Raw genomic sequence first — 72089 nt, 5'->3', positions numbered from 1 at the left:
TACTGAGTTTGAGAAGGGTGGGGGAAGAATATACATCAAGGACAAAATCAAGAGTTTGGCTTTGAACTTTTTTTTCTAGTTACAAAGGCCAACTCTCCCTAGGAACAAAAGCAGGGTAGATGTTTCATCTCAGGAATTTTCAATGCCATATGCCAATTTTTTGTGTACGTAAGTTTGTGGGAAGACTCTGAAACCAATTTTATTGGCTACAACAGTAAAACATTAACCAGTCATGTATACGAACGCTTGGTCATGTCTACGTCAGTGCGAAGTGTTCAAAGGTTCTGTCAGAAACAGATAATGAAGGGGAAAGATAATGAAGTCCAGGGGTCTTGTTTGAGGTGAATGTGTAACACAGGGCTATCTTGGACAAACCTAAAGAGGGACAGACACATTTCAAAGGTAAATAGTCAGGGTTATGGCCTAATTTATCTATTATGATTCCTCATCTCTGAAAATTATTGGAAAATTGAAATGAATAATTAAAATTGCTTCCTCTTTGTGTTAGGGTTCTGAATGTGGAGATCATGAGTTCCCAGGCCAAGCCAACTAATCAGGATCATTGAGATAGAAGATTTCTTTATTGACTGTCCATGGAATTTCTAGTGAGACATAGTAAAGTACATTGATGCCACATCCTGATAGATGATAATCATGGATTAGACAATTAAGGTCTTTCTCTAAGGCCTGCAGATCTATCATGTTCACAAACTCTGCAACAGAGTGGCTTCACAAGCCTGTAAAGTCTATTTTGCGAGAAATGCCAAGTGCCTAAAAATTAAAAATGGGATGAGAGACGTAACCTTCAACTAGATTATGCTACGTAGCTTATTCCTTGATGTGTCATTTATCTACTGCTACAATTCTGCTGTGTAACAAACCACCCCAAAAATAATAAACATTTTTTAGCTCACTGTGGGTTATCTATTTAGGCTGGGTTTGCTTAGAAGTTTCTTCTAGTCTCAACTGGATTTCCCGATATGGCCTGGAGTTGGCTAACTACTGGCTGATCTAGAATGGCCTTGGCTGGAATGCTGGGAAACCTTGGTTTCTCCCAAGTTTATCTCATTTAATTAGGTTGGCATGAACATATTCTAATAGCATGGCAGAAACACAAAAGAGAGTAACTCAATCATGCAAAGGATTAGCAGAAAATGTACATCTTCTTTCAAGCCACTTTTTGTGACACATTTGCTAATATCCCATTGGTCAAAGAGAGTAAACTGGCTGAGCCCTAAATCAGGGTGGGAGAAGAATATAAGTTTACAGAGCAGACTATGAATATGGAGTGGCTATTAATTAGAGCAATTAATGCAATCAATTTACCGTAGTCTGCACACTGGCCCTGATTATTTGTGTTCCTTCCACATGCAAAATACACTAAATCCCTTTCAAGACTCCAAATTCTCGTCCAAACATGGCAACGCACTTAAAGTACAGGATTTTATGTCTACATCAGGTTCAGATGCTTTTCCTTGGATATGGCTCCTCTCGATATGGAAACATATGCTGAAACTGTGAGGAATCTGCCCCACTCCCACAACTCCACATAGAATGGTGAGAGAGGGACTTAACAAATACTGTAGATACTTCTTTTTAAAGGGGGAAGCACTGGAGATGTATAGTAGTCATTGATTTGTTTTCAACTGCTGTATAGAAATGATCACAAACAGCTTAGAACAACACAAATGTATTGTCTCTCAGTTTCCAGGGGTTAGGACTCTGGGTATGGATGAGGTGAGTCCTCTGCTCGGGATCTCACCAGGCTAAAATCAAAGCGTTGGCCTGGGCTAAAATATCATGTGAGACTCAGGATGCTCTTCCAAGCTCACTGATTGTTAGGAGAATTCAGTTCCTTGTGGTTGTAGTACTGAAGTCCCTGCTCTCTTGATGGCTATAGGTTGGGGACCACTCTCAGCTTCCAGAGGTTGCTGTCACTTCCTTGCCATGTAGCCCCCTACATGGTTGTTCACAGCATGGTATTTCCTTCTTCAAGGCCGGCAGGGGAGTCTCTCTCCTTTTGACTCTCTCCCTTCAGGAAGGGCTCAGTCACTCTTTTAAGGACTCAGTTAGGTCAAGCTCATGCAGGATAACCTCATTTAAATTAACTTAGAGTTAACTGATTAGTAACCTAATTGCACCATATTTGTTAGTCCCTTCTACACTCAATGAGAGGGTATTTACAGGCTATCATTACAGGACAAGTGTGAATATTGGGAGCTATCTTAGAATTCTGTCTATCTCAGTCCTCCCTCTAGTCCCCAAAGATTCATCTCATTCCCAAACATTTGCCCCTTTCCCAATGTTCCAAAAGTCTCATCCTATTTTAGCATCTGTTCAAAGTAAACAAAAAAACTCCTCGTCTCATTAGCTCACAGTCCAAAATCTCACTATCAACATTATTTAAATCAGATGCAGATGAAGCTCCTGGATATAATCTATTAAGCGCAGTTCTATAAAAAATCAACTAAACAGTAAAGAAGGCAGTAACGGAGGAATGAGGGACAAAAACGCTATACGACATGCCTAAAACAGTGAACAAAATGGCAGAAATCAGTCCTTTCTTATCACTAACTACTTTAAAAGTAAATAGATTAAACTCTTCAATCAAAAGTCAGACATCGGCAGAGTGGATAAAAGTGATTCAACTATATACTGCTTACAAGAGACTCACTTCAGCTCTAAAGAGGCAAATATGTTGAAAGTGGTCAACTGATTTTCAAGAGGGGTGCCAACATCATTCAGTGGGGGAAAGGACAGTCCGTTCAACAAATGGTACTGGGAAAACTGGATGTCCACATGCAAAAGAATGAAGCTGAACTCTTACTTTCTACTATATACAAAAATTAATTCAAAATGGATCAAAGACCTGAACTGTAATCTAAAATTAGAAAACTTTTAGAAATATAGATAAATTGGACTTCATCAAATTAAAAACTTCTATGCATCCAAGGACACTATCTAGAGAACGAAAAGACAACCCACAGAATGGGGGGAATATATTTGCAAATTATATCTCATAAGGATTAACACCCAGAAATTGTAAAGAACTACAACTTAACAAGAAAAAATCAAACAAAAACAATTCAAAATGGGCGAAGGACTTGAATAGACGTTTCTCCAAGGAAGATATACAAATGGCCACAAAGTACACGAAAAGCTGCAAATGCATCTTTAATATTATAAAGTATTATAACAATATAAAATTTTAAAATAATATAAAATTATATTATTAAACATTATATACTTTATATAATATATTATAGCATAAAATTTTAATATTTAATATAAAATATTATAAAATCTTTTGTAATATGTCAGTATATTAATTGATCTAAGGAAAAAGATGAAATGATCATCTCCATAAAAGCTGAAAAGTCATTCCACAAAATTTTCGACTCCAATTTTGATTGAAAAAATACTCTAAAATAGGATGTTAGATGGTTACTTCCTTCATATGACATATCTAGTCAGCCATGTGGAACACCAGAAGTATTCTGACTCAGTCAGGAATATTTTACTTGAAGCCTCATAACAAGACAACAGGAAACAAACATCATGATAAGATAATATAAAGGCATTAGTGGCAGAAAATAATAAAGGAGGAGGTTAAACCATCAATATTTGAAGACGTTATGATTGTATATCTGAAGACCCAAGAGAATCAACTGAACAAACTATTACAAATGAGTAATAAGAAATTCCATAAGGTAGGAGGGGTGTAGATTTAATAGAGAGACATCTCTGTATACAATGACTAGTTAGAAGCTATAATGATAGAAAAGACCCCATTTAAAGCAGCATCCAAAAAGAGAGAACATCTAGGAATGAATTTACCTGGAAGAGTGCAAGTCTTACATGAACAGCAACTTTAACACACCCCTGAAGGACACCAGTTGCCTTATGCGAATAGAAAGACATATCATAGTTTTGGACTAAAACTCTAACCCAAGGATTTCCTTTATTCTAAATTAATGTGATTCCAATATAGAAATGAATAGGTTTTCTGGAAATAGACAAATTGATTCTGAGTTTCGTTTGGAAAAACAAGCAAACAAACAAGAATATCTAGAAAATCTCAAAAAAAAAAAAAAGCAACAGGGAGGGTACTTTCACTAGATAAAAAACTATATTATTTTATAACGTCATGACAAATATTGTAAAACATCTATAATTACAACTGTGTAGGGCTATTGCATGAATAACTAGTGATATAGAGTAAAAAGTACATAAATTGTCCCACCCACATGAATGAATTTAGTGTATGTTATAGGGAGCATCTAGAGTCAGTGATAGAAAAGATGGACTATTTAATAAATGTACTGGCAAGTAGGGAGGCGTCTGAAACAAAATTAAGTTGAATTCCTACCTCACATCATAAGGTATAGAAAAAAATACAGGCGATTTCCTTTATTACTTTGGTGTAGGGAAATCTTCTTTATTCAAAAACTATTCAAAATTCAGAAGTTATAGGAAGATTGACAAAATCTTATATATATAAAACTTCTACAAAGCAAAAACACCATAAGGAAAGTGAAAGACAGGTTGAGGACAAGTATTTGTATCTTACAGACAAAGGGCTAATCTCCCAGACATATAAAGAATTCCTCGAAGTTGATAAGAAAAGGACCAACAACAGATAAATGGGGAAACAGTGTAAGCATACTGTTCACAAAAATGGAAATATTAATTACTTTTAAACATGTGACAAGACGCAAGTTGATAACACACTGTGTTGCGAGTGTGGGGCTGTAGGAGACAAGCACTGACGGATGCATTGCTGGTTGGCAGTACAAAATGCTACGGTCCCTAAGGAGGGCAGTCTTGCTGTAAATATCAAAATTAAAAATGCATATACCCTGTGACCCAGTAATCCCACAGCTGGGAGATTTTCTATCACGTATACTCATATTGGTGGAAAATGACGTATAAATAAGGCTATTCACTGTGGTATTATTTGTAATAGTAATTGGTTGGAACTACTTAATAAGGGAATGGTGGATCTCCATATTATTAAGGGATTGGTGGATCAATACAGGAATCAATAAGGAAATGGTGGTTTGATGATGTGAAATGCATGCCACGTAGCACTCCGCAATGTAACAAAAAATAGGGAACCTATACATTGATAGGGAAAGATCGCCAAGGAATATTGCTAGATGAAAAAAAGGTACAAAAACCTGGATAGTGCGGAATATTTTATGTTAAAGAGAGGAGAAATAGGACTATGTAGTCCTATTTCCTTGTACTGGATAAAGGAACTTTCTACATAAAAGAAAGTAAAAGCGACTACATGTAGTGGGGGTGTAGTAGTCATGAGAATTAGGTACATGAGGGACTGCGGAGGAAAAATAAAAGTTTTCACTATCTGCCTTTAATATTTTCTGATTTTTGAAGCCATCTAAATATATTCCCTATTCAAAAATAAATACATGAAAAGAAATAATGAAGGATGTTGACCTTGAAAGTGAAGCTAGAGGACACAGGCCGGTGCCAGGATACATTCCTATTTCTGTTATCTCCCCACATATCTCCCCTGGCATTTTAAAGATGACCAGAATGCTGAGAGAGAGGCTTACCAACTCTCTGGTGTCTTCTTTCTGATCTCCCCTTACAACTCCATTGGTATTTTCGAGACTAGCACCTTGCCAAAAATGAAGTATACAAATGCTACATGTGGGAAGTGATGGGCAATTTTAATTTTTGTTCCAATAATATACCTGTTCCTCTTACATGTCCCCACTCAGATAATGTTAGAACTCTGAGGAAAGAATTAAAGATATCCACTGGTATGGTAGAAGCAGGATATAAAAGGTTTAAATCAGTAGGAAGGAAATAAAAACTGGACAATTGCAACATGTTAAAAAGAAAAAATAAATTACAATAAAGAGGAATAAACAAAACAATACAAAACAGGATGGAAGAGTTAGACTAAAAATTACAATTAGCAGAATAAACATGAAAGTGTAAACCCCTCTGGCGTTTGGCTGATTGAGAATGCAGATATAAACATTCAGTGGCAGGGCACCCAGGGTTGGGGGAACCGTCTCTGCTTATTGAAAACCAGAAGAACGGGCATACCGCCGCACCGTGGAGAGCTCAGGGTGCTAAAGACCTGGCCAAGATGCTCCTCAGGAAAAACTTGGAAATCGCTCTTAATCACAGAGAGATGGACCATTAAGGGCCAAAGTTTCTGCTCCATACGGCGCAGACTCAATAATTTTATTCCATAAAATGTTCAAGGAAGGTATAACCAAAAGCCCACTGTGGTGCATTAAAAAAAAGAAAAAGAAAAACTCAAAAGCTCCATTAGAAGGACCAGCTTTGAGAGTATTGCTTCCTCATGTACCCTCCAATTAAACTATTTATGTAATGTAGCCCAAAGTAATGGAATGAAATGACGTACCACATGGAATCATGAACTGTAAACCAGCCACAAGTTGGATAAAATCTTAAAAAAAAAAATTGTAGGAATTCTTTCTATAAAGATACTAAAAGTAGGTCTACTAGTTTTTTAAATATTTTTTCAATTTGCCTCCTAAATTATTTATGGCATTTCTTTTGACCAAGAGAAATACTTCTTTTTTATAAACAAGTATTACAATCATATGTATTTTGCTTTCTTCTTTTCTTTATGTGTTTAAGCTATTTTTTCTCCATCAGAGATTAGATAAAAATGAAAGAATTTTTCCCTCCTTTCCTTGCTTATTTAAAATTCTGTGTTCATTATATTATGAATTCTCTTATACAGTCATGTGTCACTTAATGACAAGGTTACATTCTGAGAAATGTGTCCTTAGGTGATTTCATCATTGTGCAACATCATAGAGTGCACCTACACAAGCTGAAATGGTCTAGCCTACTCTGCACACCTTGGCTAGATGGTATAGCCTATTGCTGCTAGGCTACAAACCTGCACAGCATGCTGCTGTACTGAGTACCATAGGCAATTGTAACACAGTGGTAAGTATTTGTGTATCTAAACATAGAAAATGTACAGTAAACATACTATAAAACATAAAAAGTGGTATATCTATATAGGGCATGTACCATGAATGGATCTTGGAAGTTGCTCTGAATGAGTGAGTGAGTGAATGTGAAGACCTAGGACATTACTGGACACCACTGTAAGCTTTATAAACACTGTACACTTAGGCCACACTAAATTTATTAAAAATATTTTTCTTTCTTCAATAATAAATTAAATTTATCTTACTGTAGCTTTTTATTGGTTTTTTTTTTTGTGGAGGAAGATTTGCCCTGAGCTAACATCTGTTGCCAATCTTCCTCTGTTTTGTATGTGAGCCGCCATCACAGCACGGCCACTGATAGGTGAGTGGTTCAGGCCTCCGCCCAGGAACCAAACCAGGGCTACTGAAGAGGAGCGCGCTGAACTGACTACTAGGCCACCATGGCGGGCCCTGTGGTTTTTTCACTTTATAAACTTTTTAATTTTTTAAAACTTTTTGACTCCTTTGTAATAACACTTAGCTTAAACATAAACCTTGTGCAGCTGTAGAAAAATATTTTCTTTCTTTGTATCCTTACTCTATATGCTTTTTTCTGTTTTTAAATTTTTTGTTTTTACTTTTTCAATTTTTTTTGTTAAAAACTAAGACTCAAACATACACATTAGCCTAGGACCTACACAGGGTCAGAATAGTCAATATCACTGTCTTCCACCTCCACATCTTGTCCCACAGAAGATCTTCAAGGGCAATAACACACATGAAGCTATCATCTCCTATGATAACAATGCCTTCTTCTGGAATACCTTCTGAAGGACCTGACTGAGGCTTTTCTTGAGGAGGTGTCACTCTTTTCAGAAATTTGTCCATGGTGGTCTGCTTGGTTTGTTTCTTTTTTTCATCATAGATTTGCTTATAAGCAGATAATACACCATGAACAGCCCTCTCCATTAATGGAAAACTTTCGGTGTTGGGGGTCCATGTTTTCACACTTAAAAATGAGCTTGTTGAAGTGTGCAAAAGCTTCTCCTAAACCCTTCTCTGTGAATTTCCTTGGGGGTTCTTCTTTTTCTTCTCCTGCAGTTTCCTTTTCTCTTGCCTCTCCTTCAGCTATGAGTTTCTGTTTCAGTTCCCACAGCTCCTCATTAGTCAATTCCTCAGGATCCACCTCTAGGAGCTCCTCAATGTCGTCCTCATCACACCCAGGTTCAAGTTGTTTGCCTTCTCAACCACAGCCTTGTTGAGTTTTGCAACCTCCTTATTCTTGGTAAATCCTTTGAAGTCATGGACAAATCTCTTGAGCGTCTTCTTCCAGATGCCATTTACGAACTTCTTAGTGAGATACCCCAAGCCCAAGCAAGGTTCCTGATGCAGTCATAGATGTTGTAATCCTTCCAGAATTGCATCAGTGTCTTCTCAGCGTCTTCCTCAGCTGCAGCAATAGCCTGGGCAAAGGTCCTGCTCAGGTAGTATCCCTTAAAAGCTGCCATAACTCCTTGATCCATTGGTTAGATCAAAGAGGTGGTGGTTGAAAGAAGAAATACAGCTTTGATATTGGGATGAAGATCACCAGTAAAAGGAGGATGTTTGGGAGCATTAACAACAATAAGCGAAATCTTGAAAGGTATGTTATTCTCCAAACAGTACTTCTCCATTTTGCTGGTATAGCAATTCAGGAGGGCATCGGACGAGGAGCTGGGTTTTCCATGTGTAAAAGCAGCTCTGTCTCCTATTCCTGATCAGGATCATTTGTTCCTTCCAAAATGTGACTCCTCTGCTTGCACGTTGGTCCTTCCAGTGGGTGTTTTGAAGGCAGATCTGAGCAGCACACCTCCATGGCCACCGCGAAGAACGAGGGGAGTACTTGTATTCAATAATAATACTAATTATTATTGCTCCTGTAATACGACACTGGCAGTGTGTGATTATTGATATGCCTGATGATCCTGAGGTTTTCAATGTGCCAGCTCACAAAGAGTTTCAATTCGTAGCCTGCAACATTGCCTCCAAGCAAGACTATCTTCTATCTCGTCCTTAAAAGCTTTGAAACCTAGCATTGACTCGGCCTCCTTATGAATGAAAATCCTTTCAGGCATCCATTTCCAGAATAGGGAGTTTTCATCCATATTGAATATTTGCTCTGGTAAGTAATTTTCTTTCATAATCAGCTTACCTAGACATTTCCAAAAGTTCCCTAACTGCCTTCACATCAGCACTCGCAGACTCACTCTCACTTTGACAATATGTAATGAAAAACGATTCCTGAATCATTTAAACCACTCAGAGCTAGCAGTACATTCAACATGGTAGTCGGGTCCCGCCTTTTCCTTCAACACTGCAGACAAACTTTGCTTTGGCTGTGATTATCATGGTCCTGAGAGGTCTATGCAATCCTGGTCTTCAATCCAGGTCATTAGAAGTTTCTCCATGTCTGAGATAGGCCCTTCTCGAATCTTTTCTTAGTCTCGTTGCCTTCAATGAAGCAGATCGTTTAACAGCTTCCATCTCTTTATCCTTGTTTTTCAAGATCGTAGCTATGGTGGGATGGGACATGCCTGACTGGCAAGCAATAACCATCACTGATTTTCCACCTTCATAGTCCTTAATCACTTTTAATTTTGTTTCCAGGTTAATGACTCTTATTGGCAACATTAGCAGTGGATTTTGTATGTTTGGGGGCCATGATGAACAAAATAACATGAGATTAAATCAAGCACAAGAGAAAGTGAAGCAATCAAGAGACGCAGTAAACACGAGATGTATGAGGCTGCTGCTAGCATATCACGGCATACTGTTTTACAGTAAACTTTTTCTTGTGAAAGAGTACACTCTAAAATAACGACAAAAAGTGTAGTATAGTAAATACATAAACAAGATACATAGTCATTTATTATCATTATCAAGTATTATGTACTGTGCATAATTGTATGTGTTATACTTTTATACAACTGGTAGCACAGTAGGTTTGTTTACACCAGCATCACCACAAAGATGTGAGTAACACATTATGCTATGATGTTAGGGTAGCTACCATGTCACTAGGCGATAGGAATTTTTTGGCTCCATTATAATCTAATGGGACCACCATTGTGTATGCAGTCTGTCATTGACTGAAACATTGTTATATAGTACATGACTGTATATAAAAATCTATTCCCAGTTTTGTCTTTGATCCTTTGTTCGTCCTTTGATGTAGCACCTGAATTTAATCATAAATTTCTGAGTTTCTTTATTATTATTATTGAGTACAAATACTTCCCTCATTGTTCTTGTGGCGGCTGTGGAGGTGTGCTGCTCTGATCTCCCTTCGAAAAACCCACTGGAAGGAGCAGTGTGCAAGAAGAGGAGTCACCATTTTGGAAGAGCAAATGATCGTGATCATCAGTAGGAGGTAGGGCTGGTTTTACACAATGGCAGACGGAAAGAATTTGTGTGGAATTGAGGTGATCCACTTGGGTTCTACTCTATACTCTCTTGCCCTGCTGTAACTGTGAATGAACAAGTACACCAACTCCAGCCTATTAAGAGTAGGATTACCAAGAGCTCAGACCCTTCCAGAAGGAGAGTTTGGATCACAGCTTCAGGTAAGCCACCAAGAGCTGCATAGCTAAGGGGAAAGAGAATTTAGAATTGGTAGTGGAGGAGGGAGATATGAGCTTCATTTGTGGCCCAAAGGCTAACTGCGGAGACAGAAAATGTAGTTTGTCCTATTTTAACCTCTTGTTTTAAAATTTATCTTCAGAAAAAGTGGCCCATGGAAACAATGTAGGACAAATTTCCTGAAATTGTGTGGATGTGGTTTTGTGTACTACACCAGGGGTGAAATGTGATGGCTGTGGAGGTGCCCTGTTCACATCTCCCTTTAAGAGAACTTGATGCGAAGAGGGTAACAGTGGACAGTCTCAGATACTGCATCTTTGCATCTACCTCACGTTCAGACTGAGGTCTCAATCTCTTTGGGTTGCTCCCCGTCCAGTGATGGTCATGGTGGGGGTCAGTTAATCAAGCTCTTCCTCTCGGATGCAGGACCCCTCTGCATGGGTGATCTTTGCCCTGGGGCTCCTCAACAGCCTGGCTGAGACTACCTCAGAGTTTCACGGGCTCTAAAGCTCCTCTTACCCAAATGCCCATCCTTTCCCCATCTCCTTGCAAGGTGTCACAAATGCATTTTGCTTTGAGGGAAAGAGAGTAATCAAAATGACTAATAAGTTTTCAGCTTGAACATTTTTATGTAGAAAATTACAATCAGCCAAAATAGAAGACCAGTGGCAACTGTGGAAAGTATTTGCAAAATTAGACAAAGGATTATCACCCTTATTATACAAAGAATTATACAGATTACCAAGAAAAAAGCAAGCCTTTAAGTTACACATGGATAAAGGGAATTAACAGGTATTTTATTGAGAAAAAAATTGAAAACAGAAAATAACTAATTATGCCTTAATTTTCCTATTGGGTCTAACCACCAAAAATTACCTTCCTCAAAGAATTCCTTAGCTATGTATGAGAGTTTCCCAGAGCTTAACTATTATGTCCTTAGAGAGGTCTTTTCTGACCTCTGCACAGAAGAGGCCTCTTTAACATTTCTTCCTTTTAGGATACGTGGAAAAGGGGTATGGAGGGTCCTATCGTGAGAGTCTACTCAACACCTCCTCCAAGTTCCGTGTTGCTTCTTGCCACTCTTTCTCCTCCCAGGGTCACTGCTCACTTTGCCATAGATCACAGTTCGGGAATTCATGGGCTAGAGCTGCCCTGGAGATAATCCTGCTGCTTCTCCGAAGGCTCCTGTGCGTAGGGGGAGGCTGAGCATGGAGCAGACCTTACTTTCCTTCCAAACACAATCACAGCAGCTTGTGAAGGTGTCTCAAATGTTTCTGAGGGGTCAGGAAAACTAAAGCCACAAAGAAACAGAGGAATTTTCCTCAATCCTCCAGCCTCCTCCAGGATACAGGAAAAAGGGGGCAGTTGAGACTACATTCTAGTGGGGAGAGAGAATCGGAGTCATGGTCTAAAATGAAGCCACTCGCTGGGACCAGATGCTCTCAGAGCAGTAGCATGATGATGTGGCAGTGAGAAGCAAGCATCCACAGAAGAGGTCACTGCCCTGTCGTGAGGACATATGGGTCCCAACATCTTGAGGCTGTTGCCTGGCATTTGGTCCTCAGAGCAGTAATCTCCAAAAGAGAACCAGAACTGGCAGTTAGAGAAGGAACCAGTACAGACACAACTGGAATTTTTGGTAATCTTAAAAAAAAAAAAAAGAAGAAGATACAGCATTGGTTACAAAGGAAGAAACAACGCAGAGGGAACAGGAAGACGAGAACTCAGCCTTGTTTTTATGAAGAGTGGTGGAGAACTGTGAACACTTGCTTTTGGGACGTTTTATCAGCCACTCTGGGTATGCCTCTATCGCTCATCCCGGCTGGTGTGGTCTGAAGAAACACTTATGACCACCATACTGCCTTCTTCCAAAAAGGAGGTAAGATGGCTGAGAGGGCCAGGCAAAACATAGCCAGATAACATCAGTCGAACTAGATGAGAAGGAAAAGGGGGCCAAGAATGAGGCTAACATAAACAGTGAAGGCCAAAGTGCCCTGTTCTCTGGGAGGGAGCACAAATTTAGCTTTAGCTTTTTACCAGCAAATGTGGAAAGCCAACTCACAGTGTCCATAAGATAGTAGCAAATGAACTATTCAGGAGAAGCACAAATATTCCACTGCTAAGCCCAGACTGAAATAACTCGAGAGTCTATATAAAGAAGCCATTGTATAATGTAATCAACAACATTCTTACAGTTGACACAAAGATGAATTTCATATAACTGTTTTGTAGAGTGTCCTGCAATGCTGTCCAATGGCTTCAAACCAAAGAGAAATTCTAGGGGTACACAAGGAAGATTTTGTACAGGTGGTCTTTGCTACGTGCTTGCCTGACTTAATTCTGGAGTACATTTTAAAGGATCTGAGGAATTGATAAAAAGCAAATCCCTAATGTTCCTTTATAAATACTCTTTGCCACAGCCAACCCCATAGCTGATAGACATTAGGTAGCTAGGAGTTCATACTGGATAGCCTACACCTGGAGTTGAGCTATTCCAGGCATCTAGGAAAAAAAGTGGTCTTAATAGGACATTGAGCTAGTGTAGGAGCGACATCTTTTGGGGGGAAATTTAAGAGTCTAATCATCAGTAGTTTCTGAGGGAATACTCTAGAGCTTGGCCAAGATTCTCTTTAGGAAAGGAAAAAATGGAATATGCACTCTCACACAGACAGATGGGCTATTTAGGTTCCAAATTTCTGCTCAATATAACCTAGTCTTAATTAATATTAGTCTGGACGTGTAAGGAAGACATAACTAAACATAGTGGCCATTAAGAAAATCCCCCCCAACTCCTGAAAAGCATCCTCAGAAAGGCTGGCTTTGAATACTGCGATTTCCTGATGCTCTTTCAAGTTAAATTATTTACGTAATGTACATCAAGGTGTCTGAATGAACTGAACTTCTATGTAGACTCAAACAGGAACCAACTGAAATTTGGAAAATACCTTGTTTTTTCTAAACTTTAAGAGCTCTAGATATACTCAGGATACATTTTTGTCAAATACTCACGTTTTCAAATTTTTGGGCTTGTGCTTTTGCTATTTATGTCTTTTGGTGTGTTGGTATTAAATTTTTATGTAATGGAATGTAGCAATTCTGGTTTTATCTTTGGCTTTATCCTTAACGGGTCTTTTCTCATCTTCAGATATTCACTTACATGTTCTACTTCTTATTTTATATGTTTTTAAACCCATTAATCATTTTAAATGTCTTTTGGTATATAGAGTAAGGATGGGAATTTACTGCCCCCACCGCCATAATTAAGCAATTGTCTCGGGACTATTTAAAGACTATTTCTACCTTTCCCTAGTAATATGAAATCAAATGATTACTTTATTCTAACATCTGCTGGATTGAAATCTGTTTCTATGCTTCCTGTTATATTAATCTATGTATTCTTGCATCTGTTACTCTACACTGATCGGACTGTAAGTTAATAATGTGTCTAAACACCCAATTGTGCACATCTTACGCCTTCCACGACTCTATTGAATTTTTTTCTTGGATATTCTTGCGTATGTATTGCTGCTTTACTTCCATGCTCAGTCTTGTAGTCTCTGAAGAAGTGCCCCAGCGCCACGTCCCTTGCATGTGTGTGTGTGTTGAAAGTGCTGGAGCCCTGAGACTTCAAAGAAACGTTTTTCCTTCACTTTTTCTCCTCCAGCGATTGTGTCCTGGGGTGGGGACAAGATGGAAGGAGGCAAGGAAAGGAAAAGGGGGGTTCTTAGTTCTAGTTTGCTCTTTATACCAGAGATGGTTGTCACTATTTTTCTCCTGAATTACATAGGAAAAACACATCTTGCCATTCCAAACATTATCTTCCAAAACCTATCTAGTCTAGATTCACAGAGGAGAGTCTATTTCTTTTATTAGCAGGATTTGGACCCTATGACTAGTCAAACAAAACAACACTAAACTAAAAAACATACGGGCCTAGTTATGAAAAAGCTATAGTCAAGAATCAAGTACTTACTGTGATTAGAAAGAAAGTCAAATGAAGAAGGCTAAGAATTAAAGAAAAAACCAAACTGCCAGACGTAGAATCAAACTTTATTTTTACTGTATAATGGCATAAGCTTTTAATATCACATAAACATTCATAATATTGGAGATATTTTAAAGTTGAAAATGAAAAAATAAAGGGAAAATAAATTTAATTACAACATTTTTCTTTCTTAACTTTAATTTGGAATAAGAATGTTGATATTGTGTTTTTACTAAGATATAAAACATCAGATGTTTCATTGTGCTATTCAGTACAATTTTACCTTTAAATCCTTTAAAGACGAGGGATACTTGATTTTATTGTTTCATAGTCCCCAAAATTCTTCATGGTTGTTACTTTCGAACAATGGTAAAATACCTGCGTAATAGTTTTTATGTTTTAAGGCAACTCTTCCTAAGGTATATGTAGAATTCAGGGATTTCAATTTTGTCATGTTTAGGTTCATTCATTCCATTGAATGGCAGTTATATAACTTCCACTTGTGTCCCTTCATTTTTACTATTATTATTAATATGAAAAGGTAAAAAAATAGTGTTATTAAATTTTCGTAAGATTTAAAACCAGAAAAACTTTTCCAGAAGTCAATCTTCAACCCCACAATTTTGGGAATGTAGTTGCCACCGCTACCTTCTCTAGAAACCATTTTTTGCATAATAAAATGAACCAGAATACACCTTACCAAATAAGTTTCCCCAAATCACAGTTATCCTAAGAAGGAACAAATTAAGTCATATATTTACATAATCACTTTTGAATGTCTTTGAAGAGAAACATTCAGAGTGGTGGGTTGAATTGCCAGTCAAAATCAGCCACCTTTATTTCAGACCTTGCAGATAAGCTAATAGTGTTATTTTCTCTTGAATGATGTGAAGAATTCAGTTTCTTTCAATAGTTCTGAAAATCTCTAGGTACAATGCCACCTAACCTCCCGTTATACAGCAGGCTCCCATGTGGTACATCCAATTTATTGAGCAAAACACTAAACTGTCTGTAATACAAGCCATGAAACACAACCAGTTTATGAAATCGATGACTATATCCACAATGCATTTTATTTTTAAGGTTTTATCATAAAATCATTCCCAGGGAATAAAATAATGAGTGGATTTAAGTTCCATGTCCTTGTGAAACATTACTAATTTTGTTTTCATTTTGTAAGTCCATGGATCATCACAATAGCACTTTCTGTTATCATACATACTAATTATTAATTTTAGTAATATTAATATTAGCCTATATCAAACTTTAAGATTTTTCCCAATCCAATCTATCAATAAATCATTCCCTTATAATGAATCTGACATAGGTATCTTTTGAGTTACTTGCTTACTTTAGAATTCTCACTGAAAGCACAAATAAATATAATTAGGTGGCATTGTTGATATCTGGGCTCTCAATGCAATATAAAATTTCACAAATTGCACTTTTCATGAACTTTTCCTGTAAGTTTTCAGCCAGATCTCAATATACTGAAGGAAATAACAGTTTTCTCAGTTAGCCTTCTATTTTCAAAAGCTTATTTCTTTTTGGCATGTAATTTCTGCTTATTTCTTTTTGGCTTGTAATTTCTGCTGCATTCAATGGATATGCTTTTAAAATTTACCACCTGTTAAATGTGTTGATGCAATTTTTTTCACTTACTCTATATCTGAATTTCATGGCATAATCATTTTTAAAATTTTCATGAAAATCAAGTCCTGTTGAAATTTCAGGTTTTCATTTAATTCATTAATCTGATTTTACTTACATGGGCACTCACATAGACATTTCCATGTACTGCCAATGGTTTTTAGTATAGTTTATTTCATAATGGTTTTTTAAGTAGTATTCTTTGACACAGTAACATTTTCCTGTCGAACACGATGGAGTATTTTTGACTTCCACAAAAAGCACAATCTCTCTTTCTTTAAAATGCATATCTTTCTTGGGTTATCTTTTCATTTTCCTACTTTTGAAAGACATGAGTTCCAAGAAATAATTCTCTACTATAAGAAAAATAATAGTATAAGTGCAATGACAAATGGCAGTTGACATTTGGTCTCAGCATAAAGCAAGAAAATAAGGAATGGCAGGACCCACAATCAGGAAAAGACTTGTGCTCTGTCTGGTACGGCAGGTGCTCAGCTCTGCAGGCCCTTGCCCTCAAGGACACCCTGCTGAAAAGTCACTATTTACCTGGCTGCACAAGTGGGTTAATTTTTTAAATAACATTATGCAAATCAACATTCTAAAACCCAAATAAGGTGTATCTTTAGCCTTTTGGCCAAATCGCTAAGGAAAAGTATTTTCCCAATTGCCTTATCATTTGCAGGGCTGCCCACCGGCCTCGAATGGAGTTAGTACTTGACCCCGTTTTTGCAGCATTAATCAAGTCATTCATTCAGCAAATAATTGAGAGAGGCATTGTTCTAGGAGCTGGGGATACCATAGCAAATAAAACAGAAAAATCCCTGTCCTCAAAATGATTATGTTCGAATGGGGGGAGATGGAAAAGAAGAAAAGAGCTAAGTAAAAATTATGTCAGAAGTATGGAGAAAAACGAAGCTATTACAATAATCCAGGAAAGAGCTGGTGGGGTTTGGGAACAGGGCGATCTCATTAGAGGGGATGAAAAGTGATTGAATTATTGAATTACAGATATATTTTGAAGATGAAGCTGACAAGATTTACTAAAACATAAGATGTAAGGTGTAAGGGAGAAGACTCAATTTTTTATCTGAGCAACTTGAAGGATGTAGTTGCCATTTACTGAGAAGAGAAAGACTGTTGGGTGTGTTTGTGGCAGGTACTGGGGAAGCTTAGTTTTGTTTTAGGCTTAAGTTTGAGATGTCGTTTAGATATTCAAATGGAGATGTTAAATAGGCAGGTGGATACCTGAGTCTGAATTTTAGGGAAGAGATTCGACTGAAGAGATAAATTTTGTAGTCATGAGAATATAGGTAACATTTAAAGTCATGTGACGAGGTGCTATCACTTAAGGAGTGAGTGTAGCTAAAGGTCTGAGGACTGAGCTTTGGGGAATTGCAGTGTAGAGGTTGAGAGCGCGAAGAGGATCCAGGAAACAAGACTGTGAAGGAATGGCTACTGAGGTAGAGAGAACACAGGAAATGGTGATGACCTGGAAGCACAGTGAAGGGGATGGTTGAAAAGGGAGCAGTAAATTTACTGTGTAAATCAAATACTGCTCCTAGGTCAAGTAGGGTAAAGGCTGAGAATTGATCACTAAATTTAGTAATATGGAGGTTCTTGATCTTGACAAGAGCAGTTCAGGTCTGTAGAAGACAAATGAGGTAGTAGCTTTTGGAATGAAAGAGATAAAGAGGAATTTTGTTTTTAAGATGGCAGAAATCAAGCCAGAATCCCTAAGCCGAGGGTCAAGCCTCTCTATACCTACTTACCATATCCATAAGAAATATCATCTTGACCCTGGCGTTGCAGTCTTACGGAAGGAATGGAAGAAATGACAAAACAATGAGACCAGGTAATTAATGCTAGAAGAGTTTAAAAGAAGAAGGTAATTAAAGTACTGGTTTCACTTTCAAGAATCCTACTTTCAAAAATAAGTTGGATTTAGAGAGATGAAAAGAGTGGGAATAAAGAAAAGGAATAGTATGCTATTTGGGGAACAGTAAGAATCGCCTGGCTGGAATTCATATCAAGAAGAGACGGGTGATAACCGTGGAGAGATTTTACCATTAGCTGAGTTCTGGCTTTATTATTTTGGCAATGGAGATTAAAAGAGTTAAACAATCCATCTGTGCTAACTCTAGAATTAAAAAATAAAATCTTAATAGTTTTGTAGTTCTTTTTAGCGATTTTCATTATTAGAAAATTCTCTCAAATGTCTTCGAAATAAGGACCACTAGATATTAGTGAAGTAAACGCTAATACAACTAATGCAGCTGAACTTTAAAATAGTATAATAATTACTTTTTAAGTGTGAAGATTTTTCCCTACACGTGATAGAAACACTTCCAGGTAACCACAAATTTCCCTTTAAAATGTTGATCTATCCCATGTTTATGCTCTGGAGTGGTACTTTAAAAAGTATTTTACTAATAAGAAATAAGATTTAAGTTCTTTATTTCTAACTAATCTATTAGGAATTTCATAGCTCACAATATCCTCAACTCTACTTTTGGAAAATAGCCTCTAGTTTAAACTACTTTATGGATCTAACTTTTAAGGAAGTTTTATAATATTCCTAATTCATATCATACAACACCCTAGAAGAGATTTCATTAAAAGAAAGACAAATAAGGGGCTGGCCCCGTGGCCGAGTGGTTAAGTTCGCGCGCTCCGCTGCAGGCGGCCCAGTGTTTCGACGGTTCGAATCCTGGGCGCGGACATGGCACTGCTCGTCAGACCACGCTGAGGCAGCGTCCCACATGCCACAACTAGAGGAACCCACAACGAAGAATACACAACTATGTACCGGGGGGCTTTGGGGAGAAAAAGGAAAAAAATAAAGTCTTAAAAAAAAAAAAAAAAAAAAAGAAAGACAAATATGACTCTTAGGTGCTTTTCAAATATGAGTATCTTACGAAGTTTTCACCAATCCTCAAAATCACCCTAAATATAACCAGACTTAATATTTAGAATTTTTAAAATAGTTGTGATCAATTCTAAAGGGAACTGCCCAAGTTACTTTTTTTTTTCAATAAGGAAAGCTGTTAAGTCCTATGAAATTGTCATTTTTGTAGGTCAAAAATGATAGCATATTAGCAATCTAATACTGTTCAACATAAAAATTCCACCTTGGCTCTCCTGAGGTCTGCTAGACTGGTCAAAGCACAAATCTAAAGGGAGAGGGATCTTCTAAGGGGAGAGAGGCATTCTTTTAGAAACTGCACATTCTTTGACAAACTGGCTTTTATTGAACGTCTATTATGTGAAGGTTCTGCCCTAGGTCCTACGGTTTATTTATTTATTTAGCCTTAATGATTTACTATCTAGTTAAAAAAATTAAATATAAACAAACACAGATATGATTATCATTAAAGTTAATTTTACCAAGCTTAAAAGCTTCCTATGCTGAGAATTGAAATAATAAAGCATTTGTGGAGGAAAAAAATTCACCCATCTTTAAATTTTAACTGGTCAACTTATCTTACAATGGAATGGTAGAGTGTAAATGTTATTTTATACCAGCACCTAAAGCAAATAATAGGATCTAGCTCATAGGCACAGGGAATGGTTTTAGGTGAAGGCTCTACCTTTTTAACGCTATGTTGGCTATCCATAAAAATGGAAAGGTTTGGCAAAGGAAACAGGAAAAGATTGGGGTCGATTTGAGTGAAGCAAGTACCTTTCGGGGCCAGATGGTAGATTTCTCAATGTGATTTATAATACAGAAAGCCTGAGTTTAGAGAACCTCTGTGATTTTATCTCAATTTTAACATATCTAAATATTCTATTAAACATCTTTTGCTGAAGAATGGTATAATCAAGTAATGCAACTAGTCAGTATCTGAGTCAATGCAGAAAAAAATATTAAAACATATACTATACACAGATGCTATCATTGTGGCAACTTCTACCACAATAACCTCTTATCCACAAAGATTCATTAAGAAAATCAAATATAAATAGAATGTATTTAATTATAAATGTATATTTTAATTATTACATATTACTATATAGAAAATACAACAGGGGGGCATATTAAGTAAGAGCAAGTTTTAGGCTTGAGTTCACAGAACAGAAAACTCATACTCACTTGGGTATTACTATTGGAACACATAAGTATTTCCAAAAAACAGAGAAATATTGGTTATCTTTCTTTTTCAACTGTTTCATTGGGAAGAATCTTTTTCAGGTGATAAAACTTACAAGCTAAATTAAAATGCACTCTACTCTTCATTGGCAAGCCACACCAGCAAGAATAATGTGACCAGAGAACTTGGAAGTTTTTGATTTATAACTATACCATTCTCTACTTATAAGGCTGCAGTCTAGGAGGCAGAGCAATGAATCATTACAATTGTCTCTCTGGGAAATGTCAAAAGATTAAGTAAGCGCAGAAGAAGAGAGAAAAAGAAAGAACACACATTTCTGTCCGAAAAATGCTCCTCAATTAATGGGAAGATATCACTAAAACATAAATGTAGTGCTAAAGAAATAATAATTAAATTTTTTAAATCTTCAAGTAAGACAAGTACTAAACCATAATGCTTAAACTTCCTAGGTGCAAAAGGCAGATCATCCTCCAGAGCTCTGACAACTAAATTATTCCTTATTCAAGTATCGCAGCGACCTAGCCCTAAATACTAAGAGTTTGAAAAAGCAAATTTAAGCTGAGGAAATGAATTAGAAATTTGAACCAATCATGAATGGATCCAGCTTTTTTAAAAAAGAACACATATAATTTAATTGATACTTTGCCAATACAAAAATAAGCATCCACAGAACGTTTATTTACTGTTTAAATTACTCCATATTTTCATATACCATGAACAGAAAATATATTTTACCCCACACATAATAAGAGCAAACAAGTGCAATCTTTCAAACATTAAAATTCATAATCAAATATGTACAACACATAAATAAACTTATACCTCTAACAGTTAGCTTGTAACAAAACAAAACAAAACCAAAAACATATATTGCCCAAAGTCACTGATTTACTTAAAATTCTACGTATGGTTACACAGCTCAATCATAACAACTTGAATCTTTACTATACTGCACAAATTTAGATTGGTAAATATTTTTTTAAAAATAGAAGGGAACAATAAGAAATACCAAAATGGTTATAAAGAGTTTTCCAAACATTGGAAATAATATACAAAAATTAATTAGTTGGGAGAAAACATATTAAATGGATCCACAGGGTAACTGGTATTACACTGGTATAGCTTAAGGAAAGGAAACTGGTGAATGTTTGGATTGGAAAGAAAATTTGGCCTTTTTATAAAAAGAAGCATTGACAATGACAAAACCCTATGATGGAGCCTACAACAACTCTGTGAGACAAAGTGTACAGAGATTTAGGCTGTAGACCTGAAAACCACAGTTAGGAAGAAGAATCATCTCAGGAAACAGACAACATCAGAACACGAACACACATAAATTAAGGGCATACTGTTTATCACTCCACATCATTGCACATATGATAAGAAAACAATACTGCAGTCCTTCTTGAATAAGAAAGTTTTCAATGAAGTAGGAAGTTCCATGAGGAATACAGGTGTAGACAATCTTATTACCACAAATTTAGTAAATATCAAAACACTCAGTGGTGTCATTAAGCTAATTAAATTACCTATATTTTTTACTGGAAGGGTAATTATTTTTCCCTGCCTTCATATGTTAACTTAAAATCATTTATAAATGGAAATATAGATTCAGTAGAAAAGACTTTTCACATGCAGTCCTATACAATGCACTCTGCTTCATCAACTTTTTTTCAGTATTTCACAGTGAATATGTACATTTCCAGTATATACAATCACATATGTTCAACAGATGTCAGTGAGCTGTCCTCTTGCCACACGTTTCTTAATTTGCATATACATTTATGTCTCCAGATAGATGCTTTTCTCCTCTAGGCAGACACACAGTTAGCCTGAAGAGTTTAAGTTTTTTAGGATTTTAGGAATCTAATGTCTTGATTTATCTTGAATGGATGATAAGATGAGGAGTCCACAAAAAAATGCAGCTATACATGCCAATCTTTTCAATAGAGATGAGTTATCTTTGGGAATAATAATCTGTGTAAGATCATTAGTGATCTGAGAAATTTCGTGTGCCACACAAACAAATATGAAAGTGCTGACAATGATGTTGAGCATAGGGTTTCCAGGTATGAGTACCAAGATACCCCTTGTATCCGCTGCCAGCCATATGTGATATTGGCAAATAAATAGCTGGAAAGAAAAATATTTGAAGTTAGATACGCAGAGAGGGTCCATGAATATATCACAGTTTTTCCTAATTTAAACATTTGATAGCATAATTATGTTAGAAAGCTTTTCCAAAACCATTTAATTCTGTTTCACTATTGGCCCTGAAAAGTCTACTTGCAGCCCACTCTCCAGAACTCCTACTTGCTGAAGCACTGCTTCAAAGGCCCCAAGAAATGAACCATACGAAACTTCTAACTTTAAAACATTTCTTTGCATGACATAGAAGATGGCTGACAATGATATCTGCACTCTGGTATTGAGATGCCAAATAAAGAATTACTCTGTGTGTCTCTCTATACATATATGTACTGTATATATTTGTGAATATATTTATGTATGTGTGTATATGAATGGGAAATGGCATAGTTTTTAAGATGTCCTCATGTTTGCTCTGCATGGCCAGACCAATGTCTTGAACTGTATTCACATATTTCTAAAGAAAGTGTATTTCAACTTCTAGTGGTATACACATTAGATGACACCATTACTACTTTTTTTTTTGGTGAGGAAGACTGTCCCTGAGCTAACATCTGTACCAATCTTCCTCTATTTTGTAGGCAGGATGCCGCCACAGCATGGCTTGATGAGTGGTATGTAGGTCTGCACCTGGGATCTGAACCCATGAACCCTGGGTGGCTGAAGCAGAGCATGTGAACTCAACCACCATGCCACTGGGCTGGCACCACACCACTACCACATTTGATTGTGACTACAAATGTGGTTCTTTTATCACATTAATTCAAAATATCAAAAAGTAGGATAATGCTTAAGCTACTTCAACAAATACGAGAACTATAAAATTTCCACATTTTTAATAAAAATACCAAATTGTAAATTCATTCAATTAAAGTTAATAAAACCTCTCATGCTCCAAAGATTAAGAGGCTGACGAAATAAACATACTTTTGTCTACTGAATGACTTGGTAAATCATTCATGATCAAGAACTGTAAATTCTATACAATTTCTCATAAATGAGACAAAAAATAATAGAACATTTATTTAACAATTCAAAGAGAAATTTATTTTCCCTATTTTAAAGACAACTTAATAAATCTTATACTCTAAAATGTATCTTTTATGATTACAATATGAATTCTACTGTTTTAAAATGTTCTGTTTCGAATAAAGTTCAGAATTCTCAGAATATATTTCAAAACCTACTTTTAAACTGATTTTGTAAATAATTTCATATTAGGTATTGCATGTAAAATGTAAAGAGTTTAAAAATTTTCTCCAAATTTCCAACCATGAGGGTGAATTTTATTATAAGCATAAATAAACTAAATTCCAGTAATGTAATATTTAATTTACAGATAAATAACAAATCAAAATCCCCTCAACTTGATTTCTCTCTCTTCATAAATTTCATTTATACCTGTTTACCTTTTTTCTCTCTTGACCTCAGCATCTAGGTTGTGCTTGAAAGCTTAAGATAATATAAAGAGTATTTGAAAGTCATCTGTGTCTAGTCATTTTAATAAGGCTTTTGAAAACATTCTATAGTACTTTACCGCTGTTGAAAGTTTTGAGTTTTTTTCCCTATAAGTCAATAAATAACATAGCTTTGGCTTAAAAAAAAGTATGTCCGATTTACACACCCGTACATATATACTTACACACATGCATATAACACTTGGCTGTGTAAGACAGAGCAAAATATTAAGGTACCAACCTCTAAGGAAATTTTTCCAAACCAAGCAAAAAATGTACTGTAAACTGAACGGGCACAACCAGGGATATTCCTTATTAGGATGAAGGCTAAAATCTAAAAAGAAAACCACAAAGACAAATATTAATAATCTGTTTATTAAAAACATTTTGCTTTCCTTCAAGTGATAACTTTCTTCTTTATGTTCTTGAACTTGATACATACACAATGGTTTTTCTCAATAGATAATGTATGAGCAAGTTATTTCTGTTCTTGAGTCTACCTAAAGTGGATCTCTCAACATAGGGTCTATATATTGCATCCTAGTGCAGATTTTATATTTTAGGTAGTACATGGCTGAACAGTTTTATTTTATGTATACTGGAAAAAATATAAACCCACCTTGAGGCCCTTTGTGTAGAAAAAAATGATACCACATTTATGTGGTAAAATTCATAAAATCCCACGATACAATTTTGCTTCTTTCATAAAGCATTTGCCTGGTTGGCAGCCACTCTCCCTCTTTTTGCTCTCTTCAAAAGCCTCCTTCCACTGACAGCCATGTAAACATAGGAAATGGCATGACATCTGTTGCCAATCTTCCTCTTTTTTTTTGCTTGAGGAAGACTGTCAATCTTCCTCAATTTTCTAAGTGGGATGCCACCACAGCACGGCTTGATAAGTGGTGTGTAAGTCTGCATCTGGGATCCGAACCTTTGAACTCTGGGCTGCCAAAGTGGAGTGTGCAAACTTAACCACTATGCCACTGGGCTGGCCCCTGGCATGACTTTTAAGATGTCCTCATATTTGCTCTGCATGGCCAGGCAAACAATGTCTTGAACTGTATTCACATGTAATATATTTTTCCCTCCGGATCTTTTCTCCCCCAGAAGAATCTTCAGCTTTTGGGCTCCTGGCCTCCACCTCTCTCCCCCATCCTTTTGTAACAGGTGCAACAATCTTGAATTTTCTAAACCTCCAATTCAGGGCTACATCCACTAACCAGTTTATGAAGCAAAGAACTCTCCTCAGAATCCACTCTCCGTATAAAGAACCAAGAAATTGTAAAGAAAAAAGTATTTCCACTTTTACAAATACCTTTCAAAAACTTTCTCTCATAAAAGGATTGAAAAATCTATTTATGCTTCACAGAAAAACCCCATATTCAGTGTTGATCGCACTGGGCATTTTGTCAAAGGCTCTAGGAAGAGGTCTCTGGGATGCATAAAAGATGAGGAAACAGGAGATAGGTGGATAACTCTATCATTGGGAAAAAGGAACCAAAGTGAATGACTCAGGTAAATTAAGTGGAGTGATCCTCATGGGCAATAGCATCAAAGAGACTCAAGTCTGAATCTGGCCTTTGCCTTGTATTAGTTCTGGGACTTTTGGCAGGGAACTTGACTCCTTTAGGTCTGTTTCCTCATCCACACAAATGGGGATAAGATTTACTTTGAAAGGTTGATGTGAACGTTAAATGAGACAACACATAGGTACATATAGACGCTGTGAGTCATTTAAAGAAACACATTAGGTAATTAATAGTACAGGAAGTATACATAAATGGTAAAAATCATTAAGGTGAGACCTAAATCAAGCCCTTAAACATAAAACTATTTAATGAGTTATTATAATTAAAGTATTGCATAAACTGTAAAATGCTAGAAAGAATGATACATACACGTACAAATCACTAGCCCGAGCATCAGAAAATCTAGGAATAGTCCTAAGCAAATCACTTTCCTTCTTTCTGCCTTTAATCTACCATTTCCCAGTGTGTATTTATTTCTTTAGCATATTCAAGTCTAGTGTTTGTAATACACTTAGTAAACAATGTGATTAGGGGAGTAGAAAATCAAAGAAATAACAACCATGGAGAAGACAACTGAGGTCTGGGGAGACATTCTTATTAGCTTGATAGAGAAATAATAATAATACTTAAAATTTGTTCAACATTTATAACTTGCTAGGTACTGTACTAAGCACTTAATATACATTATTTACGGTTAATCATTTGTATGCTGTTCTATAGCAAGCCCTTCTAGAAATTTCTATCCAGACTGATGGAGAAAACCAAAAGGTCAGGATTCAAGGATTGATGCATAAGCCTTTTTCTGGGTCAGGCTGAGAAAATACTTTCTAAAAGGACACTAGGAATCTTGTACATGTTTAAAATCTTAAAGAAGCCCCCTCAGATAAGTATTCTAAGGATATATAATCATATACAATACAATGATATATAAGTACATTTATATAAACACCCACCACCCACCTCCACCTCCACCCCCACATCATCTGTTGGCATCTGAGAGTAACAATGAAACGTGATAAGGATAAGGATGTAATCTGTAATATTTGGGGCTACCTGGAAGCTTTCTGATTTTTTAATGGGGGACAAGTGCCTTGAAACGAAGCAGAAGCCAAAAAAATTTGTACATACTTGCTTCAATTTCTGCTGTCAGTCCATTCTTTTACTCTGCAATGGAGAAGCTGAGGCCTTCACAAAAAGTAACTAAGGAAATATAAGTATGTGGAGGATAGTGCCTGGAAGGGAAGGTGATAAGGCTCAGGGGCACTCATGTTAGTGTTACTCTCTGTGCTGCCACTCTCTTCCTACGCTCCCCTTATATTGTTTGGTATTGGTGCACTGTGAGTGGGAACACCTCCCTTCCATCATATGCATTACAGAACTATATCAGATATGATATACAAAGAGTTACTGGTCAGCGCTACTGCTGTCTGTAGAAGTCATGAAAATGCTATCTGAATACAGTATAATGTTTAAAATTTCATCATCAATTGTGTCTGGAGAGTCTATCACACGCTTGGTTCTACTGACTATATAGAGGTTTAAGAGGAATAAAACAATTCCTGCAATGAAGAGAACTTAGGACCTAAGAGAAGATCCTCCAGGAATTCTTCCTGCTCCTCTTTTTGGATTACTCATTTTTTAGGCCTCCGCTTACACACTACTTCCTCCAGGATCTCTGCTCTGATAACAAGACGGGTTAGGAAGAAGTCCCATGTGCTTCCCAAGCGCCCTGTACTTAACCATCCCCACACCGATCACCATGTCCTATGATTACCTACAGCCAGAGGTATGTCCTGCAAAATGTAAATCTGATCTGAGATGCTCCTAGCCTCTGCCCACCTGCCAGTCACTACCACACACTTCTCCAGACCTGGCTCTCTGAGCTCCAGCCCCGGTGGCCTTCTTTAACTTCCCTGAATGTGAACAGGCTCCTTTCCACCACAGGGCCTAAGTTCTTGTTGCCTGCCTTCATCCCTCCATTCTCAGCTTAATTTTCTCAGGGAAATCATCTCTGATGCCTGACCACCCTCGCTCCAATTCCAACTAAATCACATCTTATTATAGTCTCTTGTAACATCACGTGCTTCTGTTTATTTTTACATGGTGCTTATATGATTACTATCTGTAATAGAAGAATGCAGGCTCTGAGGGTAGAAATTATGTCTGATTTAGTTACCACTGTATCCCCCAGAATAATGTCTAGCATGTAGTAGGTATCAAATATTTGTTAAATGAATAAACAAAATTGTTAAATGAATGAATGAATGTTTGTTGATATACATCTCTATTAGACTGTAAGTTCCGTGAGGACAGGAGCTGTATCTTGTTTAACATTGAACCTTTTACATGTAGCATGGTACTTAACACATAGTAAATCATTAATAACTACGATTAAGTAAATAAATAAATGAAGAAATTTGAATAAATAAATGAAGAAAAAGCAAATATGAGGAGAATTAACATTTTCTAAGTGCCCATTAAGTGACAAATACTGATCATTTCCATACATTTAATATAAGAACCTTTAAAAAGAGATTTTAATATCCTTGTTACAATAGAGGAAGGTAGGGCTTAGAAAGATTATGTAACATACCTACATTTTATAGAGTGTGATCTCAAATCTCTCTGCCTCTAAAGGCTGTGTTCTTATCAAGAAGTAAGAAGAAAAGATTTTTCTAAATCAAGATAATTACCTGTACCACAGAAACGGATGGGTGGAGTTCATTGCATTCTGCTTTGTTTTTACAACTGCTTGCCCAGATAGAATAGGTCTAAAACAAAAAATACATGGATTAGTGCACAAAAATAGTTATGCCTTAAAAATTCTCAGTATTTTTTAAAACAGTTTTCTTTATTTATAACATTATACTTCATTGTGTTATTTAAAAACCTTCAGTAAAAACTGCCCATAGGTTTGCTCATCACTTGTTTTGGTGTGCTCAACTACCCAAATATTGGAAAGCAGAGAGAGAGAGAGAGGAGCATAGGTCTGTGCTTTTCTGGAAATAGTGATCATAAGGTAGTGATGGCTCTTCCTGTCAAACAGGTTACATTATATTTTTCCCCAAATTTATGACAACTTTTAAAATTCCTATTTCACTGAGCTCTCAGTTATTCTTTATGTTTAATTTACATATATATTCTCTTTAGAATTTATGTTCAATTAAAAATTAAAGAGAAAAAGAATTTTAAAAGATTTTATTTATTAAAAATAATGGATTAAATTCCTATCTCTTAATTTTCTAGATAATTTAGGATTTTGGAGAGCTAGAAGATTACATTTTGAAACTTACCAAGAAAGAAACTACCGAAATAAACAATAGAAAATTTGAAATTTTGTTTGAAAAAAGAGGTTCACCCTTTCCTTCAGAAAGTACTTGACGCTTCTGTAAAGCCAGATAAATGAAAGCAAACAACATTCCATGAAAGACTATCTGGAAAATAAGGAGAGAAAATTTGTTTTAAACAGCTACTTTTCAATAAATAGTAAAAGTATTTGGTAAATAAGGACAACAGGTATAAAACTAAGTAGGTTAAAAGCTTAAAGGCTTGAAGTTTCTATAAAGGACAAACTTCAAGAAATGAAATAAAGTCAATGATTATTAGAAATTATCAGCAACAGACAAGCGAACATCTCTCTCAGCAATGTGAGACGAGCTGGTGCATTTTAGCAGTTTCAACAATAAGCATAGAAATAAAGACAATTTAAAAGGAATGCTAAAAACTATTGTGAAGACTCATGATAAAATTTAAATGTACTCAACCAAGGTAAAATATATTTTATATTGGTACTTTCAATCAAATAAAACAACAATAACACCACTAAGATCATACTATTAAAAAGGAGTATTTGTATATAAGAATGAAAAAAAAAATATGCTGGACCAGAAACCACACAAGCTTTCTTTTTTAAACCAAGACTTAATGTAAGCTATCATATCATAGCACACTGCTCTAATGAGAAAGTTAAGAATTTAAAATTATTTGATGTCAAGACTTTAGCAAAGCTTTTTATTCACATATGGTTGTAAATTTTATTATTTTTATTATTTTTTTATTGAGAGCACGTTGATTTATAACATTATATAAATTTCAGGTGTACATCCTTATATTTCAACATCTGTGTAGACTACATCGTGTTCACCACCAAAAGTCTAGTTGCCATCCATCACTGTACAAATGTGCCCCTTTACCCCTTTCACCCTCCCCCCCACTCCCCTTCCTGTCCGGTAACCACCAATCTGTTCTCTGTATCTATGTGTTTGTCTTCCACATATTCATATACGGTTTTGAAACGCAATGTAGTACACTGGACAATGCACAGGTATTGGAAATCCGGAATGGCACAGAATAGGCACCAAGAAAACATTTGTTGAATGAAAAAAGAGATGAACGAATGATACAAGGAAAAGGGGAAAGAATGAAAATGGGCAATTAATATTTATTCAGTGTCTATTATTTTCCAAATGCTGTGCTGGATGTTTTACATTTTCTCAGTCAATTGAATCTTAACCATCCTTCAAGATTAAATTCATGGAATCATCCATGACACTGCTCTCTCTTCTTTATACATGTCTACCACAAAATCCACACTGCATAGTTTAGCACTCAATTATAAGTAGTAATCTTGGGTTTTACACCAGATTGTAAGGCTCAGAAGCCTGGTGGTATGTCTTCTTTCTCTAATACATCCCTCATAATGCTAACATGTAGAGCACATACTGGTGCTTAATAAATATCGTCTTGACTGGCTGAAGCATATACATATGAGAGACCAGCTGTAAGTCAAAATTATGACTCAAACAAAGCCCACTTTACAGACAACATTTTTACAGCATTTTCCTGCTGATATACATATCCATGCATACCTTTTCTCTGCTATAAAAAGGGAGAGCAGGGCTGCTTTGATTTATCAAATCAACATGTTTCTTTATTCTAAAACTAAATAAAAATAGATAAAAATTTTCCAAATAATTTTTTTAAAGTATAATTTGAAATGGCAAAAGATCACAAGGTAAATACATACGTAACGGTCTAACCTCCATCTGAACCACCATTCATACACATTCCCTTTCAGTTCAAAACACTTGGACAATGGCCAAAGAGAAAAGATCTTCTCAAATGCACCCTGAGAAAAGGAATCCAGAAAATAAATTAAGACGGTACAAGTCAATACTTGCTTTGCAGTTCTGTTACAAAGTGTAGTTTTCTAAAGGGAAGAGTATATAAGGGTCATTCACAATTTTAAAATTCTATTTATTTCATTTGAAAATATCACTTCATTTGAAATTCATTTGAAAATAAATTAATTTTACTAATGGCTAATAAAGATGACTTAAAACTTTTTGTTAACTTACTTTCAATGCACATGAAGGGCTACTGAGACTGCAAAATCTTTTAAAAAGCTGGTAATTAGAAAAGTAGTCCATTTAAGTACACGAAAGATTGCATTAATCTAGTACACGAAACAGCTAATACTGATTGATTAAAAAACAAAAGTATAAAAGACTTCAGCCAATATGATATCAATACCCTAAAGAATTGTGGTTAAGGTTAAAATATAGTTTTTCTTTTCTAAATGTCCTTAATGATCTATAATTAAACATTTGAGTTAAAAGAATCCTCTGAATTAGCTCATCTTACTTAATCAACTATACCCAAATGCCATTTCCAGCCTTTGAAACGAAGTTTACAATTTTACTCTGGTCAAGTTAGTGAATGATACCCTCTTATTAACCTGACAGCCTGGAAAATCTGGGAATGAAGGGGCAGAAGTCTTGGGTACATTCCTGCACATTAATGAAGTCTTTCAAAGAAGAGAACAAAAACTTCAATTTCCAGACTAAAGAATGACGACAAGCTCTATTAAGGGACGTTCCATTATTAAACCTAATGCCACAGCATAAAAAATGTAATGTTACAATTTTTAAAAAGGTTATTAAACACCAAAGAAAAATATGAAAATAGTATTATATTTCAGGTAATGCTGAATCCTTAGGTCAGACGAACTTTCTTTTGATAAAATGTAATATTTTCCATTTAACCACAGAACTTAAAATGCTTATGGTTTATTAAAAATAGATCCTATCAAAATCTATGCCTCAGAAAATTAAGGATGATTCTTATTAAGAGTTGCCATATAAAGTACTTGTAGATCATATATATATATAGATATGAAATATAAAAATGATATAATAGGTATATATGAGATAGAGATATATGGTCTTATAGATCATATCACATATATATGATGTATTTATAATTTAAAATTTTATTTCTGATTAAAATTTTATTTCTTATGTAATCAATAAACAAGTATTTATCGGGCAGCCATCTGTAAAAGACACTGGGCTATATGGGGCTATGTCCTTTTTTTCCTTGTTCAGTGGTTGACACTGATGCAAAGCTGGGGAAACCTTCTTAGTCTCTCTATTGAACCTCTGGGCTGCCTTCCTTTCTCTCCCTCAGATGCACCACAGTGTTAGGAATTTGAATGAATAACTGTGAAGCAGTTGCTGCAGTTGCCTGGCTATTTCTTTTTACATCTGCTTATTGTTTCCTCATTATTTTAAATATCTCGGGCAGAAAATGTTGGAGGTCAGGAAGAATTATATAAATGCTTTATGTCTAAGTATGACAATAAGTGTGAAAGTCTACAAAACAAACAAACAAATAGCTTTATAGGATTACACACACACACACACACACACACACACACACACACACACAAAATGCTTACATGGCATTTGCACCTGACGCAGCCAGGTACAAGACAGAGAGTGCTAGAGATGGAAGTAAACTGCAGAATATGTCACAACTATAGACATTCAAATTAAAATATTTTGTTGTAAATATCGTGCTACCCAAGTAATATATCTGCCTGATGGACTGACCAGCAGGTAGCAGTTTGCCACCCTGCTAAAGTAGCTGAGAAGATCTCAACCATCATAATAGGAGGATAAAAGGTTAGAGAGAAGAAAATGATCAAAAATTTTATTAATAAACATGCTACATATATACAAACTTCTTTTGCTCCTAAGTTGGTTTTACTAACTGCTAAAATTTTACTCTGTGTAGTTATGGAAAAATCAAGCAACACTTTGAAGCAATGAATAATGCACAAATCAAGTTGCAAATTCTGTCAAGAGAATTTTGATCTCCACTTAGAGTAGTGTCTTGTAAGAGGCATTCAATAAACCTTTGATTGATCAAAGTCAAGTAAAATGGATTTTGAACAATTGCCAGAGGAAGAGCTTTAAATTGCTCTTACAACAAAAACAGTAGTGACAAAAGTAGATAGGTCTCAGAAGAACTACACTGAGTAGTCAACTATGGAGTGACACTTTTATTACAGTCATTAAAAAGTGAAACTTAAAAAAATGCTTTGACTCTTATCACATACTTTAATAGACTTAAATTTTAAAATAAAATAGAACAAAACATAAACCAAAAGAATGTACAAACCTGAGAATATGCCAAAAAACATATACATAACAGCAAGAAGGCGAGTTTCAACAGTAAGCCAAAATGCCAGAAACAATTTCCTACGAGAGAAAATATTTAATTTACTAAGAAATATAAATTTACATTAGAAAACATTAAATACTCTCTATTTAATGTATTAATACTCTCTAATGTAATAATACTCTGCATGTTCTTAAACTAATTTAAGCTGACTACAGGATACACAAAATATATCCAAGTAGTATAAATTACAAGTAGGACAAAAAGGAAAAAAAGGTGGAGGATCCTTGCTAGGAATGAGGCTACAATATACACCTGATACCCTATATAACTGCTGTTCATTGACTATAAATATATTTGAAAATACCTCCTGGATTCAATTACACATATTCATTATTGAAAGTTACAACAAAATTTAGAACAATATACTCAACGTAATTCTAACACTCACTCACTTTGAATCTAACTTAGGTAACACTGCTTAAACATTAAAGTTCTAAGGAGAGAGCTTAAGAACTCCCTAATGGACTAGGATTTAACCATGATTTATTTTAACATATGCATATTTTAAGATGTATGTTCACAATAATACATATTGATTATTCACCTGATTAATATGCTGGGTTTGTGTTGAGGAATTAAACTGCAGAGGCTGTCCAAGGACACTAACGGACTTTCTTAAAGGCCGGAACACAACTCTTTCCTGAAAACTTATTTGGCATTATAACGGAAGTCAACAGAAAATATCTTTTGATATATAATATTTAGTTGAAAGAGTTAAGTTAAATACATTATTAAAAATAAAAACTTCTGGGGCTAGCCTGGTGGCATAGTGGTTAAGTTTGCGTGCGCTGCTTCAGCGGCCTGGGGTTCACAGGTTTGGATCCCTGGTGCGGACCTAGCACTCACTGCTGGTCATGCCACGCTGTGGCGGCATCCCAAAAAAAATAGAGGAAGACTGGTACAGATGTTAGCTCAGGGCCAATGTTTCTCACAAAAAATAAATAAAAACTATTTTTCAAAAAAAGGGAAACTTTTATTTGAATGATATGATCTTGAGGGGGAAAAAGTATTAGGATAAATGACTGTGGCCTCACTTTGAACATTATCAATAACTGGTTATATAAAATTTGAAGATGACAACCTTTTGGGCACTTAGGTTTTCTTATATGTAAAATAGATAGATAATCACTGCTTAAAGAGTTGTCTAGAAGATAATTACATTAGTGCTTTTCAAACTTGTTTGACAGAAAAAGCCTTTTTGCAAATGAATGTTTACCCCAAATCTCAATATATATTAAGAAATCAAATGAAGCAGAGCTGCCAAGATTGGAGCAGGATGTAGGGGCATGAAGCCCTGTTTGGCTTTCCCTTCTCTCTGCTAGTTGTCTCCATTCTGGCTCTGTGCAAGATAGTTTGAAAACTGTTGCATTAGTTAATATGTAAAACGGCTCTGAAAAATTTAAATTTAAAAAAGCAAAAACACAACACAATAAAAATACACACTATTATCCTACACTGTTAAATTACTTGAACTACTTAGCTGAAACCATTTAGAAACATAGCTTAAGAACAAAATTTCAAAATATCAATACTACACATAAATTTTAACTGTCTATATGTCTCAGTAAAAACAATAGCCTTTAGCAACTAAAAAGAAATTTAGTACATTGAAGGACTATATTTATTAACAATAATAAGAGAGTATATTTACCGTTTGCTTTTTTTTGGATTATCTGTGGCCATAGTGCTAAAGTTACATATATGACCATGAACCATACAGTGACCAAGGGGACAAAGTAATAGAACTGATAAGGCTGATCCATTACTATACACAACACCACTACCAGGAAATTGAGACGAAATAAGACCTATTGAAAACAAAAAGAAAAATGGTTTTCATTTCAGGTGTGCATGAAGAACAAAGATAGATTCTCTCTAACAGAGTATAAATGTTTATTTAAGACTAAAATAATAACAGTATATTTTACTAATCCCTAAAACTACATTTGTTCTACGATCACTGTAAAGAGTTGAATATAAAATATTTATGCATCAGTATATTAACTAAATCCCAGCAAAGCATCAGCCTGAGCTGTCCTCTGGCTACAATTACCATGTTGTTAAATGTAGAAAAAGACTCATAAACTTCCTTCCTAGGGCCATAGTTTATAAACAGAGATTAGATTACCTCAACGAAAGAGTATCCATTTCATCTCTGTTTGATGTTGATTTTACCCCTTTTGGGATTGAGAGTTGTCATAGATACAATATAATATTACTTAAATTAAAAACTGTCTTTGGGACTTTTGTCACAGTCATTTCAGACAGTGTGATGTCATTCAAGGAACACAGAATTTGAGCAGATTGATATTAGAGCTGTCCCACTTACTATGCGACTGTAGGCAAATTATGTAACCTCTCTGAGCCTCAGTGTGTCTGTAAAATGAAGATCACACCTCAGGGTTGTAATGATGGGTAAATAAACTAATGTTCAGAAACTGCCTAGCACAAGGTCGAAACAATATTAATCCTCTTCTCAGAGAAAACATAGCATATTCTAATAAGCCCAGGTAATTGTAAATTTCTACAGAACTGAAGTGAATCAGCAATGTAGTCCCTTGTGTAATAGTTCTTTAATTATACATTCATCTAAATTATATTTTCCCTTCACTCAGTAATAAATTATTTACCTCAAAATTATTCATCTCAAATTAAATACAACTTTAAAGTGCTATTTCATAAATTCAAATTATTCATGGCCTTATAATGACCATATTCATATTTTCTCAACATTTAGGCACAAAAGCATGTTGAAATGAAAGAAAAAGAAAGTAATTGAATTCATTCCCACCTGACATACTCTATGGATTCCAAAATCTCCTTTGATCCAAAAGTATGAGAAATGCCCATACCCTGTCTGAAATAGATATGCAGCAACCAGAACACGAACGTGCATGTACACAGGCAAAAACTGTCGACAAAAATAAATAAGAAAAATATACGTTGGCACCATCATAACCAGTACATTTAACCAAGATAAAGGATCATCATTACCATTTGGCATTAGCCCAATGAGAAGATTTATTCTCAAAAGTTAGGCATTACAGCAGGGGTTAAGCAAATGTTCTTTGGAATCAGATATACCCAGATTCAAATTCTGATTCTGACACTTACTAGCTACGTGACTTTGAGTTTTCTAAACTGCAAAATTAGACTACCACCTCCTTTCCCAAAGGGTGTTTGTGAGAAATAAATGAGTTAATAAATGTGAAGCACTTTGTACATTTCATCCAGTTAGAAGTAAATATATGATATCCATAATTATTAATCAGCATATATGCTGAATATAAGGTCACTCTGGATTTCAGATTTCCAAATGAGAAGATAAAGAAAAACCAAAAACCTTACATTTTTGACTCCCTTAAATATGTAGACTTTAGACTTGTAAACAAAATTGTCGAATGACTACTTATAAATTTATTTAGCAAAAAAATACATATTTAAAAATATACAAACATAAGTTAGAAATATTATTTCCCTTCCACTCATTTTATGAAGTCATTTTATTTTATACTCCTACATCAATGTTTCGTCATGACCAAGACCCTTAGAATCACTTACCATGGTTTTTCAGAGCATCACCTCTTCACCTCTAAGTTGAATGAAATACAGCATATTTCTAATCTATATTCTATGGGAGTCAATTGGAAATATTTATCTCATTTACAAGCCTAATCCTCATAACCTTTCAATACTGTCATTCCACCTGTCTACCACCCATTGGTCCTTTAGGTGTATATTCATGCTCTCCACAACACAACTAGTGCACTGTTTCTTAAAATGATGTTTAAAAGGCTTGTTCAGTGACATCTAACCTTTGCAATTATAAGACCATTCTTTTAGGGATAATTACTAAATCTTTGTAGAATTTTTTTGGCTTCTATTTTTATAGACCCATCTGATCACCACTGTAATTATCCAGCATTAACACTGCTTATGGTCACTTTAGGTTAATGTGTCTTCCCAAAGTGATACTTTCTAGGATAAAATAAAATAATTAAGCAGACACCTTAAATAGATTTTATAAGGCCTTGAGTGTATGCATCTTTTGTATATATCCTTGAGAATCCTATCTTTTAAGACACCTAGGGAGAAGGAAAAAATGATTTTGTCCAGGTACAGAAGGCACTGGGTGAGCAAAGAAAGGGTCCTCCCATCTCAGGGAGGAGGTAACACTTAGAAAGTATGACACATCCTATACGGTGTACAATGGCAGTCCATCAGTATCTGAGTTCTCTGAACACGGGAGAAAGAGAGGTCTAAGTTTTTTAAATTTTGAAAGTATAACAATATTTGGTCAAACTTCCTAAAATACAGTAAAGGGCAGACTATAAAACACAATAATCCAAGTTGTTATCTTTTGATAGTAACTTGCCTATTCTAAATCCTCTGCAATTGTCATCTACAAAGTTTCTTGCTAACTTTAAATTGTTAACAGGATGACACGAAATACTATGCTTAGATTGTCAGTTGTTTCTACTACATTAAATTAAGGCCAAGTAAATACAAATAAATTATTGCCCTATCTTTTAAAAAAGTATCTATTTTGTTTTTACAACTATACATTGCCCTAGAGTCAGCAGGTGTTAGGAGAAGAATGGAAAGGCAGAAAGACTGGGTAGGAAATAAAGAGGGTCTCTAAATGGTAGAGAGTATAAAACATAAAAGAGTTGGTGCCCTTAAAGAAACATTAAAGTGGCATTATTGCCTATATTTTCTGAACTTAAATTCAAAATACTTACTGTACTTGCTCCAGATATATGATAAATCAAAATCACAAGTTGCATCCAGCCTTTCCATTCATCTGTTTGTTCTCTATTTAATACTTTAGTCTGTGTAAAAGAACCAAAATCTTTTAAAATTCATAATGAAGCTACTGTTTGAACAGTATACATTAAGTATGTGAAAATTTTTCTTACAGAATGTTAAAGCTAATGCTTCTGTCAAAAGAGCCTTGGGGGGGAAATACAATTAAAGATTGCCATTTCACTTCTTGATAAACATACAATAAAACTATTTAAAATATAATATAAATTGGAAAACTAATATAAACTAAAAAAGATTTTAAATATTTAAGTTGACATTTATGGTTTTAGATTAAGATTACATTTAAATTATGACAGATGTGCTTGTAAAACTAAAAGATGGCATTTTATAATTTTAAGAAAATCTTAGAATTTCAGTTAGAAAAGATCTTACAGTTCCCTTACACTTTATTGTGAAAAAAAGCTCTATCATTATAGTTTATTTTCCCTAGAGTATTCTCACTGGAGATGAAAAACTGACTAATCATCCTCATATGAGAGCTATTTCTTAGAATAGAATTTATTAATTCAAATAGATCATGCCTTATAAAGGAGTCACACTAATATTCTTAGCAACTACAGCAACGCTAAAATAAGAAATTCAGAATATTGCAAATAGTGCCCACATTATTAGATAAGTTCTAATTAATGTGTATATATGTCTACTGTATAAATATATAAATATATGTGCATACAGGCATTTATTAATATAATTACTTTTTTTACTTTATAAAAGATAAAAGTATTTTATGTTTGAAGACCATTATAAAACTGGGAGTGCCTCCACTTTCTCCATCCCAAGCAGGCAAAATAACACTAAGTCATGACATCTTTTTCACAGGTCATTATTTTCCAACTTTCCAACAACCTTTATGAGACTCTTAAGAGTCCACTAAGTGAATTACAACTGCAATATTCCTCTTTTTTATATACGTTTGTATATTCTGGCATAATAAATGATATTATTTCTTTAATTTAGAGTTTGTAATGAGATAAGAAGAATAACATGACCTAAAAAGAAAACAGCTCTTACCTCTTTAGTATTTTCATTGTAAAATACTCCCAAAACCAAGATGTAGATAATTGGAATAAAGAAAGTTGAATGTGTATAAAATTTGTTTTCCTTCATAAATAGATTTGCACGGTCACACATATAGAAATAAGCCATAATCAAGCCAAGTTTGCAGAAAGACTGTAAAAGTATTTCTAATGGAGACACAGGGGTATTGATAATATTTTTCTTTTCCTCTCCACTTTCCAAATCAGTACATGGCTTATTCTTCCGATGAGCATTACGATGAATTATATAAAAAATTAAATATCCGACAATAGATAAAGTGAAAAAACAAGCAGCTAGCTTCTGCATGAGAGTAAGAGGAGGCCGAGGTTGACAACAGGAACCATCTACAGGCTTCAAAATCTTATTGCAATACACGTTCATGAGAATCATTGCACTCTGTGAACAAATCAAGTTATTTGGTTATTATCTTGTCAGTAGTGTATTTCTCCTGTGAATACTACTGACTTTTCAGCACTGAAACCAAAATGCTTTTGTACTTTTTGCTACCATTTCCCAAACACTCATGCAAATAATGGCGGTTCTTCAATTTGGAATAGCTAGTTCAGGGCTTTTCAAACTTCTTGGGCTATGATCCATAATGAAAAATTCATTTTATAATGTGATCCAGAACACACACACAGGAAATAATGGCAATCCTTACTACTTGGAATGCACGCTGATATTTTCTATTCTAGTCTTTTAAAAAAAAACAAAACTGATTTCATTGCCGCTACTGGGCCATGACCTTCAGTTAAAAAAATAGATGTCAAAGACCAAAGAATTTTAATTAGCAGATTTTCAATAAAGAAGATACCAGGATACTTAAGACAGTCTCAAGCTTTAGATATGGAAAAAAAACAAAACGTAAAATAACTGCCATTGAAAAATAATTCTTAGCTCACAATATTTGTAATATGTCTTTCATTTGGTTTACAGTTTATTGACCACTTAGGATGCTACAGTTTTAAGATTTCTAATGTTAAAAAAAATGTGGAATCTTCGACATGGTTTCATTATAATAAAAATATTCTAGGCAAGCTGTCAAGATTCTGTCTAGTTAAAGGTTCAGTCAAATCTAGTTTTATAAAAACTTTATAGTTTACGCATCTTTGAAACTCTAAGATGATTATATTATTTAAGCCTAAGCATTCAAAATACTCAACTATTTAGAAAATCTCATTCTTTCAGCCCTGAGATTTCAGGAGGTTCTGTGCCTGCCATCCCTGCAGATGCTAGCCTACAAACTCCATCCCAGGTTCTTAACCAGTTTCAGGGGGTCCATAACACCCCTTAAAGTATATGGAGAACTATGTGTGTGTATACGCAAACATCTGCAGGAGAAGAACGGAATCATTGCTTTTTATCAGATACTCAAAGGAGTTATGTGATCCTCAAAAAGGTTAAGAATCACTGCTTTATAAGAAAACTAACTCTAAATAATATCTGTTGTACTGTGTGAAAATGTATAATTATACAGTTCTCTTTCACACTTAATCTAAAATCTCTTTCCATCCATCAATCTGGATTTGTTCAGTATGCACTATGTACCTTGAATACTGCTTAGTGTATAAGAACTATAAAGAAATAATAAAAATTATTCCACATATTAAAAAATGTGCTCTTCACAGAAGTCAATCTTGTAAGTTTAAGGTTTAAGGAAAAGAGAACATAAAGCAGCAGTTTTCAAACAAGAGTGTGATGAGAACTTACAAGCTTGTTATGAGACAAGACATATTGAGAGTGACTAGCACTCAATAAATGAAGTTTCATTTCCTCTCTTCCATAACTTCTTTTTCTCTTAGAGTATACTAAAACTCTCACTTATATCTTCAGCTAGATGATAGGAAGTAAAATTATTTCTAGATGTAGGGTTAGATAGAATAACTACAAGTAATTAAGATTGCAATAAAATAAATTATTAGCAGGTTCTAGTGACTTATATCTACAACCAATTAGATATTAGATAGTTTCTATCTACTGACAGATACAAGAATTCTTACAGTTTCTCTGCTTGATTCAGGAAGATGTAAGCCATCCAAAGATTCCATGATGGTTTCTTGAGCAATTAATTTGGAAACACTGAACATCTTAACATTCGATTTAGAATTTCTGGTGCTACTATTCAAAATACTGACTGCAGCTTCATTGTAGGCATCTATCTTCTCATTAGTGATCATTTTTCTATTTTCACTTAAGAGATCTTCATAAACAGGATCTGCACATGAAACACATTTTTAAAAACCCATTTAAAATATCCCTGTGGGTAGAAGTTGTGATCATACAAGTTAGTTGATTGCATTTCATACTTTGTTTTTCAAGATCAGAGAATTCCAGGCACCTATAATTTATTTTTAAATAAAGTTGGCTAAAGTTTGTAATAGATTTCCTATCTTACATTCAATTTTTTTTTTTTTCTTAAAGATTGGCACCTGGGCTAACAACTGAATTATATTCAATTTTTTAATCAACCAATATTTCCCTCAAATTTAAAGAACTTTTATCCCTCTTTTCGCTTTCAGGAAACATTTTTATGCATGTCTTAAGAGTTTAAAATTTTTGGATGCTGGGTTATTCTGGATAACAGGAATTTAAAACTGGATTATGGAAGACTGCCTAATTAAGAATAGCAGCCAATCTTTTTTCTCTCCTCTCACTGCTTAATTTTGCAAACTTTCTTCATACAATTAGGAGGTAATATTATTGAGGACTGAGGTCTCTTATCACTTACCATAATAATTTAACTTTTTCAAATTTTAGTAAAAGGTTAACAATCCCTCTTTAACTAAAATAGGGATTGTGGAACAGATTATCCCCACCCTTGTTATTCCTCTCAGCTTCACATTCAACTTGGAAATAACCAGAAGAGTTTCTGACAACTTGAATTGCTAAAATACCTAAGGCATTTCATATTGTACAAGGTATTAAATAATAAACATTCAATAAACTCCTGGAAGGAGCTGATCTAATGTCAACTTTCTCCTAAAAGAATTTCATTACCAAGTATAAATTAGATAGTATGAATTTAAATACATTCTATCAATTCCAAAGAATATTTGTTTTTAATGAGTCTAATATTATGAAACAGACAAGAATTTTTTCCCTATATTTCCCAATCATAATAATTATACTTTGTAAGAAATAAAAAATTAGAGATAAATATTTTCTTTGCCTTTAGAATGTATTCTCTTTGTTATATTTTGCAGCCATTGTGTCTGCTAAGGCTCTTTGGAGGATATTTTTATTTATTTATTTTTTACTTGTCATATTTATTGGTCTGTTCCTTAAGTTGAAGAAAGGAAAGAAAACACCTCAAATCTATTCTAACTTTGCAAACCTTATTTCAAAATTTATTCTCATAAAGCAGTAATTTTGCTTCTTGAAATAGGAGATAATAAAAACTCATGCCTCAAAATATATATAAAATGCTATTTTTTCATTACTCATCCCTTACCTTGTAAGACCCAATACACATCACTAGTCTTTGCCAGTTTTTCTAACAGTGGTGCTATGGAGGTAATGTTCATCTTATACTGGGAAAGGGCTTCATTGCTGCCATTGTGAATCTTGATGGACCACTAAGAGGAAGGAAAAATTACGCATTAATTCAGTATTTATCACAAAAAAATTACAGCATATAATTTACTCTATCATAACAAAGGTTATTATTTTAAGATAAGCCCCATTTTTATTCGATTTAGAATAAAATATTGTCCAATTATTTCATGAAATAGATGAAGGCAGTTAGAAAAAGCTGATATAAAATTAGGCTTTCAATATATAACATTCAAGAAGAAAGTAATTGTAGATATAAAATAATATTGACGTTTAACACCAAATTTCCTAAGTACATCCAGAACTTTTTATTAAAATTCATCAATCTCATTAATTATAAAAGAAATAGGAATTAAAATATAAGTACAATCAAGAATTCTATTTAACATCAGTTAACATTTTCTTCGCATGTTCTTAAGTATGAAACAAAAATCACTATGTGAGAATACAGATAATAACTTACTGTGGCAGCTCCTGCTACAATTACATGGGGCTTTGCAACAGAATCCTAAAGAAAGAAAAATCTTTATAATAGTGTTATATCCAGTTCAGGGAATTAATATAAGTAACATCACTTAATTTTTTTCTTAAATTTAACTTCTTCTGCCTTCTAAATGTGTTCTAATTTTCTAGAGTTCCTTATTGGACAAGATGGACAACCAATGCCTAAAACCTTCATAGTTACATGGTTATATAGGCTGGCTTGTATGGTTAATTCTCTGGTGATATTTAAAAAAAACAAAAACCAAAAAATACAGCTGAAATCTAATATGGCCTAGTATTATTCTGAATTCTGAGTAAATTGCTTAGAGTAAAGCTCTTGTATATTATGTCAGCCAACTAAAAAGTATTCTTGAAAGCCTACAGGGTACTCAGATAAGTGTTAAATAAAATACAAGGTCAGTGCTCTAAAGAAACATAATCTTTTGGGAAAGCTAAATCCAGTTATGCATTTAACAAAATAAACTGACAATTATTATAGACCACAATGTGGAAAAACAAGGAGAAATTTGGTAGAAATCCACACCAACTGCAAACTGCACATCAATAATACTACCAATTATATAAAACTTAGTCATTTACTAAGTACTTTCTCTTAAATTAGCTCATTTTAATATAGACTCCTGTCGCCTGTGAGATGGGCAGGACAACACTATCCGTATCTTATGAAGTAAGGATACAGACTTTACATGTTTATAGGGTACTGCTGAGGCCTGGCAGGGACAGAGCCAGAACTTAAGTCTTCTGACTCCTGAGTTCCATGCACTTTCCACAACACAGATGACCTGATATTACAATCATGTGCAAGGGATACTATTAAAAATTAAAAAATTAGAAAATCTGACTCATGTACATATATATAACACGACAGTTACTGTTTCATTATAAAGGTTATACATGCTCAGTGTAGAAAACTATGAAAGCAGAGAATAACAACAAAATCAACCTATTTCCCTTCAGAGATACTCCCATTTCCAGTCTAGCGTGCTTCATTTTACATTGCTATTTGAGTGAAACTTTTTCTTCATCCCTAGGTGGCTCCCTTTCTCATTCTTCACAGTGCTTATCCCAAATCTTATTTTCCCTTACACAGGTCCCTCTTGTCCTCCTCCTCCTCACTTTCAGGATAAAGTCTAATTCTCAAACTTCATAGAGAAATAGACTTCACCTGGCTTGTGTGCTCTTGCCTTTCTTCTTCCAGTCTTATAACTTTATCCATATACTCCGCCTATTTTCCTCTGACAAGAGAGTAAAGAAAGCATGTCGCTATTCTTCGTAATGGCTAATCCTTTACTCTGTGTCTATACCCCCTCCCTTTTTACTTCTGGGACTATATTCATGAATTATCTCCTCTAACTCTCGTATGAGCAGTTTCGTCCTCCTTCTCTACCCTTCTTCCTTCCTCAATCTACAAAGTGTTAAATCATCTTTATCCTCAAAAGATGCTCCTTCAACTCTGTCTCACTCTCAAATTCTTCCCCCTCACACCCTTAACCAACAGATTACATGGACGAGCATTCTGCCCTCACTATGCCAATTTCTTTCTCTCTCATTTATGTTTCAACTTCTCATGTTTTGATTTTGGCCTTCACCATCCCTTAAAACTGCCCTCAGAGTCCACTAATGAACTGGATTGCCAACTCCTGTAGCTTCATTCTACCCTGTCTGGTTCCTAAAGTGACCTACTTGACTATCCACTTTTTAAATCTCTTTCCTCTCCTGTGTATTATGTTAGTTATTCTTCTCCTGTTTTTCTTCCCACCCCTTTTACTGCCTCTTCTCAGAATCTTTTTGATAGTTCCATTCCTAAGCTCTCTTCTTTAAATCCAACTCTCTGCCTATTCAATTTCTTCCATTCAAGTAACTTCAAATGTCACCTCACTCCATAGCAAGACTCCTCAGACTTCTTAATGACCACCATTCACATAGAGATGTAAATCTAAATCACTCATTTCTTCACAATTTAGCCTAATTTCCTACTACTACCCCACTATATTGTATTCTCCTGTTTAAAACTTTCAGCGGTTCTCCACTACCCTCAAAATAAAATCAATCCAACATTCTTATTTTGGGGAGATAGACTCTGAAGTATTTAGAAGTAATCAAAAAATGGATAAAGTAAATCTATACCCTATCAAATAGAGCTTAGGATATTATTCATAGTCTAGTATCTGCTTACTTCATCTCTTAGGTCTCTTCCAAAATGAAGAGTATAAAATTAACAACCAAACCAAACATAAATAGAGGAGCACTTTGAATTCTAGCTCTACCCACATTAAAACTGCCGGTGATACCTTGAATAGGCTATACTCTATCTTCAGCATCCTTGCATATGCTATTTCCTTTGCATGGAATAACCTCCTTTCTCACTCCAGACCCACCTTTAAGATCATTTTATCTGAAAACTAGTTTTAAAAACTTTAAAAATTAGATTTAGTGCCTATCCTCTGTAATCCTATTTACCCTATACTTTCCCCATTTTGGCACTTGTCACATTGCTTCCTTAATTACCTATATCTGCCACTCATCTAGTAGCTCTTTGAGGAAAGGAACTCTATTATGTTAACCAGGGTACCAACAGTTTTTAGCCTAGTGCTGAGAAAACGGCAGGTGATTTATAAATATCTGTTGACTAACAGTAGAGTCGTCTAAATTCAACTTTGTTTTTATGCCTGTAGACTTCTATTAGGCTACTTCAGTTAATTAGTATATCTTTCTAACCCACAGTTCTTTTGGAAATATTATCTCCTCGGTAAAGTGGGTTTTTCTTTTTTTTTTTTTTGGTGAGGAAGATCGGCCCTGAGCTAACATCTGTTGCCAATCCTCCTTTTTTTGCTTGAGGAAGGCTGTCGCTGAGCCAACATCGGTGCCAATCTTCCGCTATTTTGTATATGGGATGCCACCACAGCATGGCTTGATGAGCAGTGTGTAGGTCTCCGCCTGGGATCCAAACCTGCGAACCCCAGGCTGCCAAAGTACAGTGTGCGAACTTAACCACTACACCATCGGACCAGCCCCGGGTAAACTTTTTTAGATCATCACCTATACTCTAACCAACCCCAACCCTAAGGACCTCCATTCATAGTGCTTTTATAGTCCTTGGTGTTCAATACTGTTGTTACTCTTCATCTTACCACATCATTATTCATCAAAAAGTCACTATCTACTAGACTGTAAATTTCGAGGGCTGAGACTGGGTCTAATTCCCAGCCACACTCCTGATACCCAGCAGAAAGCTAAAAATAGTACATAAAAAATAAAAACATAGATCTTTGTATTCTCAGGATCTAGCAGCTTGCTATGGAATTAGTCAAACATAAATACATAAATATATGCATACATACATATTCTTTGAATGAATGAAACCAATAAACTAATCAATCTTAGATAATTACATGGCCATCTACCTGAAAAAGTTGAATATTTCTTTTGACCAATAATCATAAGGAGTCTGACATTAGAATCTAAAGCTCCAAAAACTAGTTTTAGCTAATTACAAGAATTGAAAATCTGGTTAAGGGGGCCGGCCCTGTGGCCAAGTGGTTAAGTTTGTGTGCTCCACTTCAACGGCCCAAGGTTTTGCCAATTCGGATCCTGGGCTGGACGTGGTACTGCCTGTCAGGCCATGCTGAGGCGGCATCCCACATGCCACAACTAGAAGGACCCACAACTAAAAATATACAACTATGTACCAGGGGGCTTTGGGGAGAAAAAGGAAAATTAAAATCTTTAAAAAAAAAAAAAAGAAAATCTGGATAATCAACATATCTCCAGGTTAGTAATTAATAAGGGTTTTCTGTAATCTTGCAAGACTTATAAATTATATTGCAATGATGTTTGTTTAACTGAATTTCTACTACTTTAATGGATATACTTTTGGGACCAGCACAAATATGAAACATGTTTAAATCATTTGAAATATACATATAACATTATTCTACACTTCTGGACATTTAAAAACTTATCAATAGAAACAAAATACAATTAATTGTGCAAGATCCCAATTTATCACAAAGTTGAATTCTAGAACTCTGCATGTTTGGTTTTTGAAAACTTAAAAACACTTTCTCAAAGAAACAAAGCTAGAAATGTTAACTAAGTTCTCACCAGATCCCACAAAAGCCTATTTGGTGTATGATGTGGTTGCAGTACTAAACATTTACTGTGAAAAGAAGCAAAGAAAAACACCATTGCAGCACAAGTAATTAAGCAAAACAAGGTCAACAAAATTGAATATTGTTTTATCCATCCAAAATGCAAATACTTCTGGGAAAGAATACAGGTTTAATTAAAGGACAGACAAGGAGGCTATATGTGGGCTACTGTGACTACTGGAGGTTCTAAACTGGACTTGTGAGAACTTAGGGCTTTTCTGAGGTTAATAGTCTACTTGCCCTTATATCTAATTTATCTCCAAACATTATGAACCAAAACATACTAGGCCGGACTTTTGGTCACAAATGTAATGACAAAAGGGAAGAAAACAGGCTATTAAGGAAAAGCTTCCTGAAGTATCTGGGCATGAGTTTGAAGGATAAAGTGGAAATATGCTCAAGAGGATGTGTATTATGCTAGAGAGATTACCTGGGTTTGAATGAACTGAGCTACAGCAGTAACAGAAAATTTTAAGTCTGGAAAGTATGGTATAAGCATCCCATATGGTATAAGCCTTAGGGTTAGAATGGCGATAGCAGAGATGCTAGATCAAAATGTCTCTTCTCAGTAAAATGATAGAGTCAATACAGCACAGCTTAATTGCTATCAAGAAGGTTGGTATGAAGTACAGGAGAGTGGGACAGTGAGCAAGGGGGAGAAAAACAATGGATGCTCATGAGCTTTAAAAATTTGGCTGCTCAAAACCCAAAAGGCTGTATTTTCAAATACAGACCTCAGTCCACACTTTGATACATTGTTTCATAGAACCATTAACTTCTGGATGCCACAGAAAATCCTAAAAGAGAAATTAAGAAAAGAAAAAGTCAAAGAAACAGATATACCCACCATTCAAAATAAACATTAGCATATCTCTTAGAGAGTACAGAAAAGAAAAACACCACCTTGTCTACATCTTCATCTCTCAGCTCAACTTGGCAAGAATCTCACAATAGTGCTCCTTGTATCCACCTTTGCCTCCCTCTAAACTACTTTCCACATTTTAGCCAGAGTAATCTTTTAAAAATTTACATCTGATCTTGCTACATCCCTGCTTAAATATTCAAGGCCTTCCAACTCCCCTCAGAATAAATTCCAAAGTCCTTAAAATTGCTAAGAAGATGCAGGATCTGGCCTCTGCCTACACATTCTGCCTCTTCTCCTGACACTTTCCCCCTTGCTCTAAGTACTCTGCTGGTTCTCATTCAGCTCCTAGAATGCATTATATGCTCCTTTTTCTCCTGGACTTTGCATATACTGTCTCTTCTTCCTACAGTGCTGGTACATTCTTCCACTGAGCCTGACAAGCTCCTACTTATGAGGCCTCAGTTAAAACATCACTTCCTCAAGGATGTGGTTCCTTTAGTTCCTTGCTCTATACATTCCTAATGCCCCACTTTTTCCTTTTTGCCATCCTTATCCCACATTCAACTGAATGTAGAAAACTATAATGACTTGCAAGCTCTGTTAGGTCTAGGACATTTTTGTTTTGATCCCCACCATATTCATAGGAGAAGTCGCTGTCACTGGAAATTCAGAAAATTCACATATGTTCTTTCATGGACACATACTAGTTTCAAATTAATGTACAAGACTATTTTTCCCTTGATAAAAATCTGAAACCAAGTTTTCTATTTTATTACACAAAACAGTGAAGAGAAACATTCACTCAATTATTTTACTATTCTGATCTATTCTCCATACACTCAAGTATATTTAATATGTATAAAGGATTGGCTGATCTGCAAATAAATTAACGAATGAATATAGTTTCAACATTATAACATTTAGCTTACTATTACATGGACTTACTACTTTAACTGACGCAATCTTGTCTTCAAAAGGAATGTTTTCATGCTGCCATAAAAAAAGAGAGACAACAGAGAAATATTAACGTAAAGATTAATTTTATGTAAATAACTTTCCCTTTAGCTGTTTTAATTCATTTACACACCATATCTCAATTATCTATATTCAACCCGAAAGGAAAAAGACCTGCTAGAATACCAAGAAGTAAGTGATACTAGTTAAATTGTTCATATGTGATTTTCAACATCTAAGATATAATTCAAAGATAAAACGTTAACTACAAACAAGTAGACATGTGAACATACTTATATAAATTATCTTTTTGCCAAGCTTGCATCAATTCCAATTTAGTCCTAGTATTATTATCTATAGCAGGTATGGATTGCTTCCCTACATTTGCTGAGTCCCTTCCAGTTAGACAGGACCACATGGATAAGTCTGGCCAATGTAATGTGGCTAGATATGATGCGGGTAGCTCGCAGGCTGAATTTCCCAGGGTATTTCTCTCGTCTCTGGCTTAACCTGATGCAGAGACCGAGAGACTGAACGTTCCAAATGGTACAACTGCAAGATGGCAAAAATTCCAACAGCAGGAATCCCTGAATGACCACGTGGAGCAAAGCCTCTTGCCAACCCACCTAGGAGATGCAGGGCTAAGTGAGAAAAGAACTTCTGTTTTGTTAAGATTGTAGGGTGGTTTGTTGCTACAGCAACATCTAGCCCATTCTCATCAATATACTAGTATAGGTCCTGTCTGAACGGAGTGGACATATATGACTCCGGGCAATTGTAGGTTTCACTTTGAAGACTATAGTAGATAAATAGTCCAGCTGTAGAAAAAAATCAAAATTTAGAGACAACTTCTTGTAACCAAGTGTTCCATGTAAAGAATAGAAATCCTTTCAGAGTTAAAAATCCAGAGTGGGGAAAAAAAATCCAAGGTGGAATGGGGGATAGAGGGGGTCAGTAAGAAACTAATTCTCTTCCTAAAACCTAGGTTGAAATGTTTTCCTTAATTTAATCAGACAGACAGTTTTTATTTTTATATCTCTGTGAAATAAAGCTTGCTTTATAAACAGGCTAACTTTTAAAATTCTTGTTAGTCCTGCTCAAGCGTCATTTCCTGAAAGGACTCTTGGGACCATTAATTCACTGGAACTTGAAGGTATGTTATATGAAAAGAGCTTCCTTGGTCAAATAAGTCTGGGAAATACTGGGTCAGGGAAAATCACACAGGTATTTTCCTCCTCCTATGCCATCCTAACCTTGCTAAAATTCTTCCTCAGAGAAATAATGTGTCATGAACTTTCTTTTTTCTTCTTCTGCATAACTCAGTTAATTCAATTCAATCTCTTTCTTCTTTTTCCTTTATTATTTTAATGTAACATTTGATATATACAAGAGCATATGTCACATATATGTAAGTCATAAAGTATAGTAAAAATAAATAAGCATTCATGAATCCATGGCACAAATCAGAGCACTGCCAACACACTGAATGACTTTTGTGGACCTCACCCTCTCTTAATTCCTTGCTTCACCCAAAGGAAACTACCGTCTTAAATTTTGTCTATATTTTGCTTTCTTTTTCACTATATAGTTTTGTCATACGTATATGCATGCTTAGATGATATATTATTTAGTGTTGTTGGCTTTCCCTCCAACTTTTAATTTTGAAAAATTTCAAACTTACAACAAAGTTGACAAAATTATAATAAACACCGAAACACCCTTTCCCAATTGTTAACATTTTCTACACTAGCTTCATGTCTCTCTTTGCACACACATACAGTTTTTCTTTTTTGCTGAACCACATGAAAGTACATTGCAGACATCCTAGTATTTCATCCTTAAAAACTTAGGCATGTATCAACAGTTTATGAGATATAGTCTCTCTCATACATCTTTCGGACTTCGTATTTTTTGCTGTTGTTAAATTTAATTTCTGCGACTAAACTAGGTATGTATAAAATGGTATCTTGCTATGGTCTTAATGTGCCTTTCCCTCATTACGAATGAGGTTAAACATCTTTCAGATTTACACTGGGATTTATGCTTCCTCTTCTGTGAAATGCCTGGTCATGCCTTTCCTGTTTTCCATTGGTTTGTCTTTCTTATTAATTTGTGATTCCTTATCTCTCTTGGATGTAAGAGAGGTATCTTCTCTGGTTTATAGCTTGTCTTTTTTCTTTAAGGTATTTATTTTATTTTATTTTTTTAAAGATTGGCATCTGAGCTAACATCTGTTGCCAATCTTTCTCTTTTTCTTTTCTTCTCCCCACAGGCCCCCAGTACATAACATAGTTGTATATTCTAGTTGTAGGTCCTTCTGGCTGTGCTACGTGGGACCCTACCTCAGCATGGCCTGATGAGTGGTGCTGTGTCCGTGCCCAGGATCTGAATGGGCAAAAGCCTGGCCCACCGAAGCCGAATGCACGAACTTAACCACTCGGCCACAAGGCTGGCTCCTTTAAAGTATCTTTTAATGAACAAATACTCAATCTTAAGGTATGTGAATTTATCCATCTTTTATTTTACAGTTAGCACTTATTGTTTCCCAAGTAAGAAATTTTTCCCCACTTGAAGTAATGAAGATATTCTCCTACTTTTTTTTCCCTAAAGGTTTCAAAGGTTTGGCTTCACATTTAAGTCTAAATTCATCTAGAAATGATTTTACTTGATGGTGTAAGGCAGGAGCCCAATTTCACATTTTTCCGTATATATAACCAATTGCCTCACCATGATTAATTGGATAGACCCTCCTTTCCCCAGAGATCTTCAATGGCATATCTGTTACTTACTAAGTCTTTGTATACGCATGTGTCTATTTTAGAGCTTTATATTCTGTTCCATTGGTTTGTCCAGCTCTACTAATACCATGCTGTCTTAATTACTACAGAGGTAAAGTAAGTTTTGATATCAGAGAACAAGCCCTTTCCACCTTGGTCTTCAAATCTTTCATGGTTATGCTTTGTCCACTACTCTTCCATACAAAATTTAGAAATCACTTGGTAAAGTTCCACAACAAATCCTGTTAGGATTTTATTTGAATTATGTTGAACCTATAGATCAATTTGAGAATAACTGACATCTTTACAATATCGTGTCTTCCCATTCCAGAATATAGTACAAATCTTCCACTTAATTATATCATTTTAAATCGTCTTTGAATAAAATTTTATGATTTTTCTGCATACAGCTGTTCCACATTTGCTAGGTTTATTCCTATGTACTACAGGCATACCTCAGAGATACTGTAGGTTTGGTTCCAGACCACTGCAATCAAGCGAATATGGTAATAAAGCGAGTGACGTGAATTTTTTGGTTTCCCAGTGCATATAAAAATTATGTTTACACTATAGTCGATTAAGTATGCAACAGCACTATGTCTAAAAACCAACACACATACCTTAATTAAAAAATATTTTATTGCTAAAAAATGCTAACTACCAGCAGAGCCTTCAGCGAGTTGTAATCTTTTTGCTGGTGAAAGTCTTGCAAAAAATGCAATATCTGCGAAGCGCAATAATGAGAAGCGCAATAAAACAAGGTATGCCTGTATATGATTTTTGTTACTATTGCACACAGTATATTTTAAATGTTCTTGAACTCTATATTCCTGGCATGTCGATATGCAATTAATTTTTAACAGCTTTATTGAGTAACTACGATTAATTTTTGTATGTTCATCTTATGGTTAGCTATCTTGTTAAAATTTTTATTATATCTAGTAAATTTTCTATAGACTCTTTGGGGTTTTCTACGTAGATAACTGTATCATATGAAATCTTGAGTTTCTCTCTGTCCAATCCTTACATCTTTAAATTATCTTTCTTTGGCTAAGAACCTCTAATACAAAGTTGAATAGAAGCAGCAAAAATGGATATCCTCATCTTCCTGAGGTTAATGGAAATGTGTCTAACATTTCACCATTAAGACCACTTACTGTAAATTTCTAGAATTTTTAACAGATTAAGTTAGAATATAAAGAAACTTACCTAATAGAGAAAGAATGATACCAATTCTCTGATATTGTTAGGACTTGCTTAATGGCCCAATATGTGGTCAAAAAAAGGTTCCATGGGTGCTTTGAAGAAATATATTCTCTGATTTTTCAGTGTATTCTTTAAGTATTGAGCTATAAGTTTGTAAAATCAGCATATTAATAATCTATATGTAGTCTATAAGAGTAAACTCTATGTTTACTAATTTTATTTGCTTCTTCTATCATTAGTTGTATAAGCAGTGTGCAATTCTCCCACTATGAATGAGAATTTGTCAACTTCTCACTGTAATCATATTAATTTTTGCTTTATATATTTTAAAGGCTAGTTTAGTAAATGCCTACAAGTTTAAAATCTTCTTAGTGATCTGAACCTTTTATCATTAAAAAAATCTGTAGCCCTAATAATGTTTTTTGCCTTAAAATCTATTTAGTCTTATATTAATATGACTTATCTTTCTTTAATAAGTATTTGTCTGGTAAATCTTTTCTCATTTTTAATTAAAACTGTCCCATATCCTTTTGTTTTAGGTATGTCTTTTTAAGCAGCAGAAAGTTCTTTTCAAAACCAAACTGAAAATGTGTTTAGCTGACAAACTTAGACTACTTGCACTTATTTTGATTATAAACATTTCTATCATTTTACTTTTTTTTTGTTTTGAGGAAGATTAGCCCTGAGCTAACATCTGTTGCTAATCCTCCTCTTTTTTTGCTGAGGAAGACTGGCCCTGACCTAACATCCATGCCCATCTTCCTCTACTTTATACGTGGGATGCCTGCCACAGCATGGCTTGCCAAGCAGTGCCATGTCTGCACCCAGGATCCAAACTGGTGAACCCCGGGCTACCAAAGCAGAACGTGTGAACTTAACCGCTGTGCCACTGGGCTGGCCCCTCATTTTACTTTTTGATTTCTAGATCCCTTATATATACATAGATTTTTTTCGTATACATATTATATAAACACTGATTTTTACATGTCTATATAAATGTTTTTATATACACACACACATATGTATGTACATGTGTGTAGGGGTATGTATGTGTTTGCATGTGTATGTATATATGTGTGTCTGTATAAAACATATATTTGACATTAGATGAGTTTGGTTTTAATTATTTTCTTCTTCTGGTTTGGAATTTACACATCTTAATTCTATCCTTTTGCTTTTTGCCCTTGAAGTTTTACTATGTATCTCTGACTTAAGGTCTAAAGTAAGATAATACCTCAAGGAGTAAAAAGGACAATCAAATACTTTGTGATCATCTTCCTCTGACTATATGCTATTACTGGCCAGTTCTTTAGTAGTGTCTTTTTATAAAATGCAAAAAGACATTATTATTTTATACAGATACTGTTTAGATGTACACACATCTTTACTATTTTCTTTAACCATAGCTTGCTATATTTCAGATCATTTTTTTCTGAATTATTTCTCTCCTTCCTGAAGTTTGTCCTGTAGAAACTCCTTTAGTATAAATCTATGTGGCAGTAAACCTATAGTTTGTGTTTACCTGAAAATGTCCCATATTTCAAGAAGACAGAAATCTGTATTCTAGGTATCCAAATCTAGGGTGAAACTTACTTTCTCTCAGAGCTTTAAAGGTATTACTCTACTTCCAATACTAAGTCCTCTGGTTTCCAATATTACTATTGAGAAATACGCTTGCCTAAAGCTTAGTTTTCTGCATATAGGACATTGCAGCTATTAGCATCTGTCTTTGGGGCAACCCAAATCTCTACTGTGTGCCTACTGTTATTGTTCTCATTTCTGGTTTTGCTTCATAGTTTGTTCCTTTTTTGGGGAGTGTCTCCCATTTCCTGAAAGTCTAGAAATACATCAACAAGTATATTTTTAATCTAGGATCTAGCTGGTTTGAGGTAGAAGGGGCCCCCAGAGTATCTAGCTTGCCCTTTGGCTGGAAGCAACAGAAACAGGTTTCTTTACTGTAAGACTTCTCAAGTTTTTAATATCCTAGCCTAAATTAAAACCATCTAAGAGGGGATATGATCTCCAGCTCTGCCAAACTTATTTGACCAGAGCTTTGCACAGAACTAGTCATCCACAAAACATAATTTGAAAAAAGCCTGGCTCTAAAGCTTCTTTTAAAAAAATTTGCCTCAATACAGAAAAGAAACAAATTCAGACAATGAATTATCTTTGATACTCCTATTCCACCTAAATAAACCCATAACAAGACTAAAAAAAAAACCCCAAAACCATTAATCAGTTTTTAAAATATTCCAGGCCATGTCAGGCACAAGACATGTATTTAAAAAATAATGATGATTATGCATAATCTCTTTCCTCAAGGTGTTGAGAGACAAGAGAAATAAGTAAAATAGAATTTAGCAAATGCTCCACTAGCAATGTGAACTAAACAGTTTCTCAATAACTGTCTCTTTAAGACCGTGACAGAAGCTGGCCCAGTGGCGCAGTGGTTAATTTCACATATTCCCACTTCAGCGGCCCAGGGTTCACCAGTTCGGATCCTGGGTGTGGACACGCAACTGCTTGGCAAGCCATGCTGGGGTAGGCATCCCACATATAAAGTAGAGGAAGATAGGCATGGATGTTAGCTCAGGGCCAGTCTTCCTCAGCAAAAAGAGGATTGGCAGCAGATGTTAGCTCAGGGCTAACCGGCCTCAAAAAAAAAAAAAACTGTGACAAAGCATCTTTGTTCCTTTTTAAAATGTCTATAAATGTAAATGCATCCTTTTTCTTAATTGTGGGATAACAGGGCACCTCTAGAAAATAAAAGTTGGAAATTTAGCTGTTATAATTAGGGCTCAAAAACAATGTACCATATTGTACCTACTTTTGATTGTAGACTAAACCATTGTAGTTTTTTTCAACTAACCGCTGCCAATTCCATTATTCCAATTTTCAGAAAGTCACACTATTCTAAGGCTAAATATTAAAACTATTTCTCTGAAATCAGAAATCTCTCTACTTTTTAAAAATTTACTAAAGTTTTTTACTTTAAACTGTGATGATCTCATGTCATCAAATAGTTCCAACTCTTCTGTATAATTTTGTGTAGATAAATACAAATGGAAAATACATTTATACATATCAAGTAAAAGGAAAAGTTGACTTTGTCTTTTTCTATTATTCGTCTTTAAAATCTATACTAGCCTTTCCCAGTGGACAAAATCTCTAATAGCCTATGGACTCATCTCACAAACAATAATTCCTAAGAATTCAGTATCCAGTACCATTATCACTATGTGACTAGCTACTTAGCAGTGAAGTCCCTAATTTTTCAACTCCTTTTCACAGGGCAAGTTGATGTGTACAGGCAGATTTTCATCACAAATTCATGTGCTATTTCCCCTACAATTCTGAACTTTCTTGTACTTTACTATTCTCTCCTTGTCATTCCCCACTACTTGTCATGCAGCTGAAGACAGATTAGAACCTTGGATCACTTAAAAATGTATAAACACAAGGATATGATGAGACAATTCATAAAAAAAAAACTAACAAATTAATTAAGAGACTTATAGAGAGATGTTCATTATTGTTAGTTTCCAAAGATATATTTTTAAAATGAGAAATTTTCTAATAAAAAGAGCAGAAATTTGTTGCATTGTCGTTTTCATTATCCAGCATGATTGCCCAGTGCCAGCAAGGCTGCAAAAAAATTATGCTCTACGCACATTGCTAATTACAGTGTAAATTGAAACAGTTTAGCAATATAATCAATAATTTTTGAAGTGTTTATATTCTAACTTAATATTTGCATTGTAGAGATTCCATCGGAAGGAAATAATTTTACAAAGCAAAGTTTTCACACAAGATGTAATTGGAAATGTCCTTTTTAAATTGCAAAATAAAAAAATTAGAAAACTACAAAAAGTTAAGAAAAAGAAGGATTATATAAAATTACATTATATCCACTCAATAATACAGTGCCATTAGGAAAACACTTAACGTTGATTATATAATAATACAGTGAATTATGGTAAGTGGTGGGGAAAGAAGACATAAAATTGTACATGCTAAAAGATTACAAGTATGTTTAAAAAAAGAGACTGAAAAAAATGATGATAAAATATTAAAAGGAGGATAAGGGATATTTTCTCTTTGTTTTCTTTCTAAGGAATTTTTAAAAAGTTTTCCATGGAAAGAATTTATTAGCTCTGAAAACTAAAAGTTTAAGTTAATAAAAAGCTTACCAATACCTTACCCACCACTTCTTTTTCGTATGTTCCTCATAATGGCAAACCATCCCTTTTTTCCCTTGGCCTTTTCCAAAATCAAAGTAAAACTTTCAGTTCCTTTTGTGAATGAGAAGAGGCAGATTCCCCCTATGACTTTTCAGTTGGTTAACTTCTAAAACAATACCCTAATGAAGAGAATAAACAAATTTTACCTTATTTCCTTCTTCTTTGAATTGTGGATTAATTATTTTTACAAAAGAATAAAACAATTGACGAATTCTGGAATCTCCAATAAATGCAATATGTTTATCTACAAGGCAGTTCTTTGCTTCACTGAAATCAACAAAGAAACGTTAATTAAAATAAATAAAATTGGCATATTGGTATTTCAAAGCACAGAGAAAGTAGTACAGGATTGTTATACGTAGTTATGTTGCTTTAGAAAGAGATGGTCAGGCTTGTTTAACCTACCAGTCTGTGTATAATCAACTAACTCTCAATAATAACAGCCCTCATTTATTAAGTGTTAAAGATGTAATCTAACCATATTTAAGTGCTTTATGTCCATTATCTCAGAATAACCCCATGAGGCAGCTATCCAAGTTCCAAAGCAAAATCCCTTCACTCCCGGGCCGAGTTCTCTCACCTGACATAACGCAGCTTGGCCAAAGCTCCTTCCCTAATGCTTTTTTTTGGACTCACTCCAACCCCTACCCTCCGTCAGCAGTTCTCTACCATCATACAGAGAAGAAGTACCGCATAGTACATTCTTTGCTTCACCAACTCCTTTTCTCTAGATATTAAGACCCATCCTAGAAAACAAACAACAAAATGAAGAAAGCTTACCTGATTTTGTATTTATGCATCATACAACTGTGAGGTTGCCAAACTTTCTCTCCAAGAAATCTGCCACTTGAGAGAAGGTATTCACATGAATCATTGCCTGTAACAAACACAACAGTGTTGCAAACAATACTTTAAATGCTTTATATGTTGGCTGTCTGACCTCATGTAAACTCTTTGAGATAAGAGAGTACAAAATTTTCCATGTTTCACTATACCTTCTAGGTACATATTACTCATCCATGAGAAGCATAGTAAATATCAATGTATTAATATTTAAGAGGGTAAGAGCCACTAATGACAGATACTTCATCTTAGGGAGACTGCTAACTCCTAAATGCTACATTCACTGCTTTGGCAGTTCCTTCTGCTTCAGGTTTTCTTTCTAGGGACATCATCTCAATCTCAAACTAGCCTTTACATCTGTTTATCACTTCCACTTCTAGTTGGAAAAGAAAAGTTTAAGGGATAAAGAAGAAGACTTTGGAAACGACTTCCTAATCAAGTATTTTAATACATAGTGTATTATCATATCTGGAAACCTAGTAAATATTGAAATATTTTATAAACCTACTCCCTGATTTTCACAATTTCCCTGTGAGAAAGTATGCTATCCTTATTCTGTAAATGCGCCAACAGAGAAAAAGGCTTATTCAAGAACCTCTTTATGGGGCCGGCCCCATAGCCAGGCGGTTAAGTTCGTGTGCTCCACTTGGGCGACCTGAGGTTTCGCCAGTTCGAATCCTGGGCACAGACGTGGCACTGCTTATCAGGCCATGCCGAGGTGGCATCCCACATGCCACAACTAGAAGGACCCACAACTAAAAATACACAACTATGTACCGGGGGGCTTCGGGGAGAAAAAGGGAAAAAAAAAGAACCTCTTTAAAAATTTAATAAAATTTCATCCTTTTATAATCTTACAAAAATAAACTTAAAACTATGCTATCCACAAGGTGGCTGAAGATACACATGATCAGTATCAGTAACAAATGCAGATTTCACGGTTATTCAGCCTCTCTCTTGATATCTCTTGCCTTCTTTTAGGATAACCAACCAACTCTTCTCAGTTTGGTTGGGACTGTCATAGTTTTAGAGAAAGTTCCACATCTGGGAAACCCCTTGGTCTGTGTAAACTGGGACAGGTGGTCACCCTGTGTCCTTTTGCCATTTTACTGTACATTCACTTTAATGACTGAAGGAGCTAAAAAGGGGTTGGAGGCGTTAAAAAAGTTCCAACATGTCAAATGGATGAAGGAAAAATAGAATGTTTATAGATTAATCATGAGGTTATAATAAAATGTATGTATTATTTAATCTAATCTCTAGTTCTTTGTTAACAGTCAACACCAAGCTCTATTTATTTTACAAATAGTTAAGGTCAGGATAGGGAGTCTGCTAAGAGGGATACTACAGAACAAAAATGGTACTGAACCATTCAGGGTCGGGATAGGGAATACCCAAAAATATTTAAAGTAGAAGAACACATCTCTTCTCAATCCAGTTATCCATGTATCTGGCCAACATACAGATAAAAGGTGATACAAATGCAAGAAAGGGATGCATAAACAATGAAACTGTTGGTACTTCAGTGTCATAAATTACAAAATAAAAGAGGAAGGAAAAGTGAAAATACTGCATTATTGTATTGGTGGTGTAGGGAAGGAAGACATATCCTCTACCCTTTGGGTCCTTCTGGCTGGGCTACTAATTAAATTCACATGAGACAGAATAACAGGAGAAAATCACACAAAGCTTTATAACATGTATACACGGGAGACACTCAGGAAAACTGAGCTACTCGCCAAAATAGCAGAGGCTCTCATCTTACATGCCATCTTCAGCTAAAGACAAAGGAGGATGTTGGGGGTAGTGGTTTGGGATTTCAAAGGAGAGGAAGGCAATTCACATGGAAATGGAAAAGCAGATGTTTGGTAAATAGAACTTTGATAAGAGTGGACTTAGCGGGGCCAGCCCCATGGCTAAGTGGTTAAGTTCATGTGCCCCACTTCGGTGGCCCAGGGTTTCGCCAGTTTGGATCCTCAGCGCGGACCTAGCACCACTCGTCAGGCCATGCTGAGGCAGTGTCCCACATAGGAGAACCAGAAGGACCTACAACTAGAATACACAACTATATACTGGCAGGCTTTGGGGAGAAGAAAAAAGAAGGAAAAAAAAAAAAGAAGACTGTCAACAGATGTTAGCTCAGGTGCCAATCTTAGCAAGGATCCTCCCAGTCTACCGGATACCCAGAGTTAACTATGCTGATGGCCTGCCCTGGAGACAGGCCTTTATCTTCAATTTCTTTTAGGGAGTTAGGGGAAGGTCAAAGTTTCTTTCAAAATCTTTTGTTCTTAAAAATAATCAAGCCAAAGAGACACATTTTGAGGTGGCCAATTCTGATCCCCCACAGCGGAAAACTAGATAAGGAAAGCAGAATATCAATTATTAATTTTTTGCAATTATATATGTAGCCTGTGCAGGGTTTTTGTATTTCAAAGATTTTTAAATAACATCTCTGTAAGGAAACTATAAATAATCAGTTCTTAATTCTTCCAATTATTAAAAACTAATTCTAGTCCTAAAAAACAAAATTAAGCTACATAAATAACCAAGGAAGAGTACAGAAAGGCCTATAGGAACACACAATTAAGTTATTTTCCTAAAAACAGCACTCCTGCTACATTCTTTTATAGTGGCTATAGAGCAAAATCCTATTAAAAATCTAGTAAATGTTTAAAATTAGAATGATAATTCCATACTTATTGCATTTCTACCTCTTTAAATACATCTATTAAACAAAGTAAAAAGTTAGTAACATCTATTTTCTTAAAATAAGAAGTTGGAAATAACTAGGTATCAATTCTATAAAGTTTTTTTCCCTTTTCTTTCTTCTTTCTCTCTTCCTCTTTTTTTTTGTTGTTATTTTATTTTGGTTTTTTAATAGAAGTCTAAACAGAAACATACCTTGATCAATCTTCAGTGTGTAGGATTATGTAATTTGTTAACCGTCTGTAAGCGTTATCAACACCATTTTGTGGAGATAGAAGTACCATACTAACATCTTAAAATAACCAGTGTTTCCTATACCAGAAAATGTCTCTAAAAATGCAAAGTTTTTCTTTCTCTCCTCAATACTACTATTCACACATAGTTCAGCTAGTGGAAAACAATAGCTCTAATGTGATGAACCCATATTAGAAAAACCCCATAGCAAAACAGATTTGAAACTGTGACCAACCAAAAGACACTATAAACACAGTATTTTAGAGACTGTTGATCTTTCCAGGGAAGAAATTCTTAATTTGCTAATGAATGCTAGTTGATGATGACTCTTTTTAATCTATTTTATGATGTGAAGCTTTTTTTATAATCCTTGAATCTGAAATTAATAGTCTCTGTATCATATCAGTGAAGGCCCAGTCAGAAGACAGAAACTATCCCAGCTATCTTAATGGAGAGAATCTAATGCAAAGAATTATTAGAAAAGTAATAGAACTGCTAACTGGACAACTGAAAATACAAGAAGGGACTGGCTTTTTTATATTTGTCAGAAAAATAATAAAGATAGTAGTAATAATAAATACTATTACAATCTGATTAAAAATAAATTACCTTGATCTAGAAAAGAAAACTCCACAAAATTCCATAGTCTAAAACAAGTTCTCTTTTCTTGGGAAGAAAATATTTTTTGGGTCAAATCACTAAATGTAAATCTAGATGTTAAAATAAGTCAATGTGCCACATTTTTAATATGTATACTAACTATACGTAAATATCTGCTGGCATATATTTTCCTTTCAAAATTTACCCAAAAAAACTGCAAACAAAAGAAAACAAAGCCTCAGTCATTATTTTCAATTGCCTAGTATAATTTTGATAGCTACCTTAATACAACCAGCATGAGACAAAAGTTGTCAAATGCTCAGATAAATCAAGCTAGAAACACAAGTTTAAAAAAAAAAAAGCAACTAAAGAGAGAGAATTATCTACTTCAGCTATCTCCAATACTAAGATTATCTAGATGAATGGCTGTCTTCCTCTTCACCCTGTTATCTTAAGCATAAGCATTCTGGTTTGTCAATCTAAAGTCTCAGGTTTTTATGTGTGATTTTTCTATAACAGAAAGATACTAGAAGTAAACAAAATAAGCCAAAAGAGAGGTTAAAAAAAAGTGAAAAACAAAATGTAACAACTAAAGAAAACATCTGAGGTGCTAAATAAACTGTAGCTTCCATTTTCCTTTGGATAGCATACCTCTGGCGCACTGCACCTTTAGACTGAATCATCCTCCCAAAGCTGTGTGTGTTTTACTACCAAGCATGAAAACACCACAACATAGCGTTTACAATATGACCTGTGGAATATTTTGTCTGCCTAAAATTCAGCAAGTTATACTCTAATCTGTTCCGAAAAATCACGACTTAAATTTTCTGTCGACAGCTAGGAGTGCCTCATTAAAGTGGTGTCATATAGATCAGGATCTTTCTGAGCAGTCAAAGAAAGCAAAGGCTAAGAGACCTAGAGCTGCTTCTTTGCTTTAATTTCTGAGGCTTCAAAGTCACTTTTCTCCAAAACAGGTAATAATATTTAACATTTGCATTAAATATGCTAGTGATAGAAAGGAATTAGATTTCAACAAATTTAAGGCATTTGAAGTAAGTTAACTTTACCAATTAAAAATTAAAATGTATCCAGATTGGCACTACCCTAAAGGTTATAGATACTGATCTCTTGTCACAGAAATGATATTTTTGATCTGTAATCACAATATTAATGGACACTTTATGATTCAGTAATGTTTGAGATTGATAAAATTTAGAAAAAATACAGTTAAAAGAATAATTTTTAAAATGTCATTCTACTATATTATGTGAAAATAATATTAACAATGCAAAAAGACTCCACCTTACTTTCTAAAGTTGAGATCAGAACATGATATTAGAACATGAAACTCAACTAAAACTGAAAGAACCAAATGCAAGGAGCAAAACGGAAGGAACTAAGGACTCTGAAAAGCTATTTATCCAATAATTCTTCATTGAGTTCTTCCGGTGTGTTAAACTCTGATGATTCAAGGACGAATAAAATACCCTTGGAAGCTCACAGTTTGTGTGGGGGAGACAGATACAAATTATTATAATACAACATGATAAGTATGTACTAATTGCTGTAGAAACACTGAATTCCTAATTCCTACTTCTTTGGTGGTGACATTTGAACCAGGCCTTGAAGGAAAAATCTGTACTTTCAAGTACAGAAAGGTCATTGCTGGCAGAGAAAATCAGATATCTGTGAGATATGGAAGAAGGCAAAGCATATTTAGACTGTGAGACTGAAATTTAGGAAGAAGAAGGAAAAAACAAATAAAGGTAATAAAAAGTAAGGTGGTCAGATTTTGAAGTTTTTCACATCCAACTTTTAGAAAATCACCACTGTACTGGAAAAAGAATAGGAAAACTCTTGGCTGGTATTGTGAGGCTGAATTAGTGTTCCTAAGTGGTTTAGCCCATGTCCCTCTGGAAGATGCTTTCTCACTTCATCTTCTATACATCACTGCTCTCTAAGAAGCCGTGAGAAAGGCAGGCTATCATGTAATGGCATGAGGCAGACTAACTGGGTCCTAGCTCAGTCCGAAACTAACTGTGTACCCTTAGGCAACTTAACCTCTCATGCCTCATCTTTAAAACGGAAATAATAACGTGATTCACTGAATCAAAGACAACTGATTCTAAGGCACATTACTATTTTATGGAACAGTTGGAAAAAATGTTACCAAAGAAATGCAAGCGAAGTTTTGAAAGCTCATCCTGATTATAGAGATGTTAAAAATGGGAAGGCAGAGAGGATGAAACATAACTGTATCTACCTCACAGAATGGCCATACAGACAAAATGAGCTAAAACATGTAACAGCACCTGGCATATAATAAGTGCTCAATGTTAGCATGTAGTGTTTGCCAAGTTTTACTTTCTGTAGTGTGTAATTCTTTCTTTTACTTTCTGTAGTTTGTAAAGCAAGAGCTCCTCAACACGTGTATTCAAACTGCATTCACTCTACCTTGCCTGAGGCATACTCATATCCACACACTGGAGATACTAATATACAGCCTAAAGCTCCACATGTAATATAAGAACCTTGAGTATTCTAAAGATTTTTGATACTGTGATTCAAGCATACGGTTATGTTTGTGTGAAGGGCACTGCATCTGACTCTTTGACACTGCCAAAGCATGAGGATGGCTAAGAAGTTCCTGGTAAGATCATTATTTTTCCCAAACAGTCTCTGGCTCAAGTTCTCAACATTCCGTCTGGGCAAGTACACCCACCAGGTGTACTACTTCACACTCAAGGCACTGAAGCACCTACTGAAGCTGATGACTAGCTTCTGGAGGAGGCTTTATAAACCACCCCAGATTGCTACACTGACTCATAAGGTTCCATCTGACATTCTATTTTCCCTGCTGATGACAGATCTTGAAAGGATGAAATATACAATCTAAATGTAATAATTAGTATCCAAATTTATCAGAAGATAAAAGCACAATTTAAAAAAGGGAGGGGGAACTGGATGTTTACCTTTAGGACTACAGCACTGCAGTTATAAAATTTATCTCCACTACCATCACAAATAGAAAACTGAGTTAGATTACTGTCCTCTTATACCAAACTAGCATAAAATGATTAACAGTAGCTAGAAAATCCTCTTCAAAATTACCACGAATTAACGCATCAACATTGCTAGTTTTATTTTGCTTATGAAAGTGTTGGACTTCTGTTTATTGAATTAAAATGAACCAAAGCCCTGTCAGGTCATAGGGCTGTGATCCATAGGAGGCTGGAGGAGAAAGGCCAAAGGGTATAGAGAATTTATCTTTTTAATTCGATTTAGTGTATTTATATAAAGAGCTATTCATCCAGTATGGTAGTAGAATACAAGATTTTTAATTCTCAAGCACTGGAGAAAACAAAGCAGCAAAACTGACCAACATGTCCTACACTTTGAAAGGTTTCTGAGATGAGAAGAGAGCTCAGATTTCAGTACCCTGTTTACTGGTTATTTTGCCAAAGGGGTGCGAAGTTAAATGGCAACAGTGTTAAATGCGCACCTGTCCATTACACATTACATCTTGACCAATTAATCTAACAGTCACCAAGAGCTGTCCCGACAATGGCTTCGATAATACTACGGGCCAAAAATAAAAGATCATTCATTATTAATTTCCCTCAGCCTGTCAGCCCCTTAGTGGCATTTTTACAGAGAAATTTTTTTAAAAAAGAAATCAATCAAGAAGGACAAGCAAACATCACTTGATTACTGAAAGATAATGCATTCCGAAATAAGGAGGTCATAGTTCCTTTCCCCCATTACTCCAGCTTCAAAACCCACAGCGGAAGCCTCCTTTCAGACGGCTCCCACCTTGCTTTCATTGCCCACCTCAACTCCCGTCAGCCCTTAACTTCTTTTCGCCTCTCTGCCCCAATGACTTTACTCTGAAAAAGCCTGCACCCAGAACCCTTTAAACGTTTCGGAATTACAAAGGCTGGGTGACACCTCCTCCATTTGGCCAAGGGCATCTTTTGCCAGCTGCCGCCCCAGCGGCAGAGGCACACGGGGCGGCCCCTGTGGCTGTCCAACAACAGCTCGGCCCTGCTGTTCCGGGACGGGGGCCGGACTAAACAAAGGCTACAGAGCCGGAGCCCAGGGCGCAGAGTCCGCTACCCTACTCGTGGAGCTGGTGCGCCCCGGCCGAGCGGCCTTGGCCTTCATGCGCCGAGGGCTGGTCCCCAAGGGCCGCCCGTCCGACCTCCAGCCCGCGAGCCCCGGGCCGGCGCGTCTCCCCGGACCGGCTCGTGCAGGAGCCTCTCGGGCCAGGCCCGGGTTGGCGCGCCGACCCCCGCGCAGGCGGCTCGGGGGCCTCGGACCACAGGCCCTCGGCCAGTGGCGGCCCGCCCTGGGGTCTGCTCAGTCGGCCAGTGGCGCCTGGCCCGCCGCCGGGGACATCTGGGGGCACGTGGGGCCCCCGCCTCCCCAAAGGGCCGGGCGCGCGGGCGGCCGCGTGAGCGTGGGCGGGTGTCGGGCGAGGGGGCGGCCTCCAGGCGCCGCGTCGCCGCCTCCTCGCGGCCGGCTGGGGCAGGGGGAGGGTCCGCTCACCTCGGTAGCGGCGGGAGGCGAGGTGGCACGCCGCGAGCAGCAGCACGGCCACCAGCGCCAGCAGCTTGGCGCTCCTCACGCTGAAGTAGTGGTTGATCTCCCGCTTGCCCAGGTTGTAGGCCAGAGCCGCCATCTTGGTTCCTCCATGACAACAGTGCGCGGCGGAGCGGGGAAGGGGCGCCGCACAGGGGCAGCACTGGGGCTGCCGCCGCCGCAGCCAGGCCAGGAGCCGCCGCCAGGCCCCGCGGCCGCCACCCGCGCCGCCCGCCGGGGCGCCTGTCCCCGCCGCCGCCGCCGCCGCCGCGGCGTCCCTGGCCTCCACCTGCCCCTCCTCGACCGCGGCCGTCTCGGCGGCCTCCCCCCAGCCCCGCCGCCGCTGCTCCCCCGTGCCCGTTGCCCCGGCGCCCTGGACGCCTGTCTCCTCCCCTTCCTCCTCCTCCCCTTTAGCCTCCTGCCTTAAGAGCGGCTGCTCTGGCGAGGGGGCTCCGGATGCCCAGGGCGCCGGGGTCACGGGCCCCATGCTGCCCTGTGGGGTCACCAGGTCACGGGCGCCGTCGGGCGGCGGCGGCGGCAGAGACATGGGCCTGTGCGGATATGGGACCAGGGCTCCAACCTGGCCCGAATGCGAGCCCTGGGCTTTCACTTGGCTTACTGACCCAGGTTGGGACAATAAAACTACAGTTCCGGAACAAAAGTACACATCCGTCCGCTCCCCTCTTCCCCGACACACCCTTTGCTAAATTTTCTACTTCCGGAACCTGCCCAGCTGGTACGCGAAGACCAACCCCAAGGTCCCCGGGGATTATTGTTAGGCTTTCTGGTGGGTCTGGCAGTCTTTAGCACCCAACCCACCAGTAAGATCAGTCTTAACTCACTTCCTTGGCCCATTTCTCTTGAAACTTAAGTTCTCAGTTGGCTCAGTTCCAGCGGCCCAAGATACAGAATGAGCCTAGCTTAGTGTAGACGTTGGTGAGAAAAGAACCTCATTCTTCATTTGTATTTACACAAGGGTTGGCTTGCACCAACCATAACGTGTGCTCATGACGATCATTCCTGCTCCTAAAGTTGGTTAATGTTTTGTGGTTGTCAATAAAGCGAGCAATCCTTCACTTTTGATAAGCGCTTGTTATTTCTCGCCCTCTTTTTTTTTTTCTGTCTCTCCTGTGCTGCGTTCCAGATGGGAATGGTTATTTACATTGCTTCCCTTTCTGCTGGCCGTGTTTAGAGTGAGTCGTTGGTTATTTGGGGTGTTTTCAAGTATTCTTTACAACTTTCCCATTTAGCCATTCCTGAACCTGTGTTTATAGGCCCGTCTTAAAATTATAGAATGTTACATGTGAAGGGTCTATAGAGATCTTGTCACCCCAATTCGTTTCGTCCAAGGACTTTTTATTATGTTTTCATCCATAGACCCCATATCTTGAAAGATTTTGTCGCTTATATGAAATCACATACATCACTGTCATGGGTGAAATGCTAATAAGCAATAAAGTTAAATAAGTGTACAAACTCTAGGCACTGCTCCCTGGAAATGGTCACTTAATTTTGGCTGTCACTGTTCTGATCCAACGTTGATCACGTGCTGGAAGAATTAAATCAGATATTGTAAAAACCAGATAAATAACTCTGCTAACAGCATATGGTCCACCAATCGCATCCTAGAAATTTCTATGATGTCATTAACAGCAAATTAAAATTTCTGATAAGCGTGGGATAACCAGTGTTAGCCTGCGGGGTTGATTCAATGTCTGCCAAAAGTAAAGAAACTTGACATTTTATTTAATTGCGGTTTCCAGAAGGCTTTCTGAAGTATTGTAAATAGCTTGTGGACCTCTTTCTTCCTTTCCTCTAGTTTAAAGCTAATCCTTCTCCTCTGCTCTGAATCTCTTCCTGTAAGCCTTTCTTGGGAGCGTTGACAATCCCATTAGTTATCCCCATGTCAATCATCCTCTTGCTGTGTCTTCTTCAAATTCTCTCTCTGCTGGCTGTTTCCCTGCCACTGTTAAGTTTCTCTTTTTAGTGAAACACATCCATGGACTCCATGTTTCTGTGTGTTTACCTCTCCATCCCTCTTTCCTTCTCTCACAAATATCTGGAAAAAGTAGTGCTGACTTTGTGGTCTCCGCTTGCTCCACTCCCATTCCCCCTTCTAAATAACTCTCAGTTATGTTGCCTCCTCTCCATTCCCTTGCTATTGCTTTGGTTATGGCATGATCTCTTGCTGAATTTCTTATCGTTTTAACTCACCTTCCTCAGGTCTGGCTCAAAAATCCAATCTTCCTGCCTCTCCACCATACCTCTAACCAGACTGAAATTTCTTAAGCTCAAATCTGATAATGCTGAAAACCAGTTAGTGGCTCCAAGTTTATTTGCCTACCCCTATACTATCCAGAATGTTTACTAATGCTCAGCAAGTTACCTCACCCCGTAATAATCTAATAAAAACAGAAACCATCTGATAGGAACTTTTCAACCCTGCATTACTTAAAAAAAAAAAAACAAAAACACAACAACAGAAAAAACTACCACGCTTTATCCTTTCCCTTTTTTTTAAACCAAATATCTATTTCCCATTGTACCACAAGAGGTCATAGGTCATGGTGATAACGAGGACCAGAAAAGGAGACTGAAATTAGAGTAGCTAGCACAACAGGAGGAGCATAGTTTTGAGGTGGACATCTTTTGGTATAAACTGTTCCTACTCTACTGTGTCCATTCATTACTGTTTATACTGATCTCATTTTTTTTGAGGTATAATTGACATATAACATTATATTAGTTTCAGGTATACAACATAATGATTCAATATTTGTGTAAATTGTGAAATGATCACCACTGTAAGTCTAGTTAATATCCATCACCGTACGTAGTTACAAAATATTTTTTCGTGGGGCTGGCCCAGTGGCATACGTTTACGTTCTCACTCTCCACTTCTGCGTCCTGGGGTTCGCCAGTTCAGATACCAGACATGGACCTATCACCGCTTATCAAGCCATGCTGTGTCAGGTGTCCCACATATAAAGTGGAGGAAGATGGGCACAGATGTTAGCTTAGGGCTAATCTTCCTCAAAAAAAAAATTTTTTTTTCTTGTGATGAGAATTTTCAGACCTACTCTTAAAACTTTGAAATATGCAATATAGTATTATTAACTATAGATCTCTTCTGACTTGAAAAACCCCTTCTCCCCCTTCCCAAAGCTGTCTCTTTCATCTGTGTCCTTGATTATATGGATACCATTTCATTCAAGAACCTGGCCTCATATGTTTCCCTTCTTTATTTCTACCTTCAATTTTCCCTCTTCACTGTTTGCCCCGTATTCAAGCTCAAATCCTTCCTATGTAAAGCACCTTCCTTAACTCACCACACAATCTCTCTTCTCCCTTAACCATCAAACTTCTTGAGAGAACAGTCTACGATTACTGTTCCCATTTTTTTGGACTATTTATTCATTTTTTAAACACTTGAAAACTGACTTGTACTTATTACTTTACCTAAACCACTTTTTCATATGTCAACCACATCCTAAATTATCAAATCCCATGTCTTTATCTTAGCTTTATCCTTCTTAATTGTGCAGCATTGTTGAAATATTTGCTTTCTTAAAATCCTCTCTTTTTGACTTCCATGCCACTATATCCTCTGGCTCTCTTCTTCCCTTTCCCATGTGTCTCCAAGAAGAATCCTCTTGCTTTTTCAAACCCCTTAGATAAAAATGCTTTTTAGAGTTCTCTCCTTTGCCTGCTTTTTTTGGAAACCTACATGACAAGTTGGCTTCAACTATCATACTGCATCCATGCATGTAACCTGATTGCTTTCATGTGCTCCAGACCTCTTTCACATATTCAGCTTCACTAATTATCTCAGGGTACCCGAGACTCAATGTCTGGAAACCAGTTTTACTTTCCTTCCAAACCCATGCATCTTGTTGTTTACCATTTAGCTCACTGACACCACTATCCTTCAAGTCACTCCTGCTATTTATTTTTACTGAGATAATGTTGGTTTGTAACATTGTATAAATTTCGGGTATACGTCATTATATTTCCATTTCTGTGTGGACTACATCATGTTCACCACCCAAAGACTAATTACCATCCATTACCATACACATGTGCCCTTTTATTTTTTTCCACTCTTCCCTCTCCCCCTTCCCCTCTGGTAACCACCAATCTAATCTCCATATCTATGTGTGTGTTTGTTGTTGTTATCTTCCACTTATGAGAGAAATCATACTGTATTTGACTCTCCAGCTGACTTATTTTGCTTACCATAATACCCTCAAGTTCCATCCATATTGTCACAAGTGGCAAGATTTTGTCTTTTTTATGGCTGAGTAGTAGTCCATTGATGGGCATTTAGGTTGTTTCCAAGACTCGGCTATTGTGAATAATGCTGCAATGAGCATAGGGCTGCAAATATCTTTTCCGCTTAGTGTTTTCGTGTTCTTTGGATAAATACCCAGAAGTGGAATAGCTGGATTGTACAGTAGTTCTATTCTTAGTTTTCTGAGGAATCTCCATACTGTTTTCCACAGGGCCTGCACCAGTTTATGTTCCCACCCACAGTGTATGAGAGTTCTCTTTTCTCTACATCCTCTCCAACATTTGTTATTTCTTGTCTTTTTAATAATAGCCATTAACGGGGCTGGTCCCGTGGCCGAGTGGTTAAGTTTGCGTGCTCTGCTTCAGTGGCCCAGGGTTTCGCCAGTTCAGATCCGGGGCACAGACATGGCACCACTCATCAGACCATGTTGAGGCAGCGTCCCACATACCACAACTAGAAGCACCCATAACTAAAACATACAATGATGTACTGTGGGGATTTGGGGAGAAAAAGCAAAAAAAATAAAAGATAAAATAAAAAAATAATAGCCATTCTGACGGGCATGAGGTGATATCTCATTGTAGTTTTGATTTGCATTTCCCTAATCATTAGTGATGATGAACATCTTCTCATGTGCCTGTTGGCCATTCGTTTATCTTCTATGGAAAAATTTCTTTTCAGATGCTTGGCCTATTTTCCAATAGAGTTGTTTTGTTGTTGTTATTGAGCTGTATGAGTTCTTTATATATTTTGGAGGTTAACTCCTTATCAGATATATGATTTGCAAATATCTTCTCCCAATTGTTAAGTTGTCTTTTCATTTTGTTGATGGTTTCCTTTGTTATGCAGAAGCTGTTTAATTTGATAGAGTCCCATTTGTTTATTTTTTCTTTTGTTTCCTTTGCCTGGTGAGCTATAGTATTCAAAAAGATACTGTTAAGACCTATGTTGAAGAGCATACTGCCTACGTTTTCTTCTAGGACTTTTATGACTTCAGGTCTCACATTCAAGTCTTTAATCTGTTTTGAGTTAATTTTTGTGTATGGTGTAAGATAATGGTCTACTTTCATTCTTTGCATGTGGCTATCCAATTTTCCCAACACCATTTATTTAAGAGACTTTCCTTTCTCCATTGTATGTTCTTGGCTCCCTTGTTGAAAATTAGCTGTCCGTAGATGTGTGGGTTTGTTTCTGGGTTCTCGATTCTGTTCCATTGATCTGTGTGTCTGTTTTTGTCCTAGTACCATGTTGTTTTGATTACTATAGCTTTGTAGTATATTTTTAAATCAGGGAGTGTGATACCTCCAGCTTTGTTTTTTTTCTTCTCAGGATTCCTTTGGCTATTTGGAGTTTTTTGTTGTTCCATGTAAATTTTAGGATTCTTTGTTCGATTTCCATGAAAAATGTCATTGAGACTTTGATAGGGATTACATTGAATCTGTAGATTGCTTTAGGAAATATGGACATTTTAACTATGTTAATTCTTCCAATCCATGAGCATGGATTATCTTTCCATTTCTTTGTGTCTTCTTCAATTTCTTTCAACAATGTTTTGTAGTTTTCAGTGTACAGATCTTTCACCTCTTTGTTTAAGTTTATTCGTAGGTATTTTATTCTTTTTGTTGCAACTATAAATGAGATTATGTTCTTGATTTCTCTTTCGCTATTTCATTGTTAGTCGTAGAAATAAATGTTGATTTTTCTTGTATGTTGATTTGGACCCTGTAACTTTACTGTATTTGTTTA

The 72089-nt window shown here is 36.0% G+C and overlaps 1 protein-coding gene across 1 annotated transcript; it reads right to left on the bottom strand.

Moving 5' to 3' along the window:
• Positions 1-20215: 20215 nt before the first annotated feature.
• CASD1 (CAS1 domain containing 1) lies at positions 20216-66725 on the bottom strand. Its single transcript, XM_046670222.1, has 18 exons — positions 66020-66725; positions 57869-57965; positions 57235-57355; positions 48856-48900; positions 47780-47842; positions 42854-42898; positions 42290-42413; positions 40839-41053; positions 38812-39234; positions 37716-37805; positions 35765-35884; positions 34625-34781; positions 32911-32990; positions 30473-30574; positions 28740-28880; positions 28140-28217; positions 24159-24251; positions 20216-22445 (listed from the first exon to the last, which is right to left on the bottom strand). The coding sequence occupies exons 1-18, from the start codon at positions 66597-66599 to the stop codon at positions 22179-22181; spliced, it is 2841 nt and encodes a 946-aa protein (XP_046526178.1). The 5' UTR covers positions 66600-66725; the 3' UTR covers positions 20216-22178.
• Between the last annotated feature and the right edge of the window lie 5364 nt (positions 66726-72089).

This window comes from Equus quagga, chromosome 8, assembly GCF_021613505.1.
Source record: "Equus quagga isolate Etosha38 chromosome 8, UCLA_HA_Equagga_1.0, whole genome shotgun sequence".
Lineage (NCBI taxonomy): Eukaryota > Metazoa > Chordata > Mammalia > Perissodactyla > Equidae > Equus > Equus quagga.
Note: the sequence above shows the minus strand (reverse complement) of the source record. Positions and strands in the feature narration are given on the sequence as shown.

Coding starts and splice junctions, on each gene's coding strand:
- CASD1 (XM_046670222.1), bottom strand. CDS start 66,599: ATGTCTCTGCCGCCGCCGCCGCCCGACGGCGCCCGTGACCTGGTGACC. Junction 35,885..37,715: donor ATATATCTGGAGCAAGTACA/GTAAGTATTTTG, acceptor TTTTGTCGACAG/TTTTTGCCTGTGTACATGCA. Junction 24,252..28,139: donor CATCCGTTTCTGTGGTACAG/GTAATTATCTTG, acceptor TTTTCTTTTTAG/ATTTTAGCCTTCATCCTAAT.